The sequence below is a fragment of the Carya illinoinensis genome, chromosome 10, assembly GCF_018687715.1.
Source record: "Carya illinoinensis cultivar Pawnee chromosome 10, C.illinoinensisPawnee_v1, whole genome shotgun sequence".
Taxonomy (NCBI): domain Eukaryota; kingdom Viridiplantae; phylum Streptophyta; class Magnoliopsida; order Fagales; family Juglandaceae; genus Carya; species Carya illinoinensis.
Genome location: NC_056761.1, coordinates 26,681,286 through 26,753,374, shown reverse-complemented (window position 1 = coordinate 26,753,374; position 72,089 = coordinate 26,681,286). Strand labels below are relative to the sequence as shown.

Here is a 72,089-nt window from a genome sequence, read left to right as displayed (position 1 = left end):
TGGGAAAATGGCGATGCTTGGTTTCTGAGGTTTTTGATCCATTTTCTAGGAAAATGGTGGTTTGGGCCATTATCTGGGATAATGGCGAGGCTTGGTTTTAAGGACATGTTTTTGTGGGCCAAATGGGTTTTTGGCGTGCGTGTAAAAATCATGTTTTATGGCGCATGTGCATTGGTTTTTATTTCATGCATATTGTTTGTTCCATATGTTTTTATCTAGTGGTGTTTGGAGTTTACTTACCTGTGGCACCATTTTTGGTACCGTAAATTTTGGTGCAGAGATCGAGGATGAGGAGGAGGAGGCTGAGCTCGAGGATACGGCTCTGCCAGGGTGCTGATGTTATGCTTTGTATTTAGTTTAAAATTATATTTGTGTCTTGTAATATTCATTTATGTATGTTTTGAATAGCTTTGTATTAAACAAGAAAAATTCTGGTACTTAGTTATTGGCTGGCTTTTCGCTGCGTATTTTCTCGTGCACATTCGTCGCTTTTTCACACACTTGGCACTCGTCTTAGGGTGGTGACCCGGGTTGTCATCATCCAGACATCTCAATTTCCCCGTGTCCATGCGTGGGGATTTGGGGGCATCCCATTTTCACTGAAGGGTTGTTTTTAATTTAATTAATATATTGGTTTATTTCTTTTAAATTATTGTGTTTTAAATTGGTTTTAATTTATTTGATGTTGTGTTTAATTTATTTAGTCGTTTTATAGTGTTAAAATCGTTTTCGGCGGATCAGTTTTGGTTTTTGAAGTGAGTACTAAACCTCATTTCTTTTCCCCCATCTTCTCTTTTCTTTTCTCTTTTTCCTTTTCCTTCTTTTTCTTTCTTTTTCTTTCTTTTCTTCTTCTTTCTTCTTCTTTCTCTCCCGTGTACGCCGAACAACTTCTCTTTCTCCTTACCGTCGCCGCCCGTTTGACCGCCCGGTTCTCCGCCGTCCAACCGCCGTGTAGTACAGCACCCCCACCATTCCCTTCCCCTCCCACCAGAGATCATCCCCACCAATTTTCAGAGTCATCGGACCAATTGTTAGCCGCCACAAACCCCTGGAAGTCACGACACCTGCCTATTTTTCTCCCCTGTCACCCATTGCTTTCTCAGCCCAGAACCGTTGCTCGCCAGCATTGTGGCCTGCACCATCCATCCAGTTTTCTTCCTCTCTCACTGGCGAACATCCCCACCAAGTTTCACCGTTAGCCACCACGAGTTCCTCCAAGCCACACGATTTTTCACCGATTCCGGCGTCGTCGCATCACCTCCGGCCACCATCTCTTCACAGCTTCTTCCCCTACCTCTTGCCATCCTAACCCACCCATTTTCGGTCTCGATCCGTTGCCGGAGCAGCTCCCACAAGCTCAACTCCAATTTGAGATTTTTCTTCTTCCTCTGCCATTTCCACCGTCATCCACGGCCAAAACTCATTTCCCTTAGCTTTATAAATATCTCAAGACCTTTCCCTATCAATTTCATTCCTTGGTTTGTTTCCGTTCGAAAGTGGGTAATTTATTACCCACGGCAACAATGTAAATTACACTGTTACGTTGCTTTTCTTCCTCCATTTGCAATGCCGCGAGCTTTCAAAAAATATCATATAGCGCTGTAAGTATTTTCTAAACTCTACTTTTAGATTTAAATGTATTTTGCTCTTACAATAAATATTTACTTGCTGTTTGGTTGATTCCGGACTGAATTCGAGGAGTTTGGGGGTCGGATGGATTGAGGAAGGAGTGCTTGGTTTTGGTTGTTTGTGATTGCTTGGTTATTTGTGCCATGAGGCGTGCGTTACATATTGCATACATGTGCATTTTATTTTAATTGAGAAAATCATGTTTTGTTGGAGTAAATGGATTTTCGGGTATGTGTGTTTCACGAGCCCAAGCCAGGATGGGTTAATATCTTGGTGGAGCTCCTCTGGTCACTCGGGAGTGGAGAATACTGAGTGACATCCCTTGGGTTGTCGCAGGGCAACGACCTGATCGCACGATACGGTAACGCTATTGTATCGACTCCGTGGTCCCTAGAGTGGCGGGGACTAGAGGATGGCCTAGCCAGGTATGCACTGGGCGCGAGTCTGGGCATCGCTCGTTTAGGTGTCACACGCGTAGTCGTTACCTGCAGTGTGGCACAGAGCCAGGGTGTGCGGATGATCCCTAGGGGAGATCATGGTGCATGCATAATTGGATCATTTTTATGGTTTTCGGATGTCAGCCATTTTCTGGGAAAATGGCGAGGTTTGGTTTTGAGGCTTTTGATACATTTTCTAGGAAAATGGTGGTTAGGGCCATTATCTAGGATAATGGCAAGGCTTGGTTTTAAGCGATATATTTTTGGGCCAAATGGGTTTTATGGCGTGCGTGGAAAAATTATGGTTTAATGGGACATGTGCATTGCATTTTTTGATGCATGTTGTTTGAGTTTTATATATTTTTATCTATGGTATTTGGATTTTACTTACCTGCGACACCATTTTTGGTTTCGTGTTCGAGGAGGAGGAGGAGGCTAACCCCGAGGATGCGGCTCCGCTGGAGTTTTGAGTTGGGTTATGCTTTGTATTTGGCTTTGAAATAATATTTGTATTTTGTAATATTTTATTATGTAAGATTTGAACAACTTTGTATTAAACAAGAAAAATTTTGGTACTTAGTTATATGGCTTTGCTACACGTTGTGTGCTTCTTCGTGCACATTTGTTGTTTATACACACACTTGGCACACGTCGTTGGGGTGGTGACCCGTGATGTCATCATCCGGATGTCTCAATTTTCCCATGTCCATGTGCGGGGGATTTGGGGGCGTCACAAATATTACTTTTCTTCTTTGCCTGCATGTGTCCCATTGAAAAGTTAAAGATCCAAAAGTTTGAAAACAAAACTTGTATTCTTTAACCAAGAGAGTATAAGTGATTACAAATCTTGCTAGCTAGCTCGTGCATGAGCAACCAGGTGCCCCAAGCTATCAAAACATGTGCATAGAGGTCGCAGCTAGAAGTATTATTTCAAAGCAATAAAAACAAGAAAGAGAAATAATATAGATAGAAAATAAAAAATAAATAAAAATAAGTAAAAATAAGATATCAAAAATATATTGTATATGTGAGAAAATATTACCTAATTAAATCAGAGGTTATAACTTTAAATATAAACCATGATATTAACCAATTTAAATCACAACTTAAATTTATACATATTAACCACTTGTCCATCTAAAACCAATAATAATGTCACAAAGCAATTAAAATATATTGATTTTAAATATATAAAATATGCAATATTTCAGCTCAATCACTTGGACCAGGTGACACGACTTCTCAAAGAAGCTAGTGAGGCCTATGTGGATGGAATGAGGCTTATTATGGATATAGGACTCCTAGCACTGGAAATGCGGAAGTCGACGTGAGTTTACTTAATTTTGCCTCTTGATGGATCTTTAATAGTGGGGAGATTGTATAATGAGTACTTAGGAAGGTCTAGATGGCCTGCCTATTTCTAGAAAGGAATATTTAGTCCCATGTTTTGGGAGACACATACTCGTATTATGTTTTGAAAACTCTATTTGTTTGTTGATTACAATGATGGGACAAAGTTGGGAAAAAGTTTGTTTTGTACCATGTACTATGCAATTGCCTGTAGCGTTGCTTCGATCTCTTTACCTTTTTACATACTGCTAGAATATCTAGGAGCATTACATATTATCTGTCATGTATGAGGGGTGCGTAGTCTTGTCGTACATGTCCTAACATCTCAGTCACTGTCAAGTCCCAAGTGGGGCCTGGGGGTGCCACAACATGTTAGTCATAGGACAACATTGGGGGGTGGGGGAAATTTTCCCAAGAAGCCTTACATTGGTGGTGACTTTTTATGGGCCTTAACTAAATATGCCTCACTTTTGGGTTTGGTTAGGGCTTCAGTTTCTATTAGGCCCAATTCTAATTTTTCTTGGCCCAATGAAATTACCAAAAAAATAAAATAAAATAAAAAATGAGGGTGTAATAGCATGTAAAAATGATTTAATCAAGTAATTAATCACTTAAGCTAAAATCGGCCAAGTAGGGTTTGAGGGAAACCATTTAGGGTTTCAACACCCACTATGGTTTTGGAGTTTCAATTGGATCTCAATGGTTGGAACCCTATTTTGGTTAACCACAAAGCGTTTGGTTGGATGAAATAGTGTTTGGCTTAGGTGACATGATTTCAATGCTTGATTTTCTATCCATTCTTTCACATTTCCATCTCATGGCCTCTCTTAGTACCAAGTGTCCTATACTATTCACCAAGTGTGATTATGACCTTGCCAAGTGTCCAAAAAAACTCCTCAAGACTAATTTGGACAATCCACACAATGATTTGACAATCAATTGAATTGGGTGCCACATGGCGTTATCCTAGGTGTTACTATTCACTTCAAAAAATTCAAATATAAACATTGCATCATAAAATCCGAAATAAGTGGTGCAATTCATTTTGCATAATTTGACTCCTAAGTGCCCCGAATAAATGCAAAATCAAATAAATGCAAAATCATTTATGAGCAACTTTCATCCAAAAAATGAAAAACATGTTATTACACTATAAAATTCTAATTATTCATTTGAGATTAATGGTTCAATTCGTTTATCAATCTCATACTCTTAAGTACCTCAAATAATTAAAATGTCACTTATATCACATTAACGGGTAGGAAACCGAGTATGCTAACACACTAAAACCTATGCGGTTGCTTAATTCGTGAAATCTTTCTAGAATCTCACAACATTCCTAAGGTCTAAAGAAATTCATTCACAAAATTTTTAGCGGGTTGTTACAACAAGTATATGGCCTTGATAAATGTATGATTGATGTCTTGACATGTCACTAAACTAGGAATTAGATGTTAGTCTTTTGTTAATTTTGGGTCTTGGCATAAATAGTGTGCAATGAGGTCAAAAAATCAAATCGAGTGAAATATTAGGGTTAGAAGTTTGGCCATGTTAGGATTTTATATTAGATGTGTGTTTTTGTCAATTCTATGTCAATTATATTAGAAGCTTTCCCGAGGCAAGTGAAGACAATTTCATAGTGGAAGCCCACTTTAAGTTAATCAATTTTTATATAGGAATTGTCACACTTTTGTTGAAAGACATTCAAGAAATTTTGGAGGGTGAGTTTGAGCCCCATTGGATGCCAATAGTAGAAGAAATTCTTACCTTCATGAATCATTTTGTTTTGATCATTTCATAGAATTTCTTCTGAAATTAATAGTTCAGATGTCTTGGGAGGCACATGTTAAGGTTTATGATCATATAACCTAAAGCAATGTGCTTCTCTTTTGAGTATTTTAAGGGTCAAGGTTTTGGGACCCTATTTTTGATATATATGTGGTTTAACTTGATATTTTAAATAAATGATGCTTTCAGTTAAGTATGAATGAAATGAAAAGTTGCTTTGGGATTTAGTTATTTTGGTACAATGTATGTTGATGAAAAATATAAAAAATAAAAAATAAAAAATATCAATTGCGTTTACTGCATATTGCTAGAAGCCTGCCATATGCATTGTATTTTAACTATCCTAAACAGGGGGTATATAATATTGTGTTACATGTCTCGACGCTTTAACCTCTATCAAATCCGAAATAGAGATTGGGGGTGTCACATGTACTCAGTCGCGCTGGCATTGATCTCAAGGTAAGAGTGAGGCTAATGCTCACCTTTGAGGGTGGCGGGAGGGACACTCAACCACACTACTTTTACAAGAGTTGTACTCGACCACTTTGTTGTGGCAAGGAGGCAAAACCTGACTACATTGATGTGGCTGGAGGCATACATGATCGCATTACTGTATGGGGAGCGATACTTTACCACTCCACTTTGCTTATAGGTTTTCAATAAAGACCGAATAGGTTGGTGTAGACAATCCACATTACAAGTTTTAGACTTGGCAAACTTGAGCCAAGTGGCATGATGTCTGGTAAGCATTCAGTTCCTGAAGTGCTCAAGCGAGGTATGAGGTGCTTAGGACTCAGTTCTAGCATTGGATGAGTCGGCAACAAGAATCCTATCTTCTATTTCAGTCTTCCAATTGAAGCCCACATACAACATACCATTGGTTTCCCTCAAGCCCAAGAAGGGCCACACGCCCCTAAGGTTCTCCATCTAGTTATGGTTAAGCTTTTAACTTGCGATAGGGCATTAATCAACATACACATGATTCGTCATCACTAAACCATGTTTTGAGCTTAATTTCTCCTCTTTAATTCTTTCTAACCAATTTGATAAGGACCTTATGTAACGCCCGTCCTTATGGTGGGTCTTTTTCATAACGATTTTGATAAAAATTGACGAGAATTACGATTCCTTTGAAATTTATTTTCCATTCATGCCAGGATACAAAAGACTCCATGTCATAAATAAAATTCATTTTTCTTAATTAAACATTTCAGCGGAAAACATTATATTTCATAATTAAAGTTTTCAACATAAAACATCTTGCCTAGGCCTTCGTGCTCTTCCCCTTTGGCTGTGCCCGTCTTGACCTGTCATGCTCATCTTGTGCCTGGGAGGGCATATATAAAACTAAAATGAGTCGATGACTCGTAAGCATTACTTCATACAATTAAAATATAATAACATAGATTTTTAGTCATGCATTTATCATTCCATACATACATTCGTACTTAGCATCCATACGTCTTTCTTTTCGTTTTAAAAAAACGTTGCGAGGTGGGGTTTTTCTTTGAAAACATGTTTTCTTCTTTAAAACTGTTCCCCATGCATCACTACCTTCATTTCTTAAAGAATCTTTTCATGCATTTATCTTTTACACACATTCATGCATACATGCATACATTCATGCATTCATCTTTTCTTACTTACGTACATTCATGCATTCCGTTCATCCATACATACATGCATTCATTCTTAACATGCATCCGTTCTTTCTTTTCACTTTCATTAGCCATGTAGCACACTATTATGCCCCGTGTGCTGGGGTTAGCGGTCTTTTGAACTTGATTCCACCCATGGCCATGGGTTGGGAATCCATTCCGTCAGGGTGCAACACTGGGTACACTACCAGTACTACTTACCCAGCATTGCAATTTGCCCCGTCCAGTCCATTCACTTGGTACCATTTCCATTCCAGTCCATGTGGCCCTTACGTATTTTCATACATCATACATTCAGTCCATTCATTCCTTTATAGTCCTTTCATTTCTTTTACAATCCATTCTTTCATTTCATTCCTTATAGTTCTTACCTTTCTTACAATTCTTACGGTTCTTTAGTTCTTATTGTTCATAAAAGTTTTAATTAAGAAAAAGGGTTTTCTCTCCTTTATTTTGTAAAAGTCGTTTTAAAGAAGTTTTCTCTTCTTTTAAGAGAGAGAAAATAGTTTTCTTTCTTTTATTTTAAGAAAAGTTGTTTAGAAAGAGTCATTTTTAGGAGAGAGAGTTATTTTAAAAATTTGTTTTCCTTTCTTTTCTTTTCTTTCTTTTCTTACAGTCCTTAACAGTTCTTACGTCTTTTAAAGCGTCATTTCGTTTCTTTTCATGAACGTACATACAATACGTACTACTTATAGCATCCATTCACATGCATAGACATACATACTTTGGGTGCGTAAAAAGTGGCTACCAAGGAAGGCCACTACGTACTTATACTTTAAAACTTACGTTTCGTTTCTTCTTCTTTCGTAAAACGTGTATTTGTGGTAACTTCATTCCCTCTTTTAGCTTGCTGCATCTTTATTTTCTTTTCTTTTTCTTTTTGTAGTTTTTTTTAGTGTTGCATTTTTTTCTACCTTGCATACACAGGTATAGAGACGCCTTGGGTCGGTTTGCTTGTGGACCTGTGTTAGACTCAGAGTTTAATTTTTCTGATCATTTGTTTGATAATTCTTCTAATTTTGAGAAAATGAGTGAACACGAAGATCAACCCACTAGGACCCTTCAGGATTACCTCTACACTACATGCACAGCCACACCATCATGCATCATGTTTCCAGCTAATATTCGCCAATTGGATTTTAAAACAGGAATGATACAGTTACTCGCTACTTTTCATGGCTTGGAAAATGAAAATCCATATGTGCACATTAGGGAGTTTGAGGAAGTAGTTGCGACCTTTCATAGTCAAAATACAACTAATGACATTGTGAGACTTAAGTTCTTTCCTTTCTCTTTAAAGGATAGAGCTAAGAGTTGGCTATACTCATTGAGACCGATGTCTATTGGGTCATGGAATGAGATGACTCGGGTCTTCTTTAATAAATACTTTCCCTAACATAAGACCAATGCTTGAAAAAGGCAAATTTCCACCTTTGTACAAAAGGACAGTGAGACTTTGTATCAATCTTGGGAGAGATTTAAGGAGCTATTGAGTATGTGTCCTCACCATGTGTATGAGAATTGGCACTTAGTGAGCTATTTTTATGAGGGACTTACACCTAAAGAGTGTCAATTTGTGGAGATGATGTGTAATAGTGAGTTCTTACAGAAAGATCCTGATGAGGCCATAGAATACCTCAATGAGCTTGCTGAAAAAGCTCACACTTGGACTGGACCTAGTGCTACTGAGAGCACAAATAGGTCACGACCTGCAGGAAATCTAAATGGTAGTGGAATTTACCATCTCAGGGAAGAGGATAACCTAAAGGCTAAGGTTGAGATGCTCACTAGGGAACTAGAGGTGTTGAAGACTAAGGACTTAAAGCCAACACACATGGCTAATCATGCAGAGTCTTTTGGACCATGTTTTGTGTGTGGCGGGATAGATCACTTTGCCAAGAGTGTCCCACATTTGCTGAGATGAGAGAGATGTATGAGGAACAATGTAATGCCTTAGGTATGTACAAGAAGCCTTTTACACATTTCTCTGATACCTATAATCCGGGGTGGCATAATCACCCCAATTTTAGCTGGAAGTCTGAAAACTAGCCGCCTGCACAACCCCCTAGATCATATCCTGCACCATATCATGCACCTTCATCTTCTAGGAGCCCCTTAGAAGATACTCTACATGCTTTTATTGAGGCACAAGGTAAGACTAACCAAATTGATTACGCAGGTTGTTGAAGAAAATAAGGAGATAAAAAGCCAAGTGTCCAAATTGATGAGCTACTTGAGTGTGAATGAGTGAGGTAAGTTTCCTTTTCAAGCTCAATTCATACCCCATGGTCAACACATGGCACAAGAGAATTTGAAGGATGCGAATGCCATTGTGACACGAAGTGGTAAGTCATTACACATCCCAACAACGAACAAATCAAAGGATGTGGAAGAGGATCAAAGCAATAGTGGTGCCGACAAAGAAGCTGAGGTAATAAAGAGACCAATTAAGGTACCATTTCCTCAAGCTTTAAAACTGAATAAACGAACTTTGGATCCTAACAATGAAATCTTGGAGAATCTCAAGCTGATAAAAATTAACCTCCCTCTTTTGCATGTTATTAAATAAGTTCCTACTTACGCAAAAGTTCTTAAAGATTTATGTACAGTCAAGAGGAAGCACCATGTTAAGAAGACAGCATTTCTGACAGAGCAAGTTAGTGCTCTAATTGAGCAGTGGATTCCTCCCAAGTACAAGAATCCTGGTTGCCCAACCATTGCATGCAGCATTGGAAATCATGAGTTTGGGCAAGCTTTGCTAGATTTAGGAGCTAGCGTGAATCTAATGCCATATTCTATTTATTTGCAATTGGGGTTGGGAGAAATCAAACCAACCACTATGGTATTACAATTGGCTGACCATTCAATCAAAGTACCCCGGGGTGTGATAGAGGATGTTCTAATTCAAATTGATAAATTTTATTATCCTGTTGATTTCCTAATCCTTGACACTAGCTCTGTTGTTGATACTACTTCTAAAATTCCTATGATTTTAGGTAGGCCTTTCCTTGCCACTACTAATGCTTTTATTAATTGCAGGAATGGGCTCACGAAGCTTTCTTTTGAAAACATGACTCTTGAGGTGAATATCTTCCATACTGCAAGATAGCCAGAAGATGATGACGAGAGCCACCAGACATACATGATTGACTCACTCATAGAAAGGGGAGTTTCTATAGCTCATGATTTTGACCCCCTTGAGTATTTTTTTGTTAATTCTGAGTTTGATTCTATCAGTAATCCATCTGATGTAGTTGATATTTGTGCTATCTTTCATAGAACTCAGGATTATGGCACTCGAGCCTGGCAACTGAAGTTTGAGGAGTTGCCTGAGAAAGAGGAAAAGCAAATTCCTTCAAGTGTGGAAGCACCCAAAGTTGAACTGAAACCTCTACCTAAGGGTTTAAAGCATGCTTTCCTTGGTCCAGGTGATATTTTTCCTGTTATTATCTCATCTAAATTGACTAAGTCTCAAGGTGAGAAATTAATTCGGATCCTAAGTGAGCATAAGTCAGCCTTAGGTTGGAGCAGTGCTGATATAAAAGGTGTTAGTCCCCTAGTCTGTTCTCATAAACTTAATTTGGAGGAAGGACCTAGCCCTCGTAGAGACCCCCAGCGTAGGCTTAATCCTACTATGAAAGAAATGGTGAAGAATGAAGTGTTGAAATTATTAGATGCAGGAATCATATATCCTATTGCTGATAGTAAATGGGTAAGCCCTACATAGGTTGTTCCTAAGAAGTCAGGTGTTAATGTGGTGAAGAATGACCTGGGAGAGCTAGTCCCTACAAAACTTGTGACTGGGTGGTGGATGTGCATTGAATATAGAAAATTGAATGCTGCCACCCAGAAAGACCATTTTGCTCTCCCTTTTATTGATCAAATTCTTGAGCGTGTGACTGGTCATCCTTTCTATTGTTTCTTGGATAGTTATTCTGGTTATTATCAAATTGAAATTGCATTAGAAGACTAGGATAAAACCACTTTCACTTGTCCTTTCGGTACTTATGCTTTTTGGACTACTTTTTAATGTTGCATGATGAGCATTTTTAGTGACATGGTTGAAAATTGCATGGAAGTTTTTATGGATGACTTGACTGTTTTTGGATCTACTTTTGATGCATGCTTATTGAATTTAGAGAGGGTGTTGACTCGTTGTGAGGAGAAGGAATTGGTTTTGAATTGGGAAAAATACCACTTTATGGTACCTTCAGGTATTGTGTTAGGGCATATTATTTCTTCTAAGGGGATAGAGGTAGATCAATCTAAGATTGAATTAATCTCTAAGTTGCTTACACCTAGGATAATAAAGGACGTGAGATCCTTTCTTGGTCATGCGGGCTTTTATAGGAGGTTCATACATAATTTTTTCACCATATCTAGACCACTGTGTAACCTCCTAGCTAAAGATGCCCATTTGAGTGGACACAAGATTGTCAAGAGACCTTTAAAATGCTAATTGGCAAGCTTACCTCAGCACCCATAATGCAGCCACCTGATTGGACTTTACCTTTTGAGATTATGTGTGATGCAAGTGATTTTGCTGTAGGTGCTGTACTTGGACAGCGAAAGGAGGGAAAGCCTTTTGTCATTTACTATGCTAGTAGAACTCTAAATAGTGCTCAGATGAATTACTCCACCACTAAAAAAGAGTTGCTAGCTATAGTGTTTGCTTTGAATAAGTTTCATGCTTACGTGATTGGTTCTCCTATTTTTATTTTTACAGATCATGCAGCCCTTAAGTACCTTCTTACAAAGAAGGATGCTAAGGCACGATTAATACAATGGATTTTATTTTGTAGGAATTTGACATCACCATCAAAGACAAGAAAGGAGTGGAGAACATAGTGACTGACCATCTCTCGAGGCTCACATTTGAGGACACCTCTGACCACCTGCCAAGTGAGATACTAGTGGATTGGAGCACTTAGGACAAGAGGAAGTTCATAACTGAGGTACGTAATTTCTATTGGGATGATCCTTTTCTTTTCAAATACTGCCCTAACCAAATTTTAAGGCGTTGCATCCCTGATGAAGAGATTGCTAACGTCTTGGAATTTTGTCACTCTCAAGCTTGTGGGGGCCACTTTTCAATGAAGAAAACTACTACAAAAATTCTGCAGTGTGGATTTTATTGGCCCACCATATTTAAGGATACAAACATCTATTGTCGCTCATGTGAAAATTGTCAAAAGTTAGGAGTTATATCTGGTCGTAATATGATGCCGTTAAACCCAATTTTAGTGATTGAAATTTTTTATTGTTGGGGCATTAATTTTATGGGACCATTTCCTCCTTCTTTTGGATATTAATATATTATTGTGGCAGTAGATTATGTGTCAAAATGGGTAGAGGCAGCAACTTGCAGGAGCAATGATAATAGGACGGTAATTAAATTTCTCAAAGAGAATGTGTTATCTCGATTTGGTACACCACGTGCTATCATTAGTGATCGGGGTACACATTTTTGCAACCGTTCTTTTGAGGCTTCGATGAAAAAATATGAGGTGGTACATAAGATCTCTACTGCCTACCACCCACAAACAAGTGGACATGTAGAACTTGCAAACAGGGAAATTAAGTAAATTATAGAAAACAGGGTCAACCCAGATCGCAAAGATTGGTCTTTAAGACTAGTTGATGCGTTTTGTGCCTACCATACAGCTCTCAAAACTCCCTTAGGAATGTTACCTTATAGGCTTGTTTTTGGGAAGCCTTGCCACTTACTTGTGGAGCTCGAGCATCGAGCTTATTGGACCATCCAGTATTTCAATTTTGATATGGGAGAAGCAGATAAGCTTAGAAAATTTCAATTGACCGAGTTAGAGGAGTTGAGAAATGATGCTTATGAGAACTCTAGAATCTATAAGGCTAAAATGAAAGCATTTCATGATAAAAATATTTTGAGAAAAACGTTTAAGCCTAATGATCGAGTGTTTTTATATGATTCTAGACTCCATAAGCACCCTGGAAAACTTCGGTCTAGGTGGACTAACCCTTTTTTAGTAAGGAATGTTTTTGTAAATGGGGCGGTAGAAATAGAAGATCCTAAGGATGGTCAGATCTTTAAAGTAAATGGTCAACGCCTTAAAGTATTAATTGATAGGCAAGTTTCGAAAGTGGAAGACATTCCACTTGTGAATCCAGTCTATCAACCTTGACGACACCACCCAGGTATGTTTTTCTTTATTTATTTTGTTTTGCTTTGTTTTATTTTTGTTTTCTCTTATTTTCTTTCTTTTCATTTTTGTTTGATGTTTTTTTTCTTTGTTTTTTATTGGAGGATAATTTCATTTCATCATTTCAGATTACCATCTTTGGTGCTTAGCAAGCTACCATCGTCACTCATCAGGTGTATTCTACCATTTTCAATTACTCCCCATTCAATTTTAATTTTTAAACATTGAGGACAATGTTTCATTTAAGTTGGGGGGTGGTGGTGCAAATTCAGTATTTAAAATGCTTGTTGAAACTCTGTGGCATATTTTCATGTGTCAATTTTTTTTTTTTTTAATTTGCATCACACATGCATCATTTTCACATGTGTATTCATTCTCATTCATAGCCATCTTCGTGAATTCACCAAACCCACCATAATCATTTTTGCTGAAGCATTTATAGAACTCTTAATGCACTTATCAAAGTTTTGTGGTAAGATAGTGGTTTGACACATGTAGCTAGAGAACTCTTTTGCTTAAGTATTCATGTGAGTTTGGAGAGGATTGAGAGCATACAAATATAGTAAATTGTGATAAGCGATTATTGATCTGTTGAATTGGGCATTTCTTTTGAGAATATCATTACATGGTTTGTGATATACATGGGATATGATGAAGGTCAACTTAGGATTAACGTTTGAGCCTTTCATGCTATCCTTTTCCATCATAGACCCCTAGTAGCCAACTTTGAGTCAATAAACACATGTAACTTTTTTCTTTTCATATGCCCATATCATCCATGCCTCTCCACATTGGAGTATAAACTATACACTAATTTTCTTATCCTTTTTACTTCCAAGTGTATACTAGGTGTGGAATTTGTATTTTCTATCTTTTATTCTATCATTTTCAATTAAAGAAGAAGAAGAAGAAGAAGAAGATGATAGAAAAAAGAGAAGAGTACAAGTTGCAAAGTGTTCAATTGAGTGAGCTCTGAAAAAAAAAAGATTGTAGAAATGGAAAGAATACAAAAGTGGCATGTGTTTGTCCATCAAATTGTTGAAAAAAAAAAGGAGGAAGAAGAAGGAAAAACATTATTATTTGATGATCTAAAAAGTTGGAGAGTACATCAAGTGAGAAGTATGGTCTATTGAGATATTTAATAAAATTTCCTTTGTATGTACTTGGAAGTTTTTGAATCCCTTTCATCCTTTTTTTTCATATAACCCCGAAACCAAGTCACATTACAACCTTTTGTGTTGACCATTCTGATCCTAAGTAAGCTGTTGGAAAGATTGATGGAAGTCTCATTTATTAGTATTCCTATCATAAGATTAATGTTTGCTTGTTGCTTGCACATAATTACCTAATTTTCCATGAGAGTGTGTATACACCCATTGTCAACTCCATAGAGAGAGCCCTTACATGAAACACTATTATACCCGTGAGTTATGGAGTTAAACTTTTTGCTTGAGATGTTTTTGATGTTGCATGTGTCAAGGTTAGTGGTATGATGGTTATGGCTTGGAGAACACACACACACTCTGTGGATTGCTATAGGTGGATTGATCTTGATGGGTTATTGGATTCCTTAGATTGTTTTGATATGTGAATCTGGAAAGTGTAACTTGATGGCCTTTATGTGTGATTTTCTTTGGTCTCTTTCATTGTTTTGACATGAAAATTTGCTACGGACTAGCAATGAGTAAGTTGGGGGGTGTGATGAGTGTACGAAAGTGCACTCTAAATACCCTATTATTGGACTAAAATGCTAAAATGTGAATAGAAATCATAGAAATTAATGTGTATTCTTAAATTGAATTTCTATTTATGTTGGGATACTTCTAAGCAGTTTTTTTATGTTTAATTTTAGATTTTATAAAAGAGCAAGTCAAGCCCAGTCAAATTCAAATGAGGACATTCATGGGACTTGAGAGTAATTTTGAAGAAAAGAAAAAGAAAAAAAATCACAAAATGAAACCACAAGAAGTCTAAGTCCGAAATTCGCTAGGAAACAGTCTGGATATACTTTAGTCTTTTGACTATCACTTTTTACTCACATATCGGATTGATGTAATTCTTGATGTATTAAAAAGATATCTTAAAGGGCTATAACTTTGTCTCTAATAAGGATTTCCAAATTTGAACTGCTAAAGGGCGTATGTGGCTGCCAAGATAAGTCCTAAAATTTAGGCGATTTTAATCTGAAATTAAGAGGACATTAGGGTTTCTTTCCTATCCTATATAAGCATATCATTAGTACGAAATGGGGCGGAGGAAGAGGCACAAGAGGTAGATCTGAAGAGAGGATAAAACCACTTCCATGGCCACCGTTCGCTTCAATTTTCTCTGAAAATTTTTGTTGTTTATTATATTTATGGGTAACTAAATTCTCAAGTAGGGTTAGGGATGAACTTGCACATTAGATGGTATTTTTAATTTATTGTTAATTCATGTATTTGATTTTCAATTGCTAAAACTCTTTTGTTTTATCATTTTCAATTGATCGTTGATGTTTTCTTCTCTGAATAATCATAGAATTTATTCTGTTTATCGATTCAGTCATGCTTTTTCTATTGAATGAATTAGTTCTTTGATTATGTTTGGATCAATTATTTATCTATATTGATTTAGTTTTTGGCTGCAATATCGCTCCCTGAGTATATTGTGACGCCCCCAAATCCCCACACACTGACACGGGGAAATCGAGACGTCCGGATGATGACATCACGGGTCACCACCCTATCAACGTGTGCCAAGTGTGTGTATAAGCAACAAATGTGTACGAAAAAACACGCAGCGGATAACGAAAGTCATATAACTAAGTACCATAATTTTTCTTAGTTTAAAACAAAACTGTTCAAAACATACATAATAAAATATTAAAACTACAAATATCGTTTCAAAGCCAAATACAAAGCATAAACTCCAACTCAGAACTTCGGCAGAGCCACATCCTCGAGCTCAACCTCCTCCTCCTCAAACTCTGCATCAAAATCTACGGTACCAAAAATGGTGCTGCAGGTAAGTAAGATCCAAACACCACTAGATAAAAACGTAATAAACTCCACAATATGTATGAAAGAATGAAAATGCTCACATCCCATAAAATCACATTTTTCCACGCACGCCAAAATCCCATTTGGCCCCAAAAACATATTGCTCACCAACTCACGCCAAAAGTCTCATTTGGTCCAAAACATATCCTTTAAACATAACCTCGCCATTATCCCCGATAATGGCCCAAAAACTAGAACGTCAGAGTACTGTAGGCGGGAATCACAGGCGGGACTCTACCACCATCCTTGCTCACCACCATCCCTACGCGAGCACCGTAGGCAGGAATCACAGGCGGGATTCTACCACAGTCCTTGCTTACCACCATCCCTACATGTGCCTGTGACTCAAACCAGTTAGTCCAACCGTTCACATATACCATAGATCATTTCTCGCTTACAAGCCCAGCTTTTATTTTACAAACACATGTACATGCATGCAATTACACGAAAACCCAATTTTCCCTTTTTTAACATGAACATGCGTGCACTATACAATGCAATCATCAAGGCACAAACCAACCAACCAATCACAAATCAACAAACCAAGCAACTCCGTACTCAATCCATCCAAGCCCCAAACTCCTCGGACTTAGTCCGGAATCAACCAACCAACAGCAAATATTTATTATAAGAGCAAAGAGAAAGAAATGAGGTCCAATCCTCACTCCGGAAACCAAAAACAGATCCGCTGAAAATGATTTTAAAAACTATAAAACGACTAAATAAATTAAACCCAACATCAAATAAATTAAAACCAATTTAAAATAAAATAATTTAAAATAAAAGAACCAATATATTAATTAAATTAAAAACACTCCTTGAGTGAAAAATACACGTAAAAGTGGGTCATCACATATATTGTCGTCATTGGATTTTCTCAATAGGGGTAGTAATTTATGTATTTTAAAAGTGGTGAAGGATTTTTTAAAGGGTTAAATTTGATTTAATTTTGGTTAATAAATATATACCTTCCGATTGGGAATTTTAGAAATTGAGTTATCCAATGAATTAAGAATGATTAAAATACCGGATTTGTGCAAGGGATTCCCAACGCTCTACTGTTCGTTAAATTTGAGTATTTTTTCCATTAATCACTTTACTTCACTTTAATTTACATTTAAAATTAATCTTTGTTCTCCATTACTTGTTTAATATTTTTCTTTAGATTCTTTGTTCCTTTTGATATTCTTTTAATTTGTCTCCCTATGGAATCGACACCCCAAAGCTGTGCTACAACTACCGCATTATTCTTTGGGCGTAATCAAAACTCTAGAAAAGTATGAATGTAATACTTACCTGGACTCCATGCCATACTCATTCCATGCAGTCCATTCGTGTGCCTGTCAGATGGCAACCTACATGCATACACATAACCATACATTATCATCTATTTGATGCATAAAGAACTATTCTAAAATAGAACTATGCCTTACTTGGAACACTCGCCGTCCATCCCTAGGCTTTTATGTGCCATTTACTATACTAAAACCTTTAGGGTCTTATTCCTTAAAGTGAACCTTCGTGATTCACCTTAGGGTTAAGACACTAAGACTTCCATCTCGTTCTTCTATTCAACAATCCGAAGCATGATTCTGACCGACACATCCACGTATCCTAGCCCATACTAAATCCTCATTCCCAACCAGTCAGGCTACATGAATTCAAGCCAACCCTGGGGCTAAAACACCATGTAACCATATTGAGGACAGATTACCTATTACATATGGTAAACCTATCTGGTACACGTGTCTCGCCAGAGACTCTTGTATCTTACCCCCCTTTTATCACCTAAGAGCAACTTATAATTCCAATGAACGACTGCTTGTATAAACAAGCTTCATACTCCAATACCAACTTGCTCAGACCCGGTTGATAGGACTCTTCCTACTACCTGGCCCTGTACAAGTTCATCCTAATACTTGATAGGAGAGGACTGCATCCACAAATGCACCTCTGTCACATCACGCAGCTCGAGACTAACCCCGAGTCACGTCACGACTCCCATCATGCTTCTGCTGCATGCTCTGATACTTTTCCACCACTTCCTTATACTCTTACCCATAGTCAACCACAAGGTGACACCCGTCACCCCGGACTACAAGCCATATCACCACTATTTCGGGACACTGTTACATAGTTCCCATCACTTAGCAAGAGGACTGCATCCAAAAATGCACCTCTGTCACATTATGCTGCTCGAGACCATTTCCTGAGTAACAGCACGATGCCCATCATGCTTCCGCTACACTCTCTGATACCTTTTCACCACTTCACACATACCCTCAGCCACAAGTCAGCTTCAAGTTGACACCTGTTACCTTGGACTACAGCCACAACACCATTACTTCAAGACACTGTTACCTAGTTCCCGACACTACACCAATCACTCCACGCTTCTCCGCTATGCCATCCAACCCTTCGTGATACACCTTCCGGTGTATCACGATATAGCTCAGAGTACAATCATGTGAACTCTCTTCCATCCACACTACAACACACATCACTACGATACACACTTCACGGTTCATTGTTACGCGACATGGAGTACGCTCCACGTGCACTCCCTTCATTCTAAGCCACACATCACTATAGTGCAAGTCATACAACGCGTCGTTGCACTACACAGAGTACCTCCACGTGTACCCTCTTCACACTTCATGTCGTATCACAACTACAACATCCATCTCACGCCCATACTTCACAGCACAGTCCACAATACTATACAATCAAGTCCAACACTTTACAACTACACTTCACCTCACAACTACATAGCGAACTTCACAAATACTGACTACACAGTCTACAGTCCAACCAATCAACTACTATAAACATAAATAACAAGAGATAGAGGGTTATACCATCGACGGGGTAACTCGTGCATCCCTCGCTGCTCGTCACAATCAAGTGGAGGTTTGGGCTTGAGAATAGCTAGGCGTGGCCTTGGAAAGGCTCATGATGGCTTGGTGGTGGTCAAAGGTGGCGGAGCAAGGCTGCATCATGCCGTGAATAGTGAATCTGAAATGATGGAAGTTTTTTTGAGGTGGATAAAGGACATAAAACTTCATCAAAAGCTAGAGAAAGGTAGATGAAGATATGTTGGAGCTATGGTGGCGAGGTGGTGGCCATACGGTGGCTCACAGTGGCGGATCGGCCTCTAGAAGTGAAATACGGCCTTGGAGAGTGAGGGAGAGTGAGAGCTGTACATAGCTCCTTTGGACATAAAATTTCTTGTAGAAGGTCGTAGTGATGAGAGGAACAAGGTGGTGGTGGTGAAACACCATGGATAGCCGTGTACGGTGGTGCACGGCGGTGCAACCGTACGTGTATGAGTGGAGACCCATCGGAGAAACAAAGAGAGTTAGGGGAAAAGGAGGACATGGGGAGGAAGCCCATGATGTGGTGAAGCCGTTGGTGGTGCTTGGTGGCTGTTTTGGCCGTGCATGGCGGCTCAAGGAGGAGAAAATAGGTGTAAAACCCATTTTAAGCATGTGCCATGGAGGGAGGAGGAGGCCAAGTGGGGGCTTGCTGGTGGGAGGGTCAAGCCGGAGGTGGAGGTGGGGCACGGCGGCTGGAGGTGGCGCCGGTTGGAAGACTTGAAGCTCACGCACGGTGTAAAGGACACAGTGCACGTCGGGCTTGAAGAAAAAAGAGAGCAAAGAGAAGAGGAAAAGAAAAAAGAGAAAAAGTGAGGAAAAAAGAGGGGCCTGGGTATTTAATCTAAATCCTTTGCTTCGGAATCCTCAAAACGATCTAACGATGAGTTTAAACACTGATTTGAAAATGCGTAAGTGTTTTATTAAAATAAAGCACTTAAATAAAACACTGAGAGGTATTAAGATAGAATATTATTTTATAAACTAAAGTTTATAAAATAATATTTCTTCATCATTATTTAAAAACAAGCTTATCTAATAATACTGAAGATATCTCCTACAGATATTTTCATAATATTTAAAATATCCATAAGCTTTAAAATATCTATCTTACTTTAAAATTTGTTGGATAGCTTTCGGAACATGCCATCGAGGTACAACACTTAGGATAAAGCTCAGCATGTAGATCTAACTCAACACGTAAAACGAGGCTCATTAATAAAGAAGAAGAAGAAGGAGGAGGAGGAGCGGATATCACACCTTATTACTTTTATTGTCATTTTTCATCATTCTTAGATTGAATTAGATTATTAGTCTTGATCCAACGCATGCCAATAAAAGCAAAGCCATATCAATGCCCCGGTCACCACCAATCGGCACCTAGGTGCACCTTCATGTGCATTGCAACACATCAACCTCTAGCCCAAACCTTTTACACCATTTTCTCAAAGGAAACTTCATCATTTACACCCTATCTTAACCCTCCTAGTTCAGTTCTAGCATTAGACGAATTGGTAGCAGTAATCCCTTCTTTTATTTCATTCTTCTAATTGAAACTCTCATATAGCATACCATTGGTTTGCCTCAAGCCCAAGAAGTTTCACACACTCCTACGGTTCTCCATCTAGCCATGGATATGCTTTTAGATTGAGTTAAGGGCATTAAATGACTTAAACATGATTAGTCATCTCTAAACCATCTTTTGAGCTTAATTTCCTTCTTAATACTTTCTAATCTTTTTTCTTTGGACCTTATTACTTTTATTGTTGTTTTTCATTACTCTTAGATTGAATTAGATGATTAATCTTGATCCAACCCACGTCAATAGAAGCGAACCCATCTCAATGCCCAAGTCACCACCAATCACCTACGTGCACCTTCATGTGCATTGTAACAAATTGGCCACTAGCCCATGCCTTTCACATCATTTACACCCCACCTCTACCTTCCTAGTGCAGTTCTAGCATTGGACGAATTCACAACAAGAAACCCATCTTTTATTTCATTCTTCCAATCGAAGCCCACATACATCATATCATCAGTTTCCCTCAAGCCCAAAAGGTGCCACATGCCACTAAGGTTCCCCATCTAGCATTGATTAAGCTTTTAGTTCGAGTCAAGGGCATTTTATCGACTTAAACATGATTAGTCATCTCTAAACCAAATTTTGAGCATAATTTCTTTTTTAATTCTTTCTAACCTTTCTGGTATGGACGTTATTACTATTATTATTGTTTTTCATCGTTCTTAGATTGAATAAGAAGATTATTCTTGATGTGAACCCATGGAATTGGAATCCCTTGAACCCAGAATCAATGTGAAAACTTACCTAGCAAAGCCAAAAATCAAGTCAATGAATGGAAGAATCTAGACCTATTAAGGAACTCATTTCAAGAACCTAGATTATATGAAAATCTAAACCCGTTGAAGAACTTATCTCAAGAACCTAGATTACAAAGGAGGAATGCCACAAAGGTTGTGATTTACCTTTCATAAGTTCAAACGTTCAATCAAGAACAAGGGAGATAAACTCAACTCACAATGATAAATCACAACCTTTGTGGCATTCCTCCTTTGTAATCTGGGTTCTTGAGATAAACTCATCTTGAGAGAATTATTTCAAGCCCATCTTAAATGTTGGGCTCTTGCTAGACTCTTTCCAAGTAGATTGCATCAATCCTTGCATTGCTTCCTTACTCTTCTTAGCTCTCAATCTTGTAATTGCCCCATTCGGTACTTGCAAAGGATCTTTAAGACTTGGTCTATCTTGGAGCCCATGATTCCCCTTGTCCTAAAAAAGATTCGACCTCAAATCTCCACCTGCATCAAAGGGAAAAAGTTCAGTAAGATTGAAAATAGCAGAAACATGATACTTACCTGGAAGATGCACTTGATATGAATTATAATTAATTCTCTCAAGAATTTCAAAAAGTCTATCCATGCTACTTCTATCATCAACAAGCAAAAGTAGCAAGGTTAAAGGAATAAGTAGACTAAAACCATAAACAACTTCAAAAGGAGGATATAAAGTACTAGTATGCATGATCCTATTATATGCAAACTCTATAAATGGCAAATGATACTCCCATAAAAGTTCATGCAATAAGTCAATGAATGGTAAATGATACTCCCACAAATATTCATGAAACACATCTAAAGTCTTCCTTATACCAAAATGACCACTCCAATTATATGTGACCTGAATGAATGATAAACCATACTCCCAAATGTGTTCATGCAATACACCTAAAATCTTCTTTACACCAAAGTGACCACTCCAACTATATGCAAGTTCAATGAATGGGAAACAATACTCCCACCAATGGTCATGCAATACGTTTAAAGTCCTTTTTACACAAAAATGTTCCAACAAACCACATCCATGCACAAACATCTCACGCATAAGACTAGCAGGCTCACAGAGTTTATTCTCTCTAAACAAATACCAATCTAGTCTATCGCACTTACCAAGTGATACTTTCTCACATACTCCATACACACTAGCAAAGTCATCATCATTAGCATATAATTTCTTATCATATTCAAATCTTAATAACTTTGCATCTAAAATGATGAGAATGAATACCTTTTTACTAAAGCTTCAACGCCAAAATTTTCCTTACCTTGTGTGTATTTGATTACATGAGAAAAAATCTCATTACATTCCTCCCACTTGGCATGCATTCTATTCAACTTACCTTGTCCTTTCAAGTGCATCAAGGACTTATGTTTGGTATGTAGGACAAATTCTTTTGGCAAAAGATAATGTTGCCAATTCTCCAATGTTGTCACAAAATCAATTTGATGCTTTATTCCTCTAATGAGTGACAATCAACTAAGAACATCGCTAGGCAACACAACCTCATATCCCTACAACAAAGAGATCACAACACTAGGCAAAGATTCGTTAAGTTCGTTAGTATTAAAATTTGCCTTAACATAAAAACTCACTTCTCTCTTTATTTTTTCTCACTTTTCTTTTCACTCTCCTCTTTTTTTTCACTGTCATCTTTCTTTTCACTCTCTTTTTTTTCATGAGGTTTCATCACAAAATATGGCTAGCATGAATAGGCATTACATCACAAAGCACCTCATCTTTGTACTTTCCAATTAAAAAAAACTAGCACTTGGTTATTTACCCTAACCTCCCCACAATCATTCAACCACTACAACTTGTATGGTCTAGAGTATTTCAAGGTAGGTAAATTCAATTTCTCAACTAACATAGTGCTAGCCATATTAGTATAACTCTCTCCATCAATGATCATGCTACATACCTTGTTGTTGATATGGCATCTAGTATGAAAAATATTCTCTCTCTGCTGCTCCATATCATCTATTTTAATCTGTGTATTGAGAGTACGGCTGCAATAAGAGACTCACCATGCCCTTCATTCTTGTACTCATGTTCACATCTCCTCATATATCTACTACCATGTAGATTTCTACTCACTCTATCTCGATGATCTATCCTATCCCTCACTTCCCCTAACACCATGTTCAACCGTTCAAACTGTTGTTGCATGGCCTGCAACACAAAGGAGTTATCTACCATCCCGTTTGGTGATGAGTCACTTTTATGAGACATCGTATGCACTGCACAAAATAATGTTAGTGGAAAAAGACCTCACACGCTCCCTTAGGTGTTTACACTCTAATAATGACACTCCACTCGTGTTTTACTCTTAATTGGCTTTTTCCCAATAATCATCTCACACTCTCTTGTTCTTTAAGAACTAATTGAACTTAATCAAGGCAATATAACCTTGTTTTATTCCAACTAGTAATTAGGTCCAAGAAACAAGAACAAGAGAAAACACATAAGGAATAAAATGACACGAGAATCAAGGAATTACATAAGGGAAAGAGTAAATATAAAACAAGATACAAACTATATCAATGTATTTAGCCCTTTTGGTGTAAGGGTCAATCAAAAAAAAAAAAAGAAAAAAGAAAAATCCTTTACCTTTTTTTTTCAAATTTTTCTTTTTGAAATTTTCTTTTCTTTTCATTTCTTAATTTTTCTTTTTTTTTTCTTTTATTTTCCTTTATTTTCTTTCCTTTCCTTTTCTATTCGTTCTTTTCATTTCCTTTCCTCTCGTTTCTTTTCTTTTCTTTACCTTTCTCACTAATTCAATCACAAACAACAATATTGAATTGTGAAATTCAAACAATTGAACACACGAAATAAACAAGGAAGTAATTGACAAACTTAGGGATGCAAGAAACCCTAGAAATTTCAAACCCTAAATGGTGTAAATTTTGGCAGCCCTCAAATAAGGAATTTGGACACCCTATGATGATGAACACAAAACCCAAATGATAAGAGTAATTCGGCAGCCCTAGGAACAAGGAAATTTCTACAATTCTTTTTTTCTTGCAACCCTAGAACAATGAAGCCCTAGAATTAAATTTAAAGATGCAAGAATTAAAAGATAGAATCAGACCTGATTAGAAACCGAGTTCTAAATACCAAATGATATGAACCCGTGAGATTGGAATCCCTTGAATCCATAATCAATTTGAAAACTTACCCAAGAAAGTCACAAATCAAGTCAATGGATGGAAGAATCTAGAGCCATTGAGGAACTCGTTTCAAGAACCAAGATTATATGAAAATTTAGACCCGTTGAAGAATGATTGAGCTGAAATAATGCTTAGTTTAGCTATTTAAAACCAATGTATTTTAAATTCTTCGTGACACTATTATTGATTTTAGATAGAAAAATAGTTAATAAGCATAAATACGAGTTGTGATTTTTAATTGATTGATATCATGTTTATGCTTAATTTTATAATTATGATTTAATGGGACAATATTTCCTCACATATATAGTCTGTTTTTGATAATCTATTTTTTTTCTTTTAATTTATTTTTGAGTGTTATTTCTTTCTTCTTATTTTCAGTTTAAATAAAATTCAAATAGGATCCAGTTGGAACTTTCGACCAAAAGTACATATTAATTGAGAGGAATGAAGAGAATGAAGGAAGTACTTGGTAGCTGAAAAATAAGACACAAAATGAAGACGTGGTGACTTTCTTATCTTGATTGTTTATAAGCACATGCAATGAAGAAAATGATTTGCAGTAGACAAATACATACAAAGTTAAGGCTGAAATCAAATAGAGGCAAGTTGAAAAGAAAAACAAATAAAGAACATGGAAGTGCATGCTATGTCGTGCTTGACTTGGAGGAAGGAGTTTGGCAGCACCAACTTGAGGCAGCTATATATATATATGTGTGTGTGTGTGTGTGGCTGGACAGTGCCGTAGGTACAAGAGAAGAGAAAGTGCCATGCTTGAGTTTTCAACCAAGTGTGAATTTGAAATTATTTTTCTGGTGGGTGAGTAGAAATTGAAGTGCATGTCATGCCGTGCATTATTTGGATTGGAGGGAGTTGTAAATTGAATATAAGTGTCGTGCTTGACTTGTGGAGAGTGATAGAGTTGGTGGGAAATTGAAGATGAAGAAATGAATTAATTTTTCTGATAAGAGAGTTGAAGATAGGTGCCGTGATTAAAGGGAATTAAAGAATGAATTCAATGTGAAAGGGGTGAACCGACTTCATGTTTGGCTTGAGGCTATAAATATTGATGTTCTTACTCTATTATAGAGGGGGAAGACGTGGAGAGAGAGCAACAGAGAGGGTGAGAAGAGAAGAGGTTTGCGTGAGGTCGGTTGGAGGTTTACGTGGGATTTATTTTCTTGGTGGGAGAGAAAGTAAATAGAGGGGTACGTGGGAAGTAGAGGGAGCTAGTATATGATTAATTTTCATGTGAAGTGGTAGTTAAGGGGTACTTGGAATTAGATTGAAGGGGATGTCGGTCGGTTAGATTGATATTGGAGTGAATTGGTCATTTGTCAAAAGAGGAGTGTCAGTTGTAATTTTCCAGAGAGAGACATAGAGAGAGTTATGGTGGGTGCATGATGTGCTGGAACTGAAAGTTGGTGCTGTGTGGTTGGAGAGAGGGAGAGTGAGACGTGGGAAGAGACATAGGAGAATTACGTGAAGGCTGTAGGCGATTGAGGGGAATCGGTGGGTGTAGGAGTTGAAGGGCAGGTTACGTGGGGGATAGAAGGGAGTTGAGGTATGTTGGTCATGAGTAGAGAGGGAGAGAAGAGAAGCAGTCGGTGAGAGGTGATTAGCTGGAGTTAAAGGGAGTCGGCTGGAATTATTTTTTTCTTGGAGATGTGTAGGTCGGTTGTAGAGAGGGAGAGTGAGACGTGGAAATCTATAGTGAGTGTCGGATGGGGATTAATTTTCCAAAGAAGGACATAGTCATGAGATGTGTAGGGAGTTGTATTGTGCTAGAAGAGGTAAGTCGGTGCTTGAGTCATTGAACAAGAGAGGTAGACGTGTGAGTTGAAAGGGAGACATGCTGGAGTAATTTAATTGGCTGGGATTTATCCTTGTTGATTGTAGAGGGAAGTAGAGAGGAGAGTTGGTGCTGAGAATGAAGAAAAGTCTGGAAATATTTTGCTGAAGCAGTTTGGTCTAGACGGAAATTGTTACTTCATTTTGTTTTTGTTCTTATTTTTTTTTTACGTAAAACGTTTAGGAAAGTTGGTTTTCTGCTTTCTAGATGTTATTGCCTATAGTTATTTCTTAGTATTTCTTATGTTTTATTTTAGTTTTCTAATGAAGAATATTTATGTGATTTCTATAGCACTTGTAATGAATATGTTTGGCTAAATTTTCATACTAAGGTTAGAGGAGAAGTTTAATGATTTAAATATTGTTTTTGGATCCACGTAAAATTTATTCTGCGAGCTTGATCGATTGAAAGATTTTATTATTGGATATTTTGATTATCTATATACTCATCTTGATTTATTGTGATTTTCGAATACAGTGAATGCTTGAGGAATCCCTGTGGTATTCAAATACATTTGTAAATGTTTTAATCATCAATCGTTCACGCTCAATCATAAGCAATTATTTTTCTTGATCTTAAATGATAAATCTTCCAATTAAACGGAATCATTATTCTAGTTTAATTGAAGTAAATTGATTGGAAACAATATCATAAATTATTAGACGGATCCTCGAAACCCTAGTCTTTCTCTATATCAATTCATTTTATCATTTTAGTTTGATTCAGTTATTTTATCAATCTTCATTTGATTGCACGTTTCTTTTAGTAATTTCATTTTATTGTCTGAGTTTATTTTCTTTATCACAAAAGTTAATCCCTGTGGATTCGATCCTGTAAGATACTACAACACCTGTACACTTGCAGGTAAAACTGCACTAAATTTTTGGTTCATTAATTTGAGTCAGAATTTAGGTGCAACAAGTTTTTGGTGCTGTTGCTGGGGATTGCAACGTGTGATAATTGTTTTTTAGAATAGAAAAAAAAAATTTTTTTTAGTAATCTTTTGCTAATTGTTTTTCATATTCTTTTTGCAGGTATGATTTTTTATGAAAAACAGAGCATGTAACATTGCTTCCATATTCATACCATTTGGTAATCTCGTTCCAAAATTCAGCTATGGTCCATCCTATTGCCTCTTTGTGTTCAATGAGAACACCAATCAATTTGCTCTCTTGAATTTCATCCAGTTTTGATGAAATGACCACTGGTAATGTCTCTGCTTGACCTAAAAATGCATATTTGAGATCAGCAGGTAGAGGTTTCAAATCGAGTTTCGGTGTTTGCACACTTGAGGGGAGAAACACGACATCATGAGGCGGTAATTCCTCAAAACGTGTTCTCCATTTATCAGTGTCCATTATTGGAGTAGATTCTAGCAAAAAATTCATAGATGCAAGTACAGAATCATCATCAAAATTTGCACCATGAACCAAACAAGCCTCAAGTGGGTCAGAAAAACTTGACAAATCAAATTTATTTTGAACAAGAGTTTGGATCAGATTTACTTCATGCACATCATCATCATCACCAGGTTGTTTACAAATATTGAAAATATTCAACTCCAAAGTCATGTTGCCAAAAGATATTATCATCACACCACTCCTACAATTTATTAAAGCATTTTAGGTCGCAAGGAATGGCCTACCCAAAATTATAGGAATTTGAGTGCAAATATCAAAGACAGGTTCTGTGTCCAAAACAATGAAATCCACTGGGAAATAAAATTTGCCTACTTGAACTAGCACATCCTCAACTATCCCTCTCGGTATTTTAATTGAACGGTCAGCAAGTTGGAGTGTTACCTTGGTGGGTTTAAGTTGACCAAGACCTAACTGCTCATATACCGAGTAGGGTAGGAGGTTAACTCTAGCTCCGAGGTCAAGTAAAGCTTTTTCAATTTTAAAATTTCCAATCACGTAGGAAATTGTTGGACAACCCGGGTCTTTGTACTTAGGAAGAGAATTGTTCTGGAGGATGGCGCTTACCTGCTCAGTGAGAAAAGCCTTCTTCTGCACCTTTATCGTACGCTTCACTGTGCACAAATCTTTCAAAAATTTAGCATACGATGGAATTTGTTTGATTGCATCTAACAAAGGAATGTTGATTTTTACTTGTTTGAAAATTTCAAGAATATCAGCATTTTGAACCAACTTGTGAGAATGTTGCAATCTTTGGGGAAATGGAGCAGGTATTGGGGCTTTCACAAGCTCATCCAATTCAACCTTCTCAAGTTCACCATCATTCTTGGAATTTAAAGAGTTGTTGGTCTCATCAACTTTCGTTGTTGAAATACTCTTATCAATTATTTTTCCACTGCGTAGAGTGGTGATGGACTTGGCATGTTCAAATTTTGAATCAGAGGGATTTGAATTTCTTACCTCAAATTTACCTTTGGGATTCGGCTGAGGTTGAGCAGGAAACTTACCCTTCTCTTGAGCATGCAATGCAGAGGTCAAGTCGCTAATAGAACTTCTCATCTCAGTAATGGCCTGCATTGTCTGAGTGTTGATATTTGCTTGTCCTTGCATAAAAGCCTGTAATGTTTCCTCAAGGGTTTTCTTATATGGAGGCACATAAGGAGTAGAAGAAGATGGCCCTTGAGGATTTTGATTTGAATTGGATTCATTCATCCAACTAAAATTGGGGTGATTTCTCCATCCAGGATTATATGTTTCCGAATAAGGAGAAGAAAATGGTCTCCTATAGGAATTCATGACATTTGCTTGTTCGCGCAACACCTCTTTAAAAGCAGGGATTGTTGGACAATCCTGAGTTAGGTGTCCACTAATCTCACAAATGCCACAATTTTCTTCTTCTTTTTCACCGGCCTTAACCGGATTTACCTTCCTAAGTTCCATGGCTTCGACTTTTCTTGTCAAACTTGCTATCCTAGCATTCACATCATCATTTCCTTTAAGAACATACATACCTTCTTGAGACATGGCACCGAGTTTGGGCTTATTTGACCGATCAGAACGATCTGTGTTATCCTAAGATTGGGCATTTTTAGCTAACTGGTCAAAATAGTCCCAAGCGTCATCAGGATCTTCATTTAAAAAATCACCATTACACATCATTTCTACAAATTGACGCATTTGAGATGTTAAACCTTCATAGAAGAAACTAATGGTGCGCCAAGTCTCATAGCCATGATGTGGGCAAGTTTGCAACAATTCTTTAAAACGTTCCCAACATTGAAAAAATGTTTCATTTTCCTTTTGAGAAAAATTCATAATATTTCTGCGAAGAGTGTTGGTCCTATGAGTAGGAAAAAACTTTTTTAGAAATTCTCTTTGCATTTCTTTCCATGTGCCAATAGATCTCGGTCTCAAGGAGTTCAACCAATTTTTAGCTTTTTCTTTCAAAGATAATGGAAACAACTTTAATCTAACAACATCATCATTGATAGTTTGGTTTTGTAAAGTTGCACAAACTTCTTCAAATTCTTTTAGATGCAAATAAGGACTTTCTGAATCTAAGCCATGAAACTTGGGAAGTAATTGGATTACTCCCGGTTTTAAATCAAAATTTCCCATATTCGTAGGAAAAATCATGAAAGATGGAGTACTTGTCCTTGTAGGCTGCAAATATTCGCACAAAGTTCTCATTGGCGGATTATTTTGTGCCTCTTCATTTTCTTGTTTGTCATGAACTCTACGATTGTCAGCCATGGTATTAGAATGAAAATTTTTAGAATCACCTGACAAAGTATTAACCAATTCTTTTAAAACAATTTCCTCTCTTCTCAATCTACCCGTTTGATCATGTTGCCACGAGATCATTCATCATAGAGGATCGAGCACATTCAAAAAGTAAAAGCAAAATGCAAAACAAGCAAGAAAGTAAAAGAAAAATTTTGGAACTAGATTACCAAATGGTATGAATATGGAAGCAATGTTACATGCTCTGTTTTCCGTAAGAAATCGTACCTGCAAAAAGAATATGAAAAACAATTAGCAAAAGATTACTAAAAAAATTTTTTTTTTCTTTTCTAAAAAACAATTATCACATGTTGCAATCCCCGGCAACGACGCCAAAAACTTGTTCGCCTAAATTCTGACTCAAATTAATGAACCAAAAATTTAGTGCAGTTTTACCTGCAAGTATACAGGTGTTGTAGTATCTTACATGATCGAATCCACAGGGATTGACTTTTGTGATAAAGGAAATAAATTCAGACAATGAAACGAAATTACTAAAAGAAACGTGCAATCAGATGAAGATTAATAAAATAACTGAATCAAACTAAAATGATAAATTGAATTAATATGGAGAAAGACTAAGGTTTCGAGGATCCATTTAATAATTTATGATATTATTTCCGATCGATTTACTTCAATTAAACTAGAATAATGATTCCGTTTAATTGGAAGATTTAGTATTTAAGATCAAGAAAAATAGTCGCTTATAATTGAGCGTGAACGATTGATGATTAAAACATTTACAAATCTATTTGAATACCACAGGGATTCCTCAAGCATTCATTATATTCGAAAATCACAATGAATCAAGACGAGTATGCAGATAATCAAAATATCCAATAATAAAATCCTTCAATCGATCAAGCTCGTAGAATAAATTTTACGTGGATCCGAAAACAATATTTAAATCATTAAACTTCACCTCTAACCTTAGTATGGAAATTTAGCCAAACATATTTATTACAAATACTATAGAAATCACATAAATATTATTTATTAGAAAACTAAAATAAAACATAAGAAATACTAAGAAATAATTTAGAAATAACAGAATTTGGAATCCAGTTGATGTCTAGAGAATAAAATACATGTCATCGTTGAATTGCAGAAAATAGAAATGAAGCTAGCAAGATTGGACGAAAACTTCCTCCACATCAATTCCCTTTTTTTTTTAAACCGACCTCACACACTTTAAATCCCCACCAATCGATTTTGATCTCCACTCAAACATACACACGTCTTCTCTCAAATTCTGGAAACTCCCCACGTCCCTACACGTCCAAGAAAAATATTTCCACCTCCATCCACTTCTATATAAGCACCGACTCTCTACATCAATTCCAAACTCTTTCCACTCAATACTCTACTTCCCTCTCTATGTCCCTCTACTCTCAACCAAAATAAACCCCAGCCAATCAAATTATTCCAGCCAATTCCTTTCTCTCATCTCACCTTCTTTTTTTTAATGAGAGCCCACGTAAATTCCTATCTCAGCCAAAATAATTTCCCATGACCGACTCACTTCTCAACTCAAAAGCATCCACCGACCTACTCACGTCCAACTCTAATTCTCTCAATGTCTCTCCACGTACCCCTGCAATGAATTCAAGGCATTAAATCAGAACAACCAAGACTTTCACCTATTCTTCCTTCTAATCCCACCGACTTTGCTTTCTTTTCTTTTCACAATTCTTTTTTCAATTCCAGCACATCATGCACCCACCATAACTCTCTCTTTCTCCCTCTCTACTCATGACCAACACACCTCAACTCCTCTCTATCCCCCATGTAACCCTTTCACTCTACACCCACCGATTGCTTTCTTTCTCCTTTACGTCCAGCAACATATACATATAGCTGCTTCTAGTTGTCCAAACTCCCTCTCTTTTCTCTTTTCGTCCAGCAATATATTTATATATTAAGTCGGCACCAACTTCCCCCAACCACAATTCACTTTAGTCGACTTCTCTTGTTGAATATGGCACTCTACTTCAAGCACGACACTTCTCTTATCTCTTCTCTTCACAAGTCAACCACGGCATCTCTTTTCTTCATCCTTTTCAATTTCTGCCGTCCAGCCACACATATATATATATATCTTTAGATGGCTGCCTCAAGTTGGTGCTGCCCTTCCTCCAAGTCAAGTAATGCACGACATCTATCTACTCCACTCAAACCCCCTCTTCCTCCAATCAAATTAACCAGCCGAATTCCATCTTCAATTCACACTTGGTTGAAAACTCAAGCATGTCTTCACACTTCAAACGGCTTCTCTTCCAATCCATCACATGTTCCTTACCTTAATTTAGCTGCACCAACCGATGAAAGTTAAGCCAAACAAGCAGCTGCCCAATTACGTCCTTCCTTCTCTTCATTCCTCTCAATTAATATGCACTTTTGGTCAAAAGTTCCAACCGGATCTCATTTGAATTTTATTTAAACTGAAAATAAGAAGAAAGAAATAACACTCAAAAATAAATTAAAAGAAAAATAGATTATCAAAAACAGACTATATATGTGAGGAAATATTGTCCCATTAAATCATAATTATAAAATTAAGCATAAACATGATTTCAATCAATTAAAAATCACAACTCGTATTTATGCTTAAAAATCATTTTTCCATCTAAAACCAATAATAGTGTCACGAAGAATTTAAAATACATTGGTTTTAAATAGCTAAAACATGCAATATTTCAGCTCAATCAACCGTTCCTTGCAACCTCAAATGCTTTAATAAATTGTAGGAGTGGTGTGATGATAATTTCTTTTGGCAACATGACTTTGGAGTTGAATATTTTCAATATTTGTAAACAACCTGGTGATGATGATGATGTGCATGAAGTAAATCTGATCCAAACTCTTGTCCAAAATAAATTTGATTTGTCAAGTTTTTCTGACCCACTTGAGGCTTGTTTGGTTCATGGTGCAAATTTTGATGATAATTATGTGCTTGCATCTATGAATTTTTTGCTAGAATCTACTCCTATAATGGACACTGATAAATAGAGAACACATTTTGAGGAATTACCGCCTCATGATGTCGTGTCTCTCCCTTCAAGTGTGCAAACACCAAAACTCAACTTGAAACCTCTACCTGCTGATCTCAAATATGTATTTTTAGGTCAAGCAGAGACATTACCAGTGGTCATTTCATCAAAACTGGATGAAATTCAACAGAGAAAATTGATTGGTGTTCTCATTGAACACAAAGAGGCAATAGGATGGACCATAGCTGATATCAAAGGTATCAATCCTTTGATTTGTACCCACAGGATTTATCTAGAGGACAATTCTAAACACTCTAGAGAAATGCTGTGACGCCCCCAAATCCCCACGCACGGACATGGAGAAATCGAGACGTCCGGATGGTGACAACCCAGGTCACCACCCTATCAACGAGTGCCAAGTGTGTGCAAAAGTAACATATGTGCACGAAGAAACACGCAGCAGATAACGAGAGTCATATGACTAAGTACCAGAATTTTCTTAATATAATACAAGCTGTTTAAAACATACATAATTAAAATATTACAAAAACACAAATATAGTTTTAAACTAAATACAAAGCATAAACTTCAGCACCTCGGCGGAGCCGCATCCACGGGCTCAGCCTCCTCCTCCTCCTCGAATCCTACACCAAAATCTACGGAACCAAAAATGGTACCACAGGTAAGTAAAATCCAAACACTACCAGATAAAAGCATATAGAACTCAAACAATATGCATGAAGTGATGCCAATGCGTAAAACCCATAAAAACATATTTTTCCACGCACGCCAAAAATCTCATTTGGCCCAAAAACAAACCCTTTCCAAATATCACGCCAAAAGTCACATTTGGCCCATATCCATCTCAAACCATTATCCATTTTATCCGTATGCACCATGACCTCCCCTAGGGGTCATCCGCACACCCTGGCTCCAGTGCCACATCGTAGAGTACCACCACGCATGTGACACCTGACAAGCGATGCCCAGTTCCGCGCCCCGCGCATTCGTAGCCAAGCATCCTCTAGCCCTCACCAACGAAGGGCCACGGAGTCGGTGCGTAGGGCGATGCCCAGTTCCGCACCCGGCGCGTTCGTAGCCAAGCATCCCTTAGCCCCCGCTCCCGTTGTCGCCCAGCGACAACCCAGGGGACATCACTCAGTTTATTCCGCTCCCGAGTGACCAGAGGAGCTCCACCGAGATAATACCCCATCTCAGCTTGGGGTCGTGATACACACGCACCCGTAAGTCCACTTACGCCAATAAACAGGCTTTTCTCAATTAAACAAAAACACACGTGCATGCACCATGTAAATGCCATATCAATGCACAAAAATAATCAACCAACATAATTCAATAAAACAAGCAACTTCGTCCTCCATCCATCTGACCCCCGAACTCCTCGGACTCAGTCCGGAATCAACCAACTAGCATCAATAAATTATTGAATGAGCAATATATATTTAAATCTGAAAATAGGGTTTGGAAAATACTTACAGTGCTATATGGTATTTTTAGAAAGCTTGCGGCGTTGCAAACGGTGGAAGGAAAGCAACATAACAGTGAAAATTCACTGTGGCCATGGGTTGTAAAATACCCACTTTTGAACGGGGACAAACCAGGGCTTGGGATTGATAGGGAATGGTTTAGGGAAGATTATGAAGCTATTGGAAGTGGTGGTTGGCCGTGGGTGGCGGCGAAAATGGCGGAGGGAGGCTGGATTTCCCAAAAAGAAAAGCTAGCTTGTGGGAGCTGTTCCGGTGGCTATTAGGGGCCGAAAATGGGTGGGTTAGGATGGCAAGGGACCGGTGATGAAGTGGTGAAGAAATGGTGGCCGGAGGTGGAGCGACGGCGGCGGATCGGGGCAAAAACCGTGGGGGCTTCAAGGGCGTTTTCCGGCCAAACGACTAGCCGGAAGGGGCTGGGATTTGGCGGGGGGTTGCGCCGGAGGGAGGGGCTTCGACCGGTGGGGGCGGTGTGCCGCACGGTGGTCGGACGGCGGTGGGTCGAGGGCAGAAGGCAGCTCCGGCGTGGGAGAGGAGAGAGAGAGAGAGAGCCGATCGGGAGAGGAAGGAAGAAGAAAAAGAAAAGAAAGAAAAAAGAGAAAAAGAAAAAGAAAGAAGAAAAAGAAAAGAGAAAAAAAGGAAAAAGGAAAAAGGGAAAAAGAGATGTAGGAAAGAGATGAGGTCCAATCCTCACTCCGGGAAAACAAAACAAATCCGCCGAAACGAGATTAAAAAACGTAAAACGACTAAAATAAATAAAACACAACATCAAATAAATTAAAAACCAATTTTAAAACGCAATAAATTAAAATAAAAACAACCCTTCAGCGAAAATACACGCGAAAGCGGGTCATCACATCCTCCGTCCTTAAAAAGAAATTTCATCCTCGAAATTTGCAGATCAACCACCAACTTAAAGCAAGCCACATAAAAACACATAAACCACCTGTGACCAAGATTAAGATACATACCTTCATTATTCAAACAAGTACGGGTACTGCTCCCTCATGTCCGCTACTCGCTCCCAAGAGAAGTCTTGAGCTAACAGATCTCCCCACGCCACCTTAACCAAAGGTATCGTCTTGGACCTCAACTGTTGCTCCTTCCAATCTATGATTTGCGATGGAACAACTTCATAAGTGAGATCCGGTTGCAACTGAATACCCTCTGGGTCGAGAAGCGTGGCTTTTGCTGTCCAAAGCTCTTCTTCAGGGATGATACGTGGAAGACATCATGAATGTCCCCAGAATACTCTGGCAAAGCAACTCTATAGGCGACGGACCCTACCTTCTCCAGAATCTGAAAAGGGCCGACATACCTCGGATCCAACTTCCTCTTCTTACCAAAACGCTTAACACCTCTCATAGGAGAGCCTTTAAGGTAAACCCAATCACCTACATCAAAAGATAACTCTCTCCTCCTGGTATCAGCGTAACTTTTCTGGCGACTCTGAGCTGCCGCCATTTTATCTCTGATGATCCGGACTTGGCTTTGCATCTCTTGAATTATTTCAGGTCCAATTATCCTACTCTCCCTGACTTCATCCCAACACGAGGGCGACCTGCACTTTCTCCCATAAAGAGCTTCATAGGGAGCCATCTGAATGCTCGCATGGAAGCTATTATTATATGCAAACTCGATGAGCGGCAAATGGTTTTCCCAACTCCCTTGAAATTCCATGACACATGCTCGCAACATGTCTTCAAGGGTCTGAATCGTGCGCTCTGATTGGCCGTCTGTCTGCGGGTGCTATGCAATACTGAACTTCAACTTAGTACGCAAAGCTGCCTGCAAACTCCTCCAGAACTGCGATGTGAACCTCGGGTCTCGATCCGACACTATACTCTTTGGTATGCCGTGCAGCCGCACTATCTGCTTGACATACAAGCGGGTCAACTTACACAAGGAATCGGTGTTATTAACAGGTAGGAAATGAGCACTTTTTGTTAACCGGTCAACAATCACGCAAACAGAATTTTTCCCACTAGGCGTCCTCGGCAAACCCACTACAAAATCCATCGTGATGTCATCCCATTTCCACTCAGGAATAGGGAGGGGTTGGAGCATACCTGCAGGTCTTTGATGCTCGGCCTACACTTGACGGCATGTGTGGCATTTCTCAACATATAAGGCAATATCCTTCTTCATTCCATCCCACAAGTAATTTTTCTTCAAGTCCCGATACATCTTTGTACTGCCGGGATGAACTGAATAAGGGGCCGCATGAGCTTCTGCCATGATCCGCTCTTTGAATTCTGAATCTTTAGGGACCACTCTGCGATCTCGGAACCGAAGCATCCCATCTTTATCCATGCTATAATGCAACGGCCCTCGAGATTTTCTTACTCTTTTTCTGATATTCAGCAGCTTCGGATCCTTCCTTTGAAGAGTCTTCAATTCTTCAAAATCGGTTACCTGAATATCAAGAACTGAAGATAAAATCTCTTCTTGCTGCGAGCTCTCAATAAGGAGCCTTCTCATCCCACAAAGCAACGAATCCAATTCTGACGGCTTGGCTTCATCTTCCAAGTGTGACTTTCGGCTCAAAGTATCAGCAACTATATTAGCCTTCCCCGGATGGTACTTGATCTCACACTGATAGTCACTGATTAGCTCTAGCCATCGCCTCTGCCTGATGTTCAGATTTTTCTGGGAAAACAAATGCTTCAAACTCTTGTGATCAGTAAATACCTCGCAAGCTTCCCCATACAAGAAGTGCCGCCAGATCTTGAGAGCAAAAACAATCGCAGCCAATTCTAAATCGTGCGTCGGATAATTCTTCTCATGGTCCTTTAGCTGACAAGATGCATAGGCAACAACCCGTCCTTCCTGCATAAGGACACAACCCAAACCAAACTTAGATGCATCACTGAAGACTACGAATGGCTTATGCGGTTCTGGGAGCGCTAACACGGGCGCCGCCGTCAACCTGTTCTTTAATTCTTGGAAGCTTCTCTCACACTTATCTGACCAAACAAATTCTGTATTCTTCCGAGTCAAAGCTGTGAGAGGTCCGGATAGGCGAGCAAATCCCTCCACAAATCTTCGGTAGTATCCGGCGAGCCCCAAGAAACTCCAGATCTCGCACACTGTAGTCGGGCGCTGCCATGAGAAAATGGCTTCTACCTTACTAGGATCAACAGCCACTCCGTCCCTGGAAATTACATGCCCAAGAAATTTAACTTCTTCCAACCAGAATTCACACTTGCTGAGCATGGTGTACAATTGGTGTTCTCTCAATTTCCCAAGTACCAGACGAAGATGATACACGTGCTCTTCAACGTCTCGGGAATAAATCAGAATATCATCGATGAATACTACCACAAAGGAATCTAGATAAGGTCGAAATACTCGATTCATTAAATCCATGAAGGCAGCAGGGGCATTAGCTAGCCCAAACGGCATCACCTTAAATTTATAATGCCCATACCTCGACCTGAAGGCAGTTTTAGGCACATCCTTGTCTCTGATCCTCAGCTGGTAGTATCCCGACCTTAGATCAATCTTCGAGAACATGGCTGCTCCTTGAAGCTGATCAAATAAATCATCTATCTGCGGGAGAGGGTATTTATTTTTGATGGTCACCTTATTCAATTCCCGATAATCTATGAACATACGGAGGGTTCCATCTTTCTTTTTAACAAACAAAACTGGTGCACCCCACGGTGAAGTACTAGGCTGAATAAATCCCTTCTCTACCAGCTCTTGCAACTGAGTCTTCAACTCTTTTAATTCAGTCGGTGCCATGCGATAAGGAGCTTTATGCACAGGAGTCGCTCTAGGTTCCAAGTCTATAACAAATTCCATTTCCTGCACAGGGGGTAGTCCGGGCAAGTCATCCACAAACACATCGGGGAATTCTTCCACAACTGGAATGTCTGCCAAAGACTTCTTCTCAGACGGCGTGGACACCATCTGAACCAAGAATGCATCCGCTCCCCATGCAATCTCCCTTCTTGCTTGAATTGCCGATATAATTACCGGCTTTTCTTTCAATTTACTCCCCGCAAATTCTAGACAATCACCATCTGGAAGCTGAAAGCTAATTATCTGACTTCTGCAATTAATACTCGCAGAATATCGGTATAGCCAATCCATCCCGAGGATGATATCAAAACCCAACAGCTTAAACACCACCAAATCAGCATCCAAGAACCTTCCCTCAAAATTTAACGGGCATCCCAAAGCAACCTTGGAACACCACACCATTTCACCATCGGGTAGAGCCACTACCATAGACTTCGACAACGGTTCCGTGACCAAATTACACACCCGAGCAAAAGCGGAAGATACAAACAACTATGACGCATCGGAATCAAACAAAGTGCAAGCATAAAACTCATACAAATGGACTCTTCCTGAACCAAACACATTAACCCATGAAATCCAAAAAAGCAAAGGAGAAACCAAAAATACCAAAAATTAAATCCAACTTAAAATTAAATAAATCCATACCTGTAATTACTCCACCATCATGGGTCGCTGGTGCCTCATCATCCACTTCTCCGGGTGTGACAGCATAAACCTGGGCTTGCACTGCTTGTCTTCGGTTGGTTCTTCCACCGTGTCTACTTCCACGGCTTCCTTGAACTCTGACGGGGCACTCCCGAGCAATATGTCCCACTTGGCCGCACCGGTAACACTGGGGTCCACTACTCAGCCGATACTCGCCCTCATGAGCTCTATTACATGCTCCACAAATTGGCACCCGTCCTCCCATACGAACACCTGAGGACGTTTGAGGTCGAGTTCCAGTCCGCTGAACAAATTTCTGAGGCGAACCCGAGCTGCTTCCTTCACCAGAAAAACTCCGCCTCTTATGTCCTGGAGGGGAGTCCATACTCAGATTATTTTCTCGCTCCACAAGGGTGGCCAAATCCACTAATTCCTGAAAAGTGGATATCCGATGGCTGACCACCATACGGCGTATATCAAGGCGTAGTCCCTCCTGAAAATGATCAGCTCGCATCTCCTCTGTGGCGATAAGGTGGGGAGCAAATCGCCCAAGTTCTATGAATCTCCGGGCGTACTGTTCCACTGTCGCGCCCCATTGGACCAAATTTGAGAACTCTCTTGCCTTTTGCTTCCTTACCGATGCGGGAAAGAAGCGGTCGTAGCACTGCCAGGTCATAGCAGCGAAAGATCCCAATTCTGATTCCAGCATCACCCTCTTGGTATCCCACCAATCAGACGCGGTACCTTGCAACAGATAGCTGGCGTAGAGTACCTGTTGCGCCTCGGTGCAACCACACACCTCAAATGTTCTTTCTAGGTCTTTGATCCATTTTCCAGCTTGAAGTGGATCCTCTTCTCCAGTGAAGTGTGGAGTTCTATGCGCCAGGAAGCGCTCATAGGTGCATCCGGCTTGCACCATGCTACTGGACCCTCCTGGGTACATCCAAGGCCCTCCCTGATGTGGCCAAGGACCTCCTGGTTGTGGCCAAAACCCTCATTGCTGTGGACAAGGCCCTCCTTGTTGTGGCCAGGGACCCCCTTGTGGTGGCCAAGGACCTCCTTGTTGTGGCCAAGGCCCTGCCTGTTGTGGCATAATATTCTGCTGCATAAACTCCGTCATCTGCCTTATTGCTTCGGCTATGGAGTCATCTCTTGAGGTATTGCCCTGTGGCTCCTGAGTAGATTTCCTTGGTCTCCCCATTTTTTTTCCTGTCACCACAACCTTTGACCCCCTTTCAGAAAACTAAAACAAATAAAACCAACAACAAACAAAAACAGAACCAAAGACCAACATCACATCACAGAAAACAAAAGAAACCAACTTGCAAAAACATAACTAAATAAATAAAAATAAACAAACAAGCTCAAACAAACAAAGCAAATAAAACAAATTAAATAACTGTACTTAACATAATTTTAAAACACAACTTTAAAAGCATTCTGGTACTACCTACGGGACATGTGGTTTTACCCAGAGCCAAACCGCTCTGATACCACCTGTGACGCCCCCAAATCCCCACGCACGGACACGGGGAAATCGAGACGTCCGGATGGTGACAACCTGGGTCACCACCCTATCGACGAGTGCCAAGTGTGTGCAAAAGCAACATATGTGCACGAAGACACACGCAGCGGATAACGAGAGTCATATAACTAAGTACCATAATTTTCTTAATATAATACAAGCTGTTTAAAACATACATAATTAAAATATTACAAAAACACAAATATAGTTTTAAACTAAATACAAAGCATAAACTTCAGCACCCCGGCGGAGCCGCATCCTCGGGCTCAGCCTCCTCCTCCTTCTCGAATCCTGCACCAAAATCTACGGAACCAAAAATGGTACTGCAGGTAAGTAAAATCCAAACACTACCAGATAAAAGCATATAGAACTCAAACAATATGCATGAAGTGATGCCAATGCGTAAAACCCATAAAAACATATTTTTCCACGCACGCCAAAAATCCCATTTGGTCCAAAAACAAACTCTTTCCAAATATCACGCCAAAAGTCACATTTGGCCCATATCCATCTCAAACCATTATCCATTTTATCCGTATGCACCATGACCTCCCCTAGGGGTCATCCGCACACCTTGGCTCTAGTGCCACACCGCAGAGTACCACCACGCATGTGACACCTAACGAGCGATGCCCAGTTCTGCGCCCCGCGCATTCGTAGCCAAGCATCCTCTAGCCCTCACCAGCGAAGGGCCACGGAGTCGGTGCGTAGGGTGATGCCCGGTTCCGCGCCCGCCGCGTTCGTAGCCAAGCATCCCCTAGCCCTCGCTTGATAAAGCGCTAAAATTGCATGATTAAGTTACTTAAGTGAATAAATTGTTTAATAAAAAAATGATTTAAGTACTTAATTATGCAATAGATCACAATACTTGAGTCAATTGATAAATTCTGGTATTTTTGTGCTTAAAAAGATTTATAATACAGTAACTTCACATGACAATAAATATTCCATTTTTTATTCCTCTCATAACAAGGGTAGTTTGGGCAATACACATGCAGAAAAATGCACACAGCAAAACAGCAAACAATGCAGACCATTCGGACCACTTGGACAGCACGTTGCAACACAAACTCACACATGCTAAAAGCACACCCACTCACTCGGATCTGCAGCAGCTGCTGCAGCAAGGAGAAGCACAATGCACATGCAAACAATGCAGACCATTCGGACCACATGGACAGCACACATGCAGCAGGAACATAGCAGCAGAAAGGCACTCGGACAGCCAAGAACAAGAGCACACAAGCATCATCACGTTGGATACAACACACATGCAGAAAATGCAACCATGCAGTGGACTCACACATGCACACATGCAGAAAAGTGCAGAAAGCATTCGAACACATGCAGATCACTTGGACATTACAGCAGACAGCATCATTCAGACTAGCAAAGCATTCCCATGCACACATGCAGTAGCTGGACGTGCAGCAGATCAGTTATGTGCTACTGGAAGCTTTTGGCATGTGAAGCTGAGAGATGGAAGGAAGTTGAAGACAGCAAGATGCTGGAACTCACAGATGAACGTGCAGCAACAACAGAGTAGCTTTTGGAGTTATTTTTTTCTTTCTTTCCTTTTTCGTTAACGGGGGCAGTTTATTTATCTTGCTTGTTGCTTCATTTCAAGGGGGTTCGGGCTGGAGGAGTTTTCCAGACCAAGGACTCATCTTTCATTTTAGTTGGAGTTGTTAGTTTTCAGACGCTGGGCAGCCAGTTTTATTTAGTTTTCATTGTTTTTTTTTCATTTTCATTCGGCTATAGCAGTAGCTTAAACTTGTTTCATTGTTTCTTGCATATTCATTCGGCTACAGCAGTAGCTTAAACTTGTTTCATTGTTTCTTGCATATTCATTCGGCTACAGAGGTAGACCTTCTTTCTTTCTTTTTTCGTTTAAGACAGTGGAGTAGCTTAGCTTGAAGTTTTTTTTCTTGCTTTTTGTTGGGACGTTAAGCAGTTTTGAGAGTTTTATTTTCTCTCTTTTCTTTTCGGTTTCATAGAGCTGCAGTAGAGTTTTAATTCTTTCTTTCAGTTTTTTTGTTTATTTGATCGGTGATCTTGGTTTATTTCCGGTTGGTTGGACAGCAGTGTTGATTGTTTTTTTATTTTATTTCTCTTAAGACCTTTCTTTTAAGTTCCATTCGGCTGTTTCTTCATTTCTTTGGAGGTTTGTTCTTCATTTTATTTTCTCAATTTATATTTCAGTTTTTAGCTTAGTGTCTGTTTTCCTACGGGCAGTGGCAGCATCTCTAGGATTTATTTTGTTTGGAAATTTTCTCTTAGATTTTATCATGGTTCAACTTAGATTAATTTTTATTGCTAGAAATATCATGTGTAACTAATTTCTTAAACTTGGGTTGTGGAATGAGATTTAATTTATTTTAGGTTCTAGTTTGATGCAATATTTTGTGATTGACTGTTGATTTCACTATATTACTAGTTGGATTTAAATTGAAAATAGATTGAAACTCTTGCTCTTATTTTGTTGTTGACGTAAGGCACAACAAAAGTTTGAAAATTATCAAGGCTTCTCTCGATTGTTTGTTAATGTGTGTTCGGCTAGTAAAATAGAAAATCCATTAGGAAAATATTGCAAAACTTAAGCTTAAATTTGTATCTTCCGATTAGCAATGCCTTGATTGGATTGTTAATCGAGAAAATTATCTAGAATCCGAAATAAAGAGAGTCTCATACCCAACCCAAGTGTTCGTTAATTTGTTTTTCTTAAGAAACTCTTATTTTAACTTCGATTATCTTTTTTTTCATTGCATTTGAATTTTATTTTCATCACTCATACTTGATTCATTTGTTACTCACAAATCTCCTATACACTTTGATAACCCATTGTCCCTGTGGAATACGATTCTGGACTTATCCTTAATACAACTTGACACTTCTACACTTGGAAGCACATTCGACCATGAGTCACCGCTCCCGTGGTCGCCCAGCGACAACCCAGGGGACATCACTCAGTTTATTCCGCTCCCGAGTGACCAGAGGAGCTCCACCGAGATAATACCCCATCTCGGCTTGGGGTCGTGATACACACGCACCCGTAAGTCCACTTACGCCAATAAACAGGCTTTTCTCAATTAAACAAAAACACATGTGCATGCACCATGTAAATGCCATATCAATGCACAAAAATAATCAACCAACATAATTCAATAAAACAAGCAACTTCGTCCTCCATCCATCCGACCCCCGAACTCCTCGGACTCGGTCCGGAATCAACCAACCAGCATCAATAAATTATTGAATGAGAAATATATATTTAAATCTGAAAATAGGGTTTGGAAAATACTTACAGCGCTATATGGTATTTTTAGAAAGCTTGTGGCGTTGCAAACGGCAGAAGGAGAGCAACGTAACAGTGAAAATTCACTGTGGCCGTGGGTTGTAAAATACCCACTTTTGAACAGGGACAAACCAGGGCTTGGGATTGATAGGGAATGGTCTAGGGATGATTATGAAGCTATTGGAAGTGGTGGTTGGCCGTGGGTGGCGGCGAAAGCGGCGGAGGGAGGCCGGATTTCCCAAAAAGGAAAGCTAACTCGTGGGAGCTGTTCCGGTGGCTATTAGGGGCCGAAAATGGGTGGGTTAGGATGGCAAGGGACCGGTGATGAAGTGGTGAAGAAATGGTGGCCGGAGGTGGAGCGACGGCGGCAGATTGGGGCAAAAACCGTGGGGGCTTCAAGGGCGTTTTCTGTCCAAATGGCTAGCCGGAAGGGGCTGGGATTTGGTGGGGGGTTGCGCCGGAGGGAGGGGCTTCGACCGGTGGGGGCGGTGTGCCGCACGGTGGTCGGACGGCGGCGGGTCGAGGGCAGAAGGCAGCTCCGGCGTGGGAGAGGAGAGAGAGAGAGAGAGAGAGAGAGCCGATTGGGAGAGGAAGGAAGAAGAAAAAGAAAAGAAAGAAAAAAGAGAAAAAGAAAAAGAAAGGAGAAAAAGAAAAGAGAAAAAAAGGAAAAAGGGAAAAAGAGATGAGGTCCAATCCTCACTCCGGGAAAACAAAACAAATCCGCCGAAACGAGATTAAAAACCGTAAAACGACTAAAATAAATCAAACACAACATCAAATAAATTAAAATCCAATTTTAAAACGCAATAAATTAAAATAAAAACAACCCTTCAGCGAAAATACACGCGAAAGCGGGTCATCACAAATGCAGGGTAGACTGAACCCCAACATGAAAGAGGTTGTCAGAGCAGAGGTGTTAAAACTTCTGGATGTAGGGATCATTTACCTTATTTCTGACAGCAAATGGGTTAGTCCTACACAGGTAGTACCCAAGAAATCTGGTGTGACTGTAGTTAAGAATGCTGATAACGAATTGATCCCAACTAGAGTTACTACTGGTTGGTGTATGTGCATTGACTACAGAAAACTGAATTCTGTCACCAGAAATGATCATTTTTCCCTACCATTCATGCATCAAATCATTGAACGTGTAGCGGGCCATAAATTCTATTGCTTCCTAGATGGTTATTCTGGATATAACCAAATTGAGATTGCTCCTGAAGATCAAGAAAAGACCACTTTTACATGTCCATTTGGTACCTTTGCATATCGAAGGACGCCATTCGGACTCTGTAATGCTCCTGCTACATTTCAACGATGCATGATGAGCATATTCAGTGACATGGTAGAGCGTTTCTTTGAAATATTCATGGATGATTTTTCTATTTTTGGTGATTCATTTTATGAATGTTTGACTCATTTGGAAAGAGTGCTGATTAGATGCAAAGAAAAGAATTTGATTTTAAACTGGGAGAAGTGTCATTTTATGGTCACTCAAGGGATTGTTCTTGGTCACATTGTCTCTTCTCAAGGTTTTGCAGTGGACAAGGCCAAAATTGAATTAATTTCTAAATTGCCCATCCCAAAGAACATCAGAGATATCAGATCTTTTCTAGGTCATGCAGGTTTTTACAGGAGGTTCATCAAAGGCTTCAGCACAATTTCTAGACCTTTGTGCAATTTATTGTCAAATGAAAATTCTTTTGTGTGGACTGATGATTGTGAGTTAGCTTTTACAAAGCTAAAAGGTATGTTGATTTCAGCCCCAATTATGCGATCACCTGATTGGAATTTACCATTTGAGATTATGTGTGATGCTAGTGATTATGAGTTGGAGCTGTGTTGGGCCAACATAAGGACAAAAAGCCTTGTGTTATTTATTATGCAAGTAGAACTTTAAACAGTGCTCAAATGAATTATTCAACAACTGAAAAAGAGCTACTTGCAGTAATTTTTGCACTTGACAAATTTTGCTCTTATTTGATTGGATCTCAAATTGTCATCTTTACTGATCATGCTGCGTTAAAGTACCTTTTAGCGAAAAAAGATGCAAAGCCCAGGTTGCTTAGATGGATCCTTTTACTGCAAGAATTTGATCTGATAATCAAAGATAAAAAAGGAGTTGAGAATGTTGTTGCTGATCATCTGTCTAGACTTGTTCTTTCAGATTCCATAGAGACAGTTCCTATTAAAGACACATTTCCAGATGAGCAACTTTTTGGTATATCTCAAGTGCCATGGTACGCTGACATTGCTAATTTTCTTGCTACAGGTGAAATTCCTCACATTTGGACTCAACAAGATAAGAGGAAATTTTTTGTGGAGGTAAGAAAATTCTTTTGGGATGATCCATATCTGTTCAAGTATTGCCCAAATCAGATAATTAGACGATGTGTTCCCAATAACGAATTTCAAAGTGTGATATCTTTTTGTCACTCTGGGGCATGTGGTGGCCATTTTTCTTGAAAGAAAACTGCTTTTAAAATTTTGCAATGTGGTTTCTATTGGCCTACCATTTTCAAGGACACTCATGAATTTTGTAAAACTTGTAAACGTTGTCAAAAGTTGGGAGGTATTACCCGCCGGAGTATGATGCCATTAAATCCAATTTTGGTTGTTGAAATATTTGATTGTTGGGGCATCGACTTCATGGGACCCTTCCTAGTTGCTTTTGGCAATCTCTACATTTTGGTAGCTGTAGATTATGTGTCCAAATGGATTGAGGCTGTTCCATGCAAAAACAATGATCACAAAGTGGTACTGAAATTTTTGAAATAAAATATTTTATCAAGGTTTGGAACACCTCGAGCCATTATCAGTGATGGGGGTAAACATTTTTGTAATAAGCCTTTCGAGGGCTTAATGCGAAAATATGGTATTACTCATAAGGTTGCTACCCCTTATCATCCACAAACAAGTGGCCAAGTTGAGGTATCTAATCGGGAGATCAAAAATTTTTTAGAAAAGACGGCTAACCCAAGTCGCAAAGATTGGTCTTTACGACTAACCGACGCACTTTGGGCATACCGTACTGCTTTTAAAACCCCGATTGGTATGTCTCCATATCGACTCATTTTTGGAAAGGCATGTCACTTACCTGTGGAGTTGGAGCACAAAGCTTATTGGGCAATCAAGCAATTTAATTTTGATGTGGATAAAGCTTGCTCTCTTCGTAAGTTTCAGCTTAATGAGTTGGAAGAAATCAGAAATGAAGCTTACGAAAACTCTCGCATTGCCAAGGAGAGAATGAAAATTTTTCATGACAAAAATATTTTTCGAAAATCTTTTGAGCCTTCCCAAAAGGTTTTGTTGTATAATTCAAGGCTTCATTTGTTTCCTGGCAAGCTTCGATCCCGATGGATTGGCCCCTTTGTTGTAAAAATTGTTTATCCTTTTGGGGCCATTGAGATAGAAAATCCAGAGAATGGTAATGTTCCTCATTAATGTTCATTGATTTAAAACAGGAGAAGCAAACTGCAGGACTACCGAGCCTTATAAAAAAAAAAGGGGGAAGAAAAAATTAAAAAAAAAAATCATGTAATTTTTCCTGAATAAAGGGCTAGAAACAGTTACTCAAAACTTTGGGGGTTGAATGTTCAACCTTTAAACAGAGTTGGCGTGAAAAATGCTAATCCCTTAGGCTTTGAGGTAGTTAGAATCAATAATGATTAATCTTAAGGTTGAAAAATCCTATGATAAATCATGTGTATTAGTGAAGAACACACAGAGGTTTAGCCAAACACACATATCCGAGTTCTAAGATATTTGCCCTAATTCTATGTGAACAATTGTTGAGACTTTCCTTGTGGATACAACTGCGGGTGTTGAGTAGTCACGAATCGATTTTTTATGAGAATTTAGAATTATGTTTGATTGTTTTTGTTTGAATTTCGAGCTTTATATAATGTTCATCTCAATTAATTTTCACTATTTTGCTCAAGGATTAGCAAAAAGCTAGTTGGAGGGTGTGATTGAGCTAAAATATTGCATAGTTTAGCTATTTAAAACCAATGTATTTTAAATTCTACGTGACACTATTATTAGTTTTAGATAGAAAAATAGTTAATAAGCATAAATACGAGTTGTGATTTTTAATTGATTGATATCATGTTTATGCTTAATTTTATAATTATGATTTAATGTGACAATATTTCCTCACATATATAGTCTGTTTTTGATAATCTATTTTTTTTCTTTTAATTTATTTTTGAGTGTTATTTCTTTCTTCTTATTTTCAGTTTAAATAAAATTCAAATGGGATCCAGTTGGAACTTTCGACCAAAAGTACATATTAATTGAGAGGAATGAAGAGAATGAAGGAAGTACTTGGCAGCTGAAAAATAAGACACAAAATGAAGACGTGGTGACTTTCTTATCTTGATTGTTTATAAGCACATGCAATGAAGAAAATGATTTGCAGTAGACAAATACATACAATGTGACGCCCCCAAATCCCTATGCACGGACACGGGAAAATCGAGACGTCCGGATGATGACATCACGGGTCATCATCCTATCAACGTGTGCCAAGTGTGTGTATAAGCGATGAATGTGCATGAGAAATACGCAGCGAAAATCAAGTCAATAACTAAGTACCAGAATTTTTCTTGTTTAATACAAAGATATTCAAAACATAGATAAATAAATATTACAAGACCCGAATATAATTTAATATCAAATACAAATACATAACATCAGCATCCCGGCGGAGCCGCATCCTCGGGCTCAGCCTCCTCCTCCTCATCCTCGATCTCTACACCAAAATCTACGGTACCAAAAATGGTGCCGCAGGTAAGTAAACTCCAAACACCACTAGATAAAAACATATAAAACTCAAACAACATGGATGCAAGAAAAGCCAATCCACATGTCCCACAAAACCACATTTTTACCACGCACGCCAAAAACCCATTTGGCCCATAAAAACATATCCTTAAAACCAAGCCTCGCCATTATCCCAGATAATGGCCCAAACCACCATTTTCCTAGAAAATGGAACAATGCATCGAAAACCAACATCGCCATATTCCCAGAAAATGGCCCACATCTGAAAACCATAAAACAATCCGGTTATGCATGCACCATGATCTCCCCTAGGGATCATCCGCACACCCTGGCTCTGTGCCACACCGCAGGTAACGACTACGCATGTGACACCTAAACGAGCGATGCCCAGACTCGCGCCCAGCGTGTACCTGGCCAGGCCATCCTCTAGCCCTCGCCAGCGAAGGGCCACAGAGTCGGTGAGTAGAGCGATGCCCAGACTCGCGCCTAGCGTGTACCTGGCCAGGCCATCCTCTAGCCCCGCTCCCGTCGTCGCCCAGCGACAACTCAGGGGACGTCACTCAGTATTATCCACTCCCGAGTGACCAAAGGAGCTCCACCGAGATAATAACCCATCCCGGCTTGGGATCGTGAGACATACGCACCCGAAAATCCATTCACGCCAGCAAAACAGGATTTCTCAAATAAATTAAAATACACGTGCATGCACCATGCAAATGCAATTTCAATGCACAAAACAATCAACAGACCACAAATCAATAAATCAAGCAACTCCGTCCTCCATCCATCCGACCCCCGAACTCCTCGGACTCAGTCTGGAATCAACCAACCAGCAGCAATAATTTATTGTAAGAGCAAGAAAATCGAAAAGTAGGGTTTGGAAAATACTTACAGCGCTATATGGTATTTTTAGAAAGCTTGCAGCGTTGCAAACGACGGAAGCAAAGCAACGTAACAGTGAAAATTCACTGTGGTCGTGGGTTGTAAAATACCCACTTTTGAACGGGGACAAACCAGGGCTTGGGATTGATAGGGAATGGTCTAAGGATGATTATGAAGCTAGTGGAAGTGAAGTTTGGCCGTGGGGGGCGGCGGAAACGGTGGTTGATGGCCGGATTTCCCAAAATGGAAAGCTAGCTCATGGGAGCTGTTCTGGTGACTATTAGAGGCTGGAAATGGGTGGGTTAGGACGACAAGGAACCGGTGATGAAGTGGTAAAGAGGTGGTGGCCGGAGGTGGTGCGACGGCGGTGGATCGAGGCAAAAACCGTGGGGCTTTGTTGGGCGTTTTCCGGCCAAACGGCTGGCCGGATGGGGCTGGGATTCGATGGGGTGGTGCGCCGGAGGGAGGGGGTTCGATCGGTGGGGGTGGTGTCGCCCACGGTGGCCGGACAGCGGTGGGTCGGGGCTAAAGGTGATTCCGGCGTGGGAGAGGAGAGAGAGAGAGAGAGAGAGAGAGAGAGAGAGAGAGAGAGAGAGAGAGAGAGAGAGAGAGAGAGAGAGAGAGAGAGAGAGAGAGAGAGAGAGAGAGAGAGATGATCGGGAGAGGAAGAAAGAAGAGAAGAAAAAGAAAGAAAAAAGAAAAAGAAAAAGAAAGAAGAAAAAGAAAAGAGAAAAAGGGAAAAAGGAAAAAGGAAAAAAAAGAGATGTAAGAGGAAATGAGGTCCAATCCTCACTCTGGACAATAAAACAAATCCGCCAAGAAAGAGATTAAAAATCGTAAAACAAATAAATAAATGAAACACAACATCAATTAAATAAAAACAAATTAAAATACATTAATTTAAAATAAATAAACTATTATATTAATTAAATTAAAAACAACCCTTCAGTGAAAAAAAAAACACGTGAAAGTGGGTCATCACATACAAAGTTAAGGCTGAAATCAAATAGAGGCAAGTTGAAAAGAAAAACAAATAAAGAACATGGAAGTGCATGTTGTGCCGTGCTTGACTTGGAGGAAGGAGTTTGGCAGCTATATATATATATGTGTGTGTGTGTGTGGTTGGACAGTGCCGTAGGTACAAGAGAAGAGAAAGTGCCATGCCTGAGTTTTCAACCAAGAAGTGAGACGTGGGAAGAGACATAGGAGAATTACGTGAAGGCTATAGGCGATTGAGGGGAATCGGTGGGTGTAGGAGTTGAAGGGCAAGTTACGTGGGGGATAGAAGGGAGTTGAGGTGTGTTGGTCATGAGTAGAGAGGGAGAGAAGAGAAGCAGTCGGTGAGAGGTGATTAGCTGGAGTTAAAGGGAGTCGGCTGGAATTATTTTTTTCTTGGAAATGTGTATGTCGGTTGTAGATAGGGAGAGTGAGACGTGGAAATCTATAGTGAGTGTCGGCTGGGGATTAATTTTCCAAAGAAGGACATAGTCATGAGACGTGTAGGGAGTTGTATTGTGCTAGAAGAGGTAAGTCGGTGCTTGAGTCATTGAACAAGAGAGGTAGACGTGTGAGTTGAAAGGGAGACATGTTGGAGTAATTTAATTGTCTGGGATTTATCTTGGTTGATTGTAGAGGGAAGTAGAGAGGAGAGTCGGTGCTGAGAATGAAGAAAAGTCTGGAAATATTTTGCTGAAGCAGTTTGGTCCGGACGGAAATTGTTACTTCATTTTGTTTTTGTTCTTATTTTTTTTTTTACGTAAAATGTTTAGGAAAGTTGGTTTTCTGCTTTCTAGATGTTATTGCCTATAGTTATTTCTTAGTATTTCTTATGTTTTATTTTAGTTTTCTAATGAAGAATATTTATGTGATTTCTAAAGCACTTGTAATGAATATGTTTGGCTAAATTTTCATACTAAGGTTAGAGGAGAAGTTTAATGATTTAAATATTGTTTTCGGATCCACGTAAAATTTATTCTGCGAGCTTGATCGATTGAAAGATTTTATTATTGGATATTTTGATTATCTATATGCTCATCTTGATTTATTATGATTTCCGAATGCAGTGAATGCTTGAGGAATCCCTGTGGTATTCAAATAGATTTGTAAATGTTTTAATCATCAATCGTTCATGCTCAATCATAAGCAATTATTTTTCTTGATCTTAAATGATAAATCTTCCAATTAAACGGAATCATTATTCTTGTTTAATTGAAGTAAATCTATCGGAAACAATATCATAAATTATTAGACGGATCCTCGAAACCTTAGTCTTTCTCTATATCAATTCATTTTATCATTTTAGTTTGATTCAGTTATTTTATCAATCTTCATTTGATTGCACGTTTCTTTTAGTAATTTCATTTTATTGTCTGAATTTATTTTCTTTATCACAAAAGTTAATCCCTGTGGATTCGATCCTGTAAAATACTACAATACCTGTATACTTGCAGGTAAAACTGCACTAAATTTTTGGTTCATTAATTTGAGTTAGAATTTAGGCGCAACAAAGAACCTCTCTCAAGAACCCAGATTACAAAGGAGGAATGCCACAAAGGTTGTAATTTACCTTTTATAAGTTCAAGCGTTCAATCATGAACAAATAAAATGCCCCTGAGTGAATAGTGTCGCAGCTTCCTTACTGGATTTTTAGTTTTCAAGCCCATCTTAAATGTTGGGCTCTTTCTAGACTCTTCCCAAGTAGATTGCACCAATCCTTGCATTGCTTCCTTACTCTTTTTGGCTCTCGATCTTGTAATTGGCTTATCTAGAAGTTGCAAAGGATCTTTCAGACTTGGTCCATCTTGGAGCCCATCAAGTCTTGATCTGACACATATCAATAAAAGCAAAGTCATGGCAATGCCAAAGTCACCACCAATCGGCACCTAGGTGCACCTTCATTTGCATTGCAAATAATTGGCCCCTAGCCCATGCCTTTTGCCCCATTTTGCTATGGAAAATTTCATCATTTATACCCCACCTTAACCCTACAAGTTGTTCTAGTATTGGATGAATTGGCAACAAGAATCTCATCTTCTATTTTAATCTTCCAATTAAAGCCCACATACAGCATACCATTGGTTTCCCTCAAGCCCAAGAAGGGCCACATGCCCGTAAGGATCTCCATCTAGTCATGGTTAAGCTTTTAGCTTCAGTTAAAGGCTTAAATCCACTTAAACATGATTAGTCATCTCTAAACCATCTTTTGAGCTTAATTTCCTTTTTAACACTATCTAAACTTTTTTCTTTGGACCTTGTATGAGGACCCGGACTTTTTCCAAGTCCCCATTTCTTCTTTTTGTGGTTATTTTACTTTATTTTAGAAAGGGTTCCCTAGGCTTTGTGAACAACGGGTGAATAGATTTTAATTGGATAAATTCCCTTAGTGAATTTTTACTTTTGGACCTTGAGGATTCTTAAATTAAAAGACTTTGAGGAAATAAGATGAGGAGAAGCCCAATAGGACTTATATGGGTTTCAGCCATGCTAGTGTAGAAAGGCCCAAAATATCTTCCAAGCATGTGATAGGTGCCACATGGGTTTTGAGGGACTATTTGGTCATTTGGGTGAGAAACCTAGGGAAAAGGCAAGGTGAGACACTTGTCCTATATGCAAGAGGTTCTAGAAGGCTCGATCATCCCTTCATTGAATCACATGTCTGTGATAGGCTAAAATGATCCGAGGTATACCAAATCGTGTGAGACTTACTATCATTAGAAAGGCCTTTGACTAAGATCATTTCCTAACACACACTATACAGGCAAGGAGCAGCTTTCCCCAGCGGAGGAGGTGAAGGGAAGGAATTCAAGGGGAGTCATGGCAGTCAATATTCATTGCCCTGAAGGCATCAAGAGAGGTCAAGGCACGACATGACTAGGACTTACACACCACATTGGATAGGAAAGGTCAAGATTGAAACTTGTTTAGCATGTGGAGAATATGGGATGGACTTTTAGAGTACCAAGGAGATCTTACTTGGGAAGAGGAAGAGGCATGTTGTAAAAGCATGTTGGAAGAGCAAAGGGAGAGCGTGAGGCTGGCAGCATGCATGTGAGAAGGCCAAGGGATTTGTCTTGGGAAGGCAAAAGAACACCTAGAGAAGAAATAGAGATTTCGGCCAAAGCAAGACACACACACACACTTTGCCAAGTGGCATCCATGCACATAGTGAAGGATTTCCAAGGGAGATTTGATTTTAAGATTTTACCCTTGAACCACTAAGTCCATTGAACCTAGATATGAAAGGAAGGGAAAATAGGGAAAGTGAGAAAGAGAGGGGGATGGTATGAGAACTCGGACTTTTGCCAAGTCCCCGTTTCTTCTTGTATTGGTTATTTTATTATAGAAAAGATTCCCTAAACTTAGTGAATACGAGGTGAATAGGTTTAATTAGATAAGGGCCCTTATTGAATTTTTACCTTTAGACCTTAAGAATTCTTAGATTAAAAGTATTTGAGGAGATTAGATGAGGAGGATCCCAATAAGGACTTATATGGTTTTGGCCATGATAGGGTAGGGAGGCCCCAAATGTCTTCCGAGCATGTGGTAGGCACCACATGGCTATTGAGGGACTATTTGGTCATTTGGGTCAAAACCTAGGAAAAAGGCAAGGTAAGACACTTGTCCTACATGCAAGAGGTTCTAGAAGGTTAAGTGGAAGATGATGTCACCTAAAACTAGTGCTTACACACCACTTTGCATAGGAAAGGGCAAGATGGACCCTTGTAAGGCATGTGGAGAGTGTTAGATGGACTTTTGGAGTTCCAAGGAGATCTTTCTTGGGAAGAGGAAAAGGCATGTTCTAGAAGCATGTGGAAGTGCAAAAGGAGAGTGAGAGGCCGACGGCATGCATGGAGGAAGGCCAAGAGATTTGTCTTGGGAAGGCAAAAGATCACCTAGAGAAGATGAAGGGATTTTCGACCAAAGCAAGACACACACACACTTCACCAAGTGGCACTCATGCACATGGTGAGGATTTCCAAGGAATATTTGATTTTATGAATTTACCATAGAAACACCTAGTACATTGAACTTGGACATGAAAGGAATGGCAAATAAGGAAGGTTGGAAAGAGATGGGGTGGATTGGAAGAGGAATACGCCACCCTAGATTTGAGCCCTTTGAGTTTCCAATGCAATCTCATCCAAGAGAAGTGGAAGAGCCATTTTTTCCAAGTGGCATGCATGCAAGGACCCTTGTCATTTCAAGAAGGGGATTTGAGGCACTATATAAGGGCTTGATTGAAAAGTTAGAGGGTTTTTTTAATCAAAGTTTCACTTGTTGCTCTTAAGGGTTTCAGCACACACCAATTCTCTATAGTCTCAACATTTTCTCTTCACTTTCTTGGCACTTTCTCGCCACCCAAATGCTACCATTATATTTCTTCTAAGTTAAGAACCACAAGGAGTTTACACAACACCATTTGGCTAGGGAAGGAGCTCAAGGAGGTGAGAACCATTTCCTTCACTTATACACACACACGACCAAGATGGAAGATTTTCATTCCCATATGATTTCTACTCCTTTCTTCACACAGACACACACACTTTCACTTGGGTAACTAGGGTTTTCTCTTCAAGAAAGAATGAATCCTAAATGCCTATGGCTTTTGGAGGACAGAAACACAAGTGGAAGGGATTAGGGTTTCAATTCTTGCTTTTAAAAAAAAAAAAATCTAAGCTAGGGTTTCATCCTTAGAAAGAAGAAGGAACCCAAATACCCTTGGCTATTCAAGTGTAGAAAACACAAGTTTTAGAGAAGTTTAAGTTTCGGTTTTCTTTTGAGGAAAAACTAGGGTTTGAACTTTCTAGGAGTTTCGGCCCCTAGGGTTTTGTTTTGAGAAAAATATTTAAAAAAGCACTCTACATTCGCACTCACTCATATTTTCAGAACTTAGGGTTTTTGTGTATGAGTTTCTAATAAGACTATGCTATATTTTCAGATTTTGCTACTTTAAATCGTTGGATTTTTGTAAGTATACACTCAACTTGCTCTTGGTTAATACTTGTATATATTTGTGCAGATCCTTTTAGTGTTGTTGTTATTTTGGATTGTTATTCTTGTTTGCTTGTTTGAATAGTCTTACTTGAACTTGGAATAAGAATATGGAATGATTAATGCAACTCAATTTATGATGAAAAATGGTGATAAAATGTTATCATGTTTCAGTTTTGAGGAAAATGACATTTAGGTTTCAAAGTTCTTGATTATTTTGTTTTACCATGCCTTGAATGATTTAGATTGTGTATAAATGCTACGATTTCATGTCTTGTTTTACTATATCATGAATTCTAAGTATCTTGGATGAAGATTGAAGCATGTTTAAGTGATGAACTTTCAAGATTTTGAGAATGCATGTTTTGGCCAAGGCTTGTTTTCATGGTTTCGTGTATGCAATTTAATATCTCATGTATTTTATGTTAACATGATATGAATCAAGTGTGTTATGCATGGTTATTTCATGCACGACATTTTATGTGTCTTATGTCAAATGTAAGAGTGTATGTCTTAAGTCTTATGTCACATGCATTTGGAAAAAGTGATTTTCAAAGAATGAAAAGTAGTGATTCTAAAGGATAAATTTTATCACGGCCCCAAATGTTAGGACAGGGAAGTGTCCTTGTGGAACTCCTCTATCTACTCTGGAGTGCTTAAGAGTGGAGTTGTAACCCCTGGGTCGACAAAGGACCGTCGGCTTGCCTCAAATGGATTCTTTTTAAAGGATGTCGGAGCAAGGTAGCATCTAAAGCTAGTGGGTGCCATAACTAAGACAAGTAACTCGACAAAGTGTTGTCGTGTTACTATGATATGAACATGTTTAAGACGTATTAACCACGGTGTACCGACTATTGGTGGTGCTATAACTAGCAGGAACACGCGGTGCATAGGGGAGCCGTGATGTGTCCACAAGAATGAGGACACGTGCCTATATGTTATGCTTTGGATCACATGATGTGAATCATGTGATATGTTATGATAAGCTCTGGATCACGTGATTAAGCAAGATAAGAATAAGGACAAAAGTTATGTTTCTGAAAAGTCAAAGAATTCTGTTACATGTCTTTGAAAAAGGTCAAGTGCATAAGTCAAGTTTTCAGTCATGTCATGTGTCAAGTACATGTCCATGCATTGCATGATATACCTCTTGTATGCTTGTCATTAACTTTGGTATGTTGTGTGATTACTTACTGAGATTTTTTGAAATCTCATTGTTGTATTTTTACCACTATCATTCATTTCCCTAGAATAGTAGAAGTAGTTTCAAGTGCCCCTGATAACCTAGAAGCATGAACCTAGACGGTACCTTAATAGAAGATGAATACACCATTTTGGAATATATACAATATGCATTAGTTGTGTTGGAATATACCATTCCCTTTCTTAATGAGTTCTTGAGGGGTCTTCATGACCCTAATTTTGGTGTTCTATGTTTGGATCCTTTATGGATTATGAAGTTTTCTTGGAATCTAAATCAAGTAACTCAACTTTTCGAGGAAGCTAGAGCTGTTTATGTGGATGGAATGAGGCTCATTATGGAGTTAGGACTTCCATCACCAGAAATGCAGAAGACGATAGAAGCTAGCTTGATTTTGTCTCCTGATGGATCCCTGATAGTGGGACAACTGCATAACGAGAACCTAGCGAGGTTTAGGTGGCCTACCCATTTCTAAGGGGGGGGGGGGAGAGAGAGAGAGAGAGAGAGAGAGAGAGAGAGAGAGAGAGAGAAAACTTTTGGTCCCATGTTTTGGGAACTTGCTACTCCAATTATGTTTTGAGGTTCTCTTATTATGGAATGATGGTATTTTGGGACAAGTTTGGGGATTAAAGTTTTTTTTGTACCATGTGTTTGGCAATTGCCTACAGCATTGCTTAGATTTCTCTTTACCCTTTTTAATTAATTTTTTATGTACGATTATTGCATCTGAGGAACATCTAGTAGCATGCATATTATCTGTCATGTACGAGAGGTATGTAACCATGTGTTGCATGTCCCAACGTCTCAGTCTCCACCAAATCCCAAGTAGGGGTTGGGTGCACCATAGAAGGATTGGGAGAGGCAACACACCACCTAGACTGTGCCCTTTGAGTTTCCAATGCAATCCCATCCAAGAGAAGTGGAAGAGCCATTTTTCCAAGTGGCATGCATGCAAGGACCCTTGGCATTTTAAGAAGGGGATTTGAGGCACTATATAAAGGCTTAATTGAAAATTTAGAGGGTCTTTTGCTGAAAGTTTCACTTGTTGCTCCGAAGGATTTCAGCATACACTAGTTCTCTCTAAACACAACATTTTCTCTTCACTTTCTTGTCACTTTCTCGCCACCCATATACTACCATTTCACTTCTTCTAAGTCAAGAACCAAAAGGAGAATACCCTACACCATTTGGCTAAGGAAGGAGCTCATGGAGGTGAGAACCATTTTCTTTCTCTTGCACGCACACACACGGGGCCAAGAGGGAAGTTTCTCCTTCCCATTCGGTTTCTACTCTTTTCTTCACAACCACACACTTTCATTTGGGTAACTAGGGTTTTCTCTTCAAGAAAGAATGAACCCTAGATGCCTATGAGTTTTGGATGAGAAACACAAAGTGGAAGGGATTAGGGTTTCGATTTTTGCTTGAAAAATGGAAGCTCGGGTTTTATCCTTAGAGAGAAGAAGGAACCCGAATACCTTTAGCACTTTAAATGTAGAAAACACAAGTTTTAGAGAAGCTTAAGTTTCAGTTTTTACTTGGAGGAAAAACTAGGGTTTGAACTTTTAAGGAGTTTTTGCCCCTATGGTTTTGTTTCATGAAAAAGATTTCAAAAGCACCCTACACTCACACTCACTCATATTTTCAGAACTTAGGGTTTTTGTATATGAGTTTCTAATAAGACTATGCTATATTTTCAGATTTTTGCTCCTTTAAATCGTTGGATTTTTGTAAGTATACACTCAACTTGTTCTTGGTTGATACTTGCATATATTTGTGTAGATTCTCTTAGTGTTATTGTTATTTTGATTGTTATTCTTGTTTGCTTGCTTGAATACTCTTATATGAACTTGGAATTTGAATATAGAATGATTAATGCAACTCAGTTTAGGATGAGAAATGGTGATAAAATGTTATACATGATTCAGTTTTGAGGAAGAAGACATTGAGGTTTTAAAGTTCTTGATGATTCGGTTTTACCAAGCCTTGAATGATTCGGATTTGTGTATAAATGTTATGATTTCATGTCTTGGTTTACTATATCATGAATTCTAAGTATCTTGAATGAAGTTTGAAGCATGTTTAAGTGATGAACTTTAATGATATTGAAAATGCATGTTTCGGCCAAGGCTTGTTTTCATGGTTCCATGTATGCAATTTGATATCTTATGTGTTTTATGTTAACATGCCAGGAATCAAATGTATTATGCATGGTTATTTCATGCACGGAATTTCATGTATCATTTGTCACATGCATTTGGGAAAAGTGATTTCAAAGGAAAATGTTTTCAAAAACAGAAAGTGTTTTTGAAATAAAGTAATGATTTTTAAAAGAAAGGTTTTATCATGATCCTAAATGCTAGGATGGGGAAGGGTTCTAGTGGAACTCCTCTGTCCATTCTGGAGTGATTAAGAATGGAGTGGTAAACCCTAGGTTGACAAAGAACCATCGACATGCCTCGATGGAGTCTTTTTAAAAGATGCTGGAGCGAGGTAGCACCTAACGCTTGTGGGTGCCATGATTAGAGCAAGTAACTTGATGAAGTACTATCTTGTTATTATGATATGAATATATTTAAGACATATTCACCACGATGTATGAACTGTTGGTGGTGTGGTAACTAGCAGGAACAACATGTGCATAGAAAAATTATGATGTGTCCAAAAGAATGAGGCCACGTGCCTATATGATATGCTCTGGATCATGTGATATGATATGATATGCTTTGGATCACATGATTAAGAAAGATAAAAATAAGGACGAAAGTATGTTTTTTGAAAATTCAAAAAACTCTGTTACATGTCTTTTGAAAAAGTCAAGTTTTCAGTCATGTCATGTGTCAAGTACATGTCCATGCATTACATGATATACTCTTGTATGCCTGTGATTAACTTTGGTATATTGTGTGATTACTTATTAAGATTTCTTGAAATCTCACTATTGCATTTTTCACTGTCATTCCTTTCCTGGAATAGTAGAAGTTGTTACAAGAGTAGAAGAGAATGACAATAGAGGAAGAGGATGGCACCCCCTTCTCCAGAGAGGATTGTGCCAAAGATGAACATTAGTATACCCAAGCCTACAATTTTGGAGCACTTGGAGGCCATTGATGAGGAGATCTCTAAGATTCTCCAGTTTATTGAGGAGTTTCAACGTATCAATAATAGGGATAAGGACTACGACCTAGAGAAGCGGGTGAAGGATGAACTACTTTGAGAAAGAAAGAAAGAAAGAAAAGAGAGAGAGAGAGAGAGAGAGAGAGAGAGAGAGAGAGAGAGAGAGAGAGAGAGAGAGAGAGAGAGAGTTTTGGTCCCATGTTTTGGGAATTTGCTACTCTGATTATGTTTTGACACTCTCTTATTATGAACGATGGTATTTTGGGACAAGTTTGGGGATTAAAGTTCTTTTTTGTACCTTGTGTTTTGCAATTGCCTACGGCATTGCTTAGATTTGTCATGACCTTTTTATTGTTTTATTCTGAACGTTTATTGCATAGTGCTAGAATATCTAGAAGTGTGCATGTAACAGCCTGCTATAAATTCAATGGTTGAATTTCTATTGGCTTTAGAAATCTCGTGAAAATCCCATAAGTTTTTATGAATCAACTGATCGCATAAGTTTTAGTCTATCAACATAGTCAATGTTATCACTCACTATGGTGTCAGAAATATGATTTTTATTATTTGAGTTGGTTAGAAGTGTCAGAATGTATTATGATCTGTGCCATTAGACTCAGTTGATTATATTATGATTTTATGGTACAATAACTCATTTTCATATTTTCAGACGAAATACATGTTCAGAACTGTGAATTTATTTTTAAGGATACTTTGGGGTCGAGTTTTGATAAACGAATTTCACTGTAGATATCAATATTTAGAACTTTTCAGTACTTAGTTTATTATACACTTTTTTGGAGTGAATAGTAATCTCGATAAGCCCACCAAGTGCAGTGTTTTTAAAATCATAGTGTGGAATGTTCAAATTAGGTTAGAGAAGTTTTATTTGGACACTTAGTAAAATCCTAGCCACACATGATAAATAGAATTAGAAGCTCAGCACTATGAGGAACATTTGTTGGATTTGAAAGAATCAATGTGTGAGATCTTGCCACCTCAACAAAAACTCTATTCCATCCAACCAATCATATTGTGCCAAACCAAAGAGGATTTATACCTTAGTAAAACCCTATATGGTTGGAATCCAATTGAGAACCTAAAAGTATGGTTGAAACTGAAATCCTAAACGGTTTTATCCAAATCCTAAAGTTGACCACAAAATCCTAACTGAATCGGTTTCTAACATTGTGTTTAATTTCTTGACTAAATTTCTTCCACATGCTATTAATCTTTCAAATTTATGTTAGAACATAATTATCCATCCTTTCAAACCTTAGATATTTGATTGGGCCAAGAAAAATTAGTTTTGGGCATTATAGCAACCAAAACCCTCTTAAAATCCCAAATTGAGGCCCATTTGGTTTAGACCCATTAAGGCCCACAAGGTTGGCCTCATGATTGAGCTGAAATATTGCATATTTTATATATTTAAAACCAATATATTTTAATTGTTTTGTGACATTATTATTGGTTTTAAATAGAAAAATGATTAATAGGTATAAATTTGAGTTGTGATTTAAATAGGTTAATATCAAGATTTATACTTAAAGTCATAACCTCTGATTTAATTGAGAGATATTTCTTCACATGAGCAATGTTTTTCTTTGATATTATATTTTTACTTTTTAATTTATTTTTGGTTTTCTATTTTTTTGGTCTATTGTTTCTTTTCCTTATTTTTATTCTTCCTTTGATTTTATAATTTCAGACTGTTTGTAGATAAAATACATGCAATTTTAGCACATGACCGGCTTGATTTTGGACAAGAAACCAAAGGAAAAACACATGCGCATAGTTTAGTGGGACCCACTCATTATTTTAGGGAAGCACAAGCACACACGGCAATTGCATTTCAACCATCATGCAGTGAGCTTTCCAACAAGAAAAGCTGGGGATGGATTTACGGCATGTCATGTAGCATATTTTGGACAGATTAGAGAAGTGATTTACGGAGATGGGTTTGAAAAAAGAAAAAGAAAGTTGCTTTGGTGGACATTGAACGTGAAAGTCGTAGGAGGGGGGCTAAAAGTCGTAAGAGCAGGTTTTGAAAAAAAAAAACAAAAGAAAAGTCTTACGGATTATTCTTTTTTGAAAAGGAGTGGTACTTCATTGATCAATACGCCGTAGCACGAGATACATCACAAAGGACAGAAGCTTTGACCACAAAAGGGCCATCTTCTAGCCAAATTTTTTCACAAGAGTCTTTTATAGCTTCCTTAGCTGCAGAGTGGGCAGCTTGGTTAGCTGATCTATATACAAAAGATAGCCTCCAATTTGCATGAGCCACCATCCATAGTTGAAGGTCCTCAGTTTCTTGGCCATGCCACGAGTTATCTACCTCTTTGGAATTGATTGCATCGATGACAACTTTGGCATCCCCCTCAAAAACAACTTGATGCATACCCATCTCAAGACACATGTGCATAGCCCTTTGCAAAGCTGCTCTTTCTACTTGTGCAGCTGAGAAGACCAGCCCTTTAGGAGCTGTTAAGCATGCTTGGATCTTACCTTCACTGTCTCTCATAATGATGTCCATCCCCATCCTATTTAAGGACTTGTCAAAAGCTGCATCGACATTAACTTTGAAAAAAGGCCACTCAGGAGGCTGCCAAGCTTGGTTCGATGTTGCTACAGCTATTCTTCCTTCAGGTCTACTGCTATTCTGCTGTTTAATCTCCCTATGCATGTCAATCTCAGTTTGAGCCCTTGCTATAATAGATTCTGGGCTACTGAACAAGTCTTTCAAAATGAAGCCATTTCTTCTACCCCATATATGATAGCAGATGACTGCGGCCAACTGTAATTCTTCACTATTTAAACTGTTTGTCATCTCTTCCCACAGCTTCAAAAAATCAGGGAAAAAACTATTCCATTTTTTGAGCTTACTACTATCACTTTCCCACACATCCCTTGCTGCTAGGCAAGCCCAAAGGGTATGTAAAGAAGTTTCGGCCTCCCTCTTACAAATGGGGCAGAGATTGCATTCCACAATGTTCCTTCTGTATAAGTTGCCTTTTGTTGGAAGGATGTCTGAGAGGCTTTTCAAGATTAGTATTTTAACTTTGCCCGGGACCTCAAGTTGCCATAGCTCCTTCCATGTCCCTTTGTTCATCCCACCAGAAGATGATTCAGCTAACCTTCTACTAGCCAGCTTTGTATCCATAAAATAGGCACTTTTGATAGAAAAGGTGCCCTTATCAGTCCCCACCCATATCCTTTTATCTCTAGCCCCTGTACTACTAATATGAATAGAACATATGGACTCTTTTTCCTCTTCACTGAAGATAGTACTTATCAGGTTTACCTTCCAAGTCCTAGAGTCTTCATCAATTAAGGCTTCCACTTTGCTATCTGGGTCAAGAGAGTTAACATGGGTCTGAATTTGAAAAGTTACTGGTTTAGGCACCCATTTGTCCTTCCATATTTTTATGCTCCTCCCATTTCCCACTCTCCAAACTAGCCCCTCCTTTACTAGTCCTATACTGGTCCAGAGGCTCCTCGAAATGTATGATGGTGACCCTTTTAACTCAGCCTCCATTACATCACAATGCTGAAAATATTTCTGTTTGTATACCCTTGAGACTAGGGATAGGGGTTCCTTTACCATTCTCCATATTTGCTTGGCTAAGAGTGCTCTGTTAAAGCTGTTGAGATCCCTGAAACCTAAACCTCCTTGATTCTTCACTTCCCCCATTTGTTTCTAGGATTTCCAGTGTATGCCCTTCCCTCCCTCTTTATGCTTCCACCAGAAACTGGCCATCATTGCTTCAATCTCTTTAAGAATTTTTCCAGGCATCTTGAAGACACTCATAGAGTATGCAGGTATAGCTTGCAGCACACTTTTAATTAGAATTTCCTTTCCAGCCATTGATAGAAACTTTGATTTCCAGTTGTTTATCCTCTTCCATATCTTCTCTTTTAGGCTACTGAAGGTGTTGTATTTAGATCTTCCCACTAGGGTAGGAAGCCCAAGATATCTATTGTAATTATTACACCTTACTCCATTAATCTGCTGCATACTATTGTAATTATTGTACTATAGATCTTCATCAATAATTACAATAGATCTAAATACAATCTATTGTAATTATTACACCTTGTAATTGTATCTATTGTAATTTTTCACAAGATCTATTGTATTTAGATCTTCCCACTAGGCTTACGGATTATTCTAGATCTTGGACTTCAGTGGGCTTAAAGATAGGAAGATACACTTTTTCGTTGGGGACAGGACCGAACGAAGAAAGCTTACGGAGAGAAAAAAGGAAAAAGAAAAAAAGGCTTATGGAGAAGAGGTTCAGTTTTTCGTTTGAGGGGTTTCTTTGGAGAAAAAGATAAGAGGCTGGCCATGGGATGGGGTGAGCTTACGGAGGGTAAGAAAAAAATAATAGAGCTGGGGAGAATGAAGTTGAGGGACTTGAGGAGACTTGCTCTGTTTTTAGTGGGAGAAAATAGAGGAGTGAACTTTTCGAAAAAGGAGTAGCTGTCCGTTTAGATATATACTGCTGTTTATTTCTTTTCATCTTGCAAGCTGGACTTTCAATTTTGTTTTGAGAGAAAAGAAGCAGAGTAGGACTAACAGTACATGAAACGGAAGAGGACTTCACATTTTAACGTTAATCTGAGAGGATGAAAAAGAAAAGAACGGAGGAGGAGCTTCAGACTGGAGTTTCTCGGCAGGACTAAAAATACAGGTAAAAAGAAAGCTTACAAAAAGAAAGGAGAGGAGAGGAGGTTTGAGTGAAAAGTTAGTGTTTTTCAGTGGACTCAGACTAAAAGAAGGACGTTTACATTTAGAAGGAAAGGCTAAAAGACGTGAAAAGAGGAGGAAAGCTGGTGAGCATTTTCCCTTAAAAAGGGAGACATTGAAACGGTAAAAAGATGGCAGGAAGTGTGGGAGAGTTGGCTTCCTTTCTAGTTGGATGATCTGTTCTGGCTTGGTGACAATGGATGTAGAGATGAGAGATTCAATTTTCGGCTGGGTCTGACTTATGGAAGCTTGGATAGGAGCTGGTTGTTGAGGCTTCTGATTTTATTTTCTTGGTGAGAGGAAAAACGTAGCATGGGGTGATAGAAGTTGGTATGCTGCACTTGGAAGCTCTGAGTTTTCTTGACGCTGCACTTCAAGGAAATGGACTAGAGGGAGTTGTGGACGTTTGAAATTGGACGCTAGCAGACAGAAGTGTTATTTTTTTCACTTGGAAACGGAACTAGGGAGTTCTTTGGGCTTTATCTTCTCTTCACTTTTACTCTCTTATAATTATTTTTCAGTGATATTTTGTATTTTATTTTAGTTTCATTATGAAGAATATTATTGTGATTTCCTTGACTCATTTAATAAACATGGTTGGGTAAATCTTTTGTACTATGGTTAGATGTGATGCCCCCCAATCCCCACGTACGGACACGGGAAAATCGAGACATCCAAATGGTGACATCACGGGTCACCACCTTATCGCCAAGTGCCAAGTGTGTGTATAAGCAACAAAAGTGCACTAAGAAACACGCAGCGGATAGCAAAGTCATATAACTAAGTACCAGAATTTTTTCTTGTTTAATACAAAGCCGTTCAAATCATATATAACAAAATATTACAAAACCACAAATATAGTTTCAAACCCAACAACAAGGCATAAACTTCAACTCAATACTCTGGCAGAGCCGCATCGTCGGGCTCAGCCTCCTCCTCCTCCTCGATCTCTGCATCAAAATCTACGGTACCAAAAATGGTGCCACATGTAAGTAAGATCCAAACCCACTAGATAAAAGCATATTAAAACTCAAACAATATGCATGAAAGAATGCCAGTGCACAAAACCCATAAAACCATATTTTTCCACGCACGCCAAAAAACCCATTTGGCCCAAAAACATAACTTTTAAAACCAGTCCTCGCCATTATTCCAGATAATGGCCCAAATCAACAAACCACCATTTTTCTAGAAAATGGATCACATAGCCTCAACACAACCTCGCCATTTTTCCAGAAAATGGCCCGTATCCGAAAACCATAAAACTGATCCAATTATTGCATGCACCATGATCTCTCCTAGGGATCATCTACACATTTTGGCTCCTGTGCCACACCGTAGGTAACGTCTACACGTGCGACACCTAAACAAGCAATGTCCAGTACTCGCGCCCAATGCGTTCCTGGACCAGGCCATCTTCTAGTCCCCGCCACTCTAGGGACCACAGAGTCGACACAACAGCATTACCGTATCGTGCGATCCAGTCGTCACCCAGTGACAACTCAGGGAATGTCACTCAGTATTATCTACTCCCGAATAAACAAAGGAGCTCCACCGAGATAATACCCCATCCTGGCTTGGGGTCGTGATACACACGCACCCGAAAATCTATTTACACATAAAAATCAGAATTTCTCAATTTAAATAAAATGCACATGAATGTTCCATGTAAATGCAACCTCAAGGCACAAAACAACCAACCAATCACAAATCAACAAACCAAACAACTCCGTCCTCAATCCATCCGACCCCCGAACTTCTCGGACTCAGTCCAAAATCAACCAATCAATCCAATAATTTATTGTAAGAGAAAAATATATTTAAATCTAAAAGTAGAGTTTGGAAAATACTTACAGCACTATAAAGTATTTTTCAAAAGCTTACAATGTCACAAACGGCGGAAGAAAAGTAATGTAACAGTGTATTTTACCCTGTGGCCGTGGGTAATAAATTACCCACTTTCGAACGGGGACAAACCAAGACACCAAATTGATAGGGAATGGCCTTGAGATGTTTATAAAGCTAAAGGAAGTGAGCTTTAGCCGTGAGTGGCGGTGGAAACGGCGGTGGAAGCGAAAAAAAATCCAAATCGGAGTTGAGCTCGTGGGAGCTACTCCGGCAACAGATCGGGACTGAAATTGGGTGGGTTAGGACGGCAAGAGGTGGTGAAGGGATGGTGGCCAGAGGTGGAGCGACGGCGCTGGAATCGACAAAAAACCGTGCAGAAAGAAGGGGCTGTAGGGGGTGATCGAGGCCCAAATGGGGCTGGAAATTGGTGGGGGTTTTCACCGGCCAGAGGGGGACCAAACGGTGGGGGTGGTGTCAGCCACGTCGGCCTGTGGCGGCGGGTCTGGGTGAAGAGGTTGGTCGGCAACGGGGAGAGGGAAAGAGGGGTGCAGCGCACAGGGAGGAAGGAGGAAAAAGAAGAAGAAAATAAAAAGAAAGAAAGAAGAAAAGAAGAAAATGAAAAAGGTAATAGGAAAAAGAAAAAAGAAAAAAGAGAAAAGAAATGAAATGAGGTCCAACCCTCACTTCCGGAATCCAAAAACTGATCCGCCGAAAACGATTTTAAAAATATAAAACGATTAAAATAAATTAAACACCACATCAAAGAAAATAAAACCAATTTAAAATATAATAATTTAAAATAAAAGAACTAATATATTAATTAAATTAAAAACACTTCTTCAGTGAAAATACACGTAAAAACGGGGTATCACATTAGAGGTGAAGTTTAATGATTTAAATATTATTTTCGGATCAACGTAAAATTTATTTTGTGAGCTTGATAAGTCAATCCTGTGAATTCGACCCTGTTAGGTACTACAATACCTATATATTTGTAGGTAAAATTGCACTAAATTTTTGGTTCACTAGTTTGAGTCAAATTTAGGCGCAACAAGTTTTTGGCGCCGTTGCTGGGGATTGCAACGTGTGATAAGATATTTTTTTTAAAGAAAAGTTAAAAAGAAATAGTAATCTTTTGCTAACTTGTATTTTTTTTTGTAGGTACAATTTTTTGTTATTTTGACGGGAAAAGGGATCAAGTAACATTGTCTTTATATTCATATCATTTGATAATCTCATTCCATTTTTTTTTCTTGCTTGTTTTGTATTTAGTATTTAGAATAGAATACTTTAGGTGGTGCATGCATTAATTAATTTTGAGACCTATCCATACCTTTTAGTTTTTAAATGTTCTTGGCCTCTATGATGAATGATTTGGTGGCAACGTAATCAAACTGGTAGATTGAGAAAAGAGGAAATTGTTTTAAAAGAATTGGTTGATAGGTTGTGATACCCCGTTTTTACGTGTATTTTCATTGAAGGAATATTTTAATTTAATTAATGTATTGGTTCTTTTATTTTAAATTATTATATTTTAATTGGTTTTATTTTAGTTTGAAGTGGTGTTTAATTTATTTTAGTCGTTTTATAGTTTTTATATTTGTTTTCATCGGATCAGTTTTTGGACTCCGGAGGTGAGGACTGGACCTCATTTTCTTTCTCCATCTTTTCTTTTCTCTTTTTCTTTTTTCCTTTTTTTCCTTTTTCCTTTTCCTTTCCTTCTTTTCTTCTTTCTTTCTTTTCTTCTTCTTCTTTTCCTCTCTCCCATCGTCGTCCTGTCCATAGCCCAGACCCGCCGCTCGTCGGCGACGTGGCCAGCACCGCCCACCCAGAAAAATCCCCCACTGGCCGGCGCACCACCCCACCAAAACCCAGCACCTCCCGTGTCGTCGTTAACCCCCTAGAGCCCATCTAAGCCGTGGCATTTTTGGCACCGTCGCTCCACCTCTGCCCACCATCTTTTCACCACTTCATCCCCTACCCCTTGTCGTCCTAACCCACCCATTTCTGGCCCCGATCCATTGCCGGAGCAGCTCCCACAAGCTCAACTCCGATCTGTCCCTTTTTGCACTTCCATCGCCACCACGGCCAAAACTCACTACCTTTAGCTTCATAAACATCTCTAGGCCATTCCCTATCAATTTCAAGTCTTGGTTTGTCCCCGTTCGAAAGTGGATAACTTACAACCCACGACGACAGTGTAAAATACACTGTTACGTTGCTTTTTCTCCATCGTTTGCAATGTCATGATCCTTCAAAAAATACCTTATAGCACTGTAAGTATTTTCTAAACTTCATTTTAGATTTAAATGTATTTTTTCTCTTACAATAAATTATCTGACTGGTTGGTTAATTCCGAACTGAGTCCGAGGAGTCGGGGGTCGGATGGATTGAGGACGGAGTTGCTTGGTTTTGTTGGAATTGTGTTTGGTTGGTTAATTTGTATCTTGAGGTGTGCATTACGTGGTACATTCATGTGCATTTTATTTATTTGAGAAAAATGGTGTTATTTGTGTAAATGGACTTTCGGGCGCGTGTGTATCACGACCCCAAGTCGGGATGGGGTATTATCTCGATGGAGCTCCTCTGGTCACTCAGGAGTAGATAATACTAAGTGACATACCCTGGGTTGTCGCTGGGCGACAACCAGATCCCACGATACGTTAATGTTGTCGTGTCGACTCCGTGGTCCCTAGAGTGGCAGGGACTAGAGGATGGCCTGGTCCAGGTACGCGCCGGGCGCGAGCATTGGGCATCGCTCGTTTAGATGTCACATGCGTAGTCATTAACTGCAGTGTGGCACAGGAGCCAAAGTGTGCGGGTGATCCCTAGGGGAGTCATGGTGCATGCAATATTGGATTGGGTATTTGGATTTTGGATATGGGCCATTTTCTGGGAAAATGGCGAGGTTATGTTTCAGGCTATGTGATCCATTTTTTGGGAAAATGGTGGTATATCGATTTGGGCCATTATCTGGGATAATGGCAAGGACTGGTTTAATGGGATTTTGGCGTGCGTGGAAAAATGTGTTTTATGGGACATGTGCATTTGGTATTCTTTCATGCATATTGTTTGAGTTTAATATGTTTTTATCTTGTGGCGTTTGGATCTTACTTACCTGCGGCACCATTTTGGTACCGTAGATTTTGATGCAGAGATCAAGGAGGAGGAGGAGGCTGAGCCCGAGGAGGCGACTCTGCCGGAGTATTGATTTGGAGTTTATGCCTTGTAGTTTGGTTTGAAACAATATTTGTGGCTTGTAATATTTTATTATGTATGTTTTGAACGGGTTTGTATTAAACATAGAAAAAATTATGGTATTTAGTTATATGACTTTGTTTATCCACTGCGTGTTTTCTTGTGTACATTTGTTGCTTATACACACACTTGGCACTTGGCGATAGGGTGGTGACCCGTGTTGTCATCATCCCGATGTCTCGATTTTCCCGTGTCCGTACGTGGGATTTGGGGGGGCGTCACATAGGTTGTCTGGTGATTCCAAAAATTCTCATTCTAATACTAGGGCTGACAATCATAGTGTTCATGACGAACTCGAAAATGAGGAGGCACAAAATAACCCACCAATGAGAACATTGCACAAGTATTTGCAGCCAACAATGACAAGTACTCCATCTTGCATGATTTTTCCTACGAATATGGGGAATTTTGATTTAAAACCGGGAGTAATTCAATTACTTCCTAAGTTTTATGGCTTAGACTCAGAAAGTCCTTATTTGAATTTGAAAGAATTTGAAGAGGTTTGTGCAACTTTACAAACCCAAACTGTCAATAATGATGTTGTTAGATTAAAGTTGTTTCCACTCTCTTTGAAAGAAAAAGCTAAGAATTGGCAAAATTCCTTGAGACTAAGATCTATTGGCGCATGGCAAGAAATACAAAGAGAATTTCTAAAAAAGGTTTTTCCTACTCGCAGGACCAACACTATTCACAGAAACATTATGAATTTTTCTCAAAAAGAAAATGAAATATTTTTTCAGTGTTGGGAGCGTTTTAAAGAATTATTGCTAACTTGCCCACACCATGGCTATCAGACTTGGCGCACCATTAGTTTTTTCTATGAAGGCTTAACATCTCAAATGTGCCAATTTGTAGAAATTATGTGTACTGGTGAATTTTTAAATAAAGATCTTGATGATGCTTGGGACTATTTTCACCAATTGGCTGAAAATGCCCAATCTTGGGATAACACAGGTCGTTCTGATCGGTTAAATAAGCCCAAACTCAATGCCATATCTCAAGAGGGTATGTATGTCCTTAAAGAAAATGATGATGTGAATGCTAGGATAACAATTTTGACAAGAAAAGTCGAGGCCATGGAACTTAGAAAGGTAAATTTGGCTAAAGCCATTGAAAAAAAAGAAGAGAATTGTTGCATATGTGAGACTAGTGGACACCTAACTCAGGATTGTCCAACAATCCCCGCTTTTAAAGAGGTGTTGCACGAACAAGAAAATGCCATGAATTCTTATAGAAGACCATTTTCTTCCCCTTATTCGGAAACATATAATCCTAGATGGAGAAATCATCCCAAATTTAGTTGGAGGAACGAGTCCAATTCTAATCAAAATCCTCAAGGACCTTCTTCTTCTACACCTTATGTGCCTCCAGATAAGAAAACCCTTGAGAAGACATTACAAAATTTTATGCAGGGGCAAGCCAATATTAACACTCAGACAATGCAGACCATTAATGAGATGAGAAGTTCCATTAGTGACTTGACCTCCGCATTGCACGCTTAGGAAAAGGGTAAGTTTCCAGCTCAACCTCAGCCGAATCCAAAAGGGAAATTTGAGGTAAGAAATTCAAATTCTTCTAATTTAAAATTTGAACATGCCAAGTCCATCACCACTTTACGCAATGGAAAAACAATTGATAAGAGTACTTCAATGAAAGTTGATGAGACCAACAATTCTTTAAATTCCAAGAGTGATGGTAAACTTGACAAGGTCGAGCTAGATATGCCTACGAAAGCCCCAATACCTGCCCCATTTCCCCAAAGGTTGCAACATTCCCAATACCTGCCCCATTTCCCCAAAGGTTGCAACATTCTCACAAATTGGTTCAAACAAGTAAAAATTAACATTCATTTGTTGGATGCAATTAAACAGATTCCATCGTACGCTAAATTTTTTAAAGATCTGTGAACAGTGAAGCGTACGATGAAAGTACAAAAGAAGGCTTTCCTCCAATTAAACAGAACAGGTAAGTGCCATCTTTCAGAACAATTCTCCTCCAAAGTATAAAGACTCGGGTTGTCCAACAATTTCCTGTGTGATTGAAAATTTTAAAATTGAAAAAGCCTTAATTAACCTTGGAGCTAGTGTTAACCTCCTGCTCTACTCGGTAAATGAGCAATTGGGTCTGGGTAAACTTAAACCCACCAAGGTAACACTCCAACTTGCTGAACGTTCAATAAAAATACTGAGAGGGATAGTCGAGGATGTGTTAGTACAAGTAGGCAAATTTTATTTCCCAGTGGATTTTATTATTTTGGAGACAGAACCTGTCTTCGATATTTGCACTCAAATTCCTATAATTTTGGGTAGGTCATTCCTTGCAACCTTGAATGCTTTAATAAATTGTAGGAGTGGCGTGATGATAATTTCTTTTGGTAACATGACTTTGGAGTTGAATATTTTCATTATTTGTAAACAACCTGGCGATGATGATGATGTGCATAAAGTAAGTTTGAT

General features: G+C 38.9%; 3 non-coding genes across 3 annotated transcripts; 1 reads left to right on the top strand and 2 right to left on the bottom strand.

Moving 5' to 3' along the window:
* Nucleotides 1-8,269: 8,269 nt before the first annotated feature.
* LOC122280207 lies at nucleotides 8,270-8,377 on the bottom strand. Its single transcript, XR_006229793.1, has one exon. It is a non-coding gene; the product is annotated as a small nucleolar RNA R71 (small nucleolar RNA).
* A 21,097-nt stretch (nucleotides 8,378-29,474) lies between these two features.
* Nucleotides 29,475-29,578, top strand: LOC122280185. The gene has a single exon (XR_006229772.1). It is a non-coding gene; the product is annotated as a small nucleolar RNA R71 (small nucleolar RNA).
* Nucleotides 29,579-70,319: 40,741 nt separating this feature from the next.
* LOC122280224 lies at nucleotides 70,320-70,423 on the bottom strand. Its single transcript, XR_006229809.1, has one exon. It is a non-coding gene; the product is annotated as a small nucleolar RNA R71 (small nucleolar RNA).
* Nucleotides 70,424-72,089: the final 1,666 nt, after the last annotated feature.